Raw genomic sequence first — 72089 nt, forward strand, 5'->3', positions numbered from 1 at the left:
ATTGTCTTTGTGATATTCGCTATCAGTACATTAGAACTGATAGTAATTGGTAATTTTCATTCGATTTACGTTTTCATTGTTGCACAGTGTTATCCCTCCAAGTGCATCTTCGTTATTTTGGCTATTGCATCTTCATAAGTTTATTCATAGAGGCTCGCCTAAGGATGGTTCTTCGATTTACTTCTTTATCACACTTTCCCATGTCATTGTCCAGAGACCCTAGATATACACAATCATTCACGACGACATTCTTTAAACAAACTGTAGATTGGTATTGATCGAAAACTTGTCCATTAATAAACATTAGCTTGTTTTTTTCATGTTTTATGTCTAGATAGAAATTTAAACTAATAGGTTGTTCCTCCTACATTAGTACACAATAAATTCAACTTGTGAATTTTAACAACGAAATATGAGGAGTTTGCTGCCTGCAATTGATTCCAGGTCTCTGCTCCAAAAGGTCACTTGTGCTGCCAGTTTTTATAGTTTTGTACATGGTCAGTATCGATAAATGAAACATGTCTTCGTAGTTCAGAATCGATTTTATAAACAGCTAATCGAAGTCACATATGAGTGTTATCTGACACGTTTATTCACTGTTGCCAAATTACACTTGGTTGGATTTCATAACAATAAAAGCAGTGTAGGTGTATGTGACCAAGGCCAACAATGTCTTACATTTGGCTTCTTCACAACATGTATTGAAAGAGATCTTTCTTTCACCAGTTTAAGAGACGTTATGGCAGCAAACTAATGTGCTAATAAAATTATGCTGCCTGAAAATAGCTCATTTTAGTTTTATATTAGAAGAATTTTTGTGCTGAATGTGAAATCTGTTTGAATAAATATTAATGTAGTAGCAATCATATGTTGGTTCACTATTATATCCACAAACATGTTTATCATCTTAGCAAAGTAAAACAGCAAAACTTTCGCGAAACTGGAAGGAACTGAGTATATATGGATAAAGTGTCTCATCGTAAGGGAATTTTGGTGTTGATTCCAAAACAGAAACGGGGGACGTGAACTATAGCGGCGTTATCACCAAATGCGTCCAAGCAGGACCAACTCTGTTATTCATTTCTTGGCCGCCGCAGGTCCAACACCGGTAGATGTTCATTGGAGAACGAGGAATGTGTACGGTGCAGCATGTCTGTGGAAAGTCACCATCGTGGAATGGTGGGCCAAGTTCCGTGTGACAAGTGACGTCATCACACCGCATGTATATAACTCTAGTGGGAGACTCTCGAGCACCAACCCTATAGACCTTATTTTTCCCAAGCGGTTGTCACCCGTTCTGTCCGTCAGAAAAGGCAAAAAAGAGTCGAAGATTCCTGTCCGACGAGGGCGTTCAACAGGCAGTTTCGGACTTGTCCGCACAGCAGGACGCGAGAGTTTTACTAAACGATTATCTTCAGCCTGATGCGTCCGTGGGGCGAGTGCTTCAATACTTAAAGCGATGTGCCTGATTGGCATACCGATTCTGGTCCGTACGGCCTTCGTAAGGAAATCTGTTCACCACCCTTTATACATCATTTACAGAGTGTGGATAATAAAATGAGTGTTTTATGATAACAATGAACTTAACAGTTCATGTAATCTGGAGTCATGAAAAGCGTGACTGTCATCTACAGAGGGTCGATAAAAATATGGAAACACCAAAAAGAAAACCCATTATCACGCCTAATACGGTGCAGTAAACCCGTTGGCGCTCAAACAGCTTCCAGGCATCTCGGAATGTATGAATACAGACTCTGTACGATTTTATAGGGAATGTTGTACCATTCTTCCAGCAAAATTGTGAAAGGTTCAACTAACGATGATAGGGGTGGATAGCCATCACGGACACTTCTCTTTAAAATAGACCACAAAGGCTAAATAATACTAAAATCTGGTGAATTTGGTGGGCAGGGAAGGTGCGGCAATTCATTTCCGCACTTACAAAACCAGATCTGGACGATGCGAGCTGTGAGAAGAGGGGCCCAATCGTCTTGAATCACAGCATCACCATTATGGAACAAACATTTCACTCTTGGAACCGAAACTAGACCAGAAGTTGGAAATAACGTGAAACCAGATACATCCGATCAAATGACTTTTTTCTATTGCTCCATAGTCCAAGTTTCATGGCTTCGGCACTACGTTTTCCTGTGACATGCAATGGCATAATTGATGAGTGGTTTTGGAATCCGTGTTCGCTCCGCGATTCCCTGCGTTTGGAGCTCCCTTTGTGTTGTTTTGGTGCTGAAACAGTTTGCTAGTGCCACGTTCAGTTCTACAATGAGTTTTTCAGATGTTTTTCTCTTGAATGACCCTTCCATCAGGATCACGCTAGACACACCTTCGTCCGCCTTGTGACTTAGTGAATGGTCTTTTCATGCTTTCCCTGCACGAGTTACAAATCTTCGATTCGGAGCCCCCTTGAAACACCAGGCACTCCGGTTATCTTGGTTAAGGATGCACCCACCATATGAGCACCGACAACTTGCCCGCGTCCACATACACTTGTAGCCGTCAAAACGCACTCGCAGCCACACAGAACGCTGCTCTGAAGGCGACTGACACTCGGAACGCATTGAGGACCTCGCACACTGCCGTTCGGCGTCAGTTACGACAGCGCAACCTGCTGACCTGTCTAGCATCTGCGTTTACCTTTAAGCATCCATTTGTCACTGTGTTTCCGTACTTTTGTCCAACCTATGGGTGCCTTCTGTATAAAATCATGGAATTTACATAATGTCATTTGTTTCGATAATCGAATATGAAATTATACTAAAACATCTACATGGTGTTGAAAACATTCACGGACAGAATTTGCAAACTATGGATGTTAAACTAATTTTTCTGAGATAACGATGAAGTAAATATGTCATGCGTTACAGTGTCTCGAAGGAGCAACGTTACTGGCTTTTATTTATAATCACATCCCCCTCTGAAACAAGTCTTATATTCGCAGTTCAGTTTTGCTTGTTAGTGTCCGACATATTTTTCCGCAGTTATAGAGTAAGAATATCTGTGGAATGAGCATCTCGAACAGCGCATTTCGTCAACGTCAAACGTTAAATGTCTAATGACTTTTGATGTAACGCTCTTTGTATACGTTTTGGACTAAGATCAAAAATTTAATATCACAAGTATTTAAACAGGTTTCGAGCGTCAGTTTATTATTAAGAGTAATGGAGCATAATTGTATCTGCTTCGGATGGAAACTGAAATACTTGAAAAGAGGAACAGATGCACTTCATAGGTATGTAGCCCTACCACAAATTTAATTTACTTTTGGTGTCAATGTGTATTAACGGCTATACCCCCTCAGTGAGTGAGCTCATTAATTTCGCAGCCGGTGTAATATTAAGGTAGCTCAGGAAGGGGAAAATACAGAAAATAGACTGGTTTTATTCGCTTATATGAACACAAATAGTTTAGGTGGCTGTGTGGCTGTTTCTTTCTATTTGGAACGCTAAATTTGGCGATTAGTATGTAAGTAGGCTGTTTAGGTTTTTTTATTGGTAACGCCACCTGTGTATGAAAATCACTGGCTGTGCTGTGTGCAGTCTGTGGCTGCTTTGCATTGTTGTAATACTCGCCATTGTAGTGTTAGGCAGCTGGCTGTGAACAGCGCGTAGCGTTGCGCAGTTGGAGGTGAGCCGCCAGCAGTGGTGGATGTAGGGAGAGAGATGGCGGAGTTTTGTAATTTGTCATGAACTGCTATATATATGATGATATCAAGGTAAATACATTCTTTGTTCTCTATTAATATCTTTCATTTGCTAACTATCCCTATCAGTAGTTAGTGCCTTCCAAAGTTTGAATCTTTTATTTAGCTGGCAGTAGTGGCGCTCGCTGTATTGCAGTAGCTTGAGCAGCGAAGATTTTTGTGAGGTAAGTGATTTGTGAAAGGTATAGTTTAATGTTAGTCAGGGCCATTCTTTTGTAGGGAATTTTGAAAGTCAGATTGCGTTGCGCTATAAATATTGTGTGTCAGTTTAAGCACAGTCTCGTAAAATTGTTTAAAAGGGGACGTTTCATATGTCGACCCTTAGCCTAGGATACCTCACTGGAATCTTCTGATTTTTTCTTGTAGTTTGTGTAATTAGTGTAGATTTTGTTTATTGCTAGCGCGTAATTGTAGAGAGAATCTCCTTTGTAGTTGCAGTCTTTTATTGTTGTACAGTAAAACAGTTGTGGCATGCATGTAGATTTGCACCAAGTATTTCGCAGCTGCGCTTGCAATTAACTAGATATTATTTTCAGTGTTATGTTAATGTGTTCTCTTATTTTTGCTCTTCAAATTGTGTTTTTCTGTGTTGTCGTGTGAAATACTGTGACAATAATGGCGTGTGGAAAACGTAATACTAGGCTCCAAAGTAAACTGCGAAATGACAGTGAAAACGAAAGCAGTGTGTTAGCGCCACCGAGTAATGAATTAACTGATGTTCAAAGTAATAATTTGGTAATTGTGCATAGGGAAATGGAGCGGGCGGCAAACAATGGCGTAGGCAGTGAAACAATTAGTGAGCAGGGAAGCATTATCGATCGATCGGTCGGTAATAGCTCGGCTCAGGAATCCGAAATGACACGACACGATCTCGCAAATACTGTAGATTCAGGTTTTGGATCCTCACCGTTTTCTCAAATAAGTCAAGACACATTTTCTGCTTGTCAAAATGTGAATGTTTCCGGTGCAAATTCACTGCCGAAAAGCACTGAGGAACATGTTCCAGACACCAGTGCATTGTTATTACAATTAATACAACAAATGGGACAAACACAACAAAAGCTTCAAAAGTTAGACACAATGGAACAATACCAGAGACAAACACAGCAAAAGCTTGAAAAATTAGACACAATGGAACAATACCAGAGACAAACACAGCAACAGTTAGACACAATGGAACAAAATCTTCAAAAGTTAGACACAGTGGAACAAAATCTTAAAAAGTTAGACACCACACTTGAACAAACACGTGAAGATTTAACTACTGAGTTACATAACATTGAATCGAAATGTCAAAAAGTCTGTAATGACGTAAAAACTCAAATTTGTGAGCATTTTCAACCTATTTTTTCGCGTCATGAAAATGCATTACAGAATCACGAAGCAGCCATAAAAGAACTGCAAACCATTGTTCATGAAAATCATGAGACCTTGTGGGCTAAAATTGACTCAGTTGCATCTACCGATTCAGTTACGCAACTTGCAAAAACTCAGGAAAACTTGAAGGACACAATAGATTCGATTTCAACACAAATGGACATTCTGAAACTTGGTTCAGAAAAACACACTGAGGAAATGTGCTCACTATCGGAGAAAGTAGCCGAACTTTCGGATCAGGTCACTAACTTCTCTACAAAGGTAGATGATGATCTGAATGACACAACACCTGTAGCCTTCACTGACACTGAAGAGTACGAACAAATTAGAAAATTCAAACAAAATCAAAATCAAATCAATACACAGTACAAAAGAGAAATCCGGGAAGTGCAAGATCAGTTGGCTCAAGTAGTACAAGAATTACGTATTTCAGAGGACACTCGCGCTCCAACACGGGAAGAGGAACTTAGAAATACGGAAAATCCGCAAAATAATAACACAGGGCATTTCGGAAATTATGAAAGAAATTGGCAATGTGCACCGAATTTTGAGATGGAACCGCCGACACGACGTAACAATGACCGATATGCTACTCGCCGACACGATGATTTTGACTATAAGCTGTTCATTACTACACGTAAATTCAAAACGTTTAAGAATTCTGCCAACGACATTCATCCACAAGCGTGGCTTCATCAATTCTCTCATTGTTTTCCTCCCAACTGGTCATTAGAACACAGATTAGAATTTATGTGTGGCTACTTAGAGAATGAACCAGCTGTAAGAATGCGTTCGGTCATTCACGATTGTCATAGTGAAGGAGAATTTTACCATGCCTTCCTCTCAGCATATTGGTCTCAAGCCACACAAGACTGAGTAAAACATGGCATCATAATGATGAAACATTTCGAACAATCTGAATTCTCCAGTCTTGTGAAATATTTTGAAGACATGTTGCACAAGAACCAGTACCTGTCAAACCCATACAGCCCCTCAGAACTCATCCGCATTTGCTTAACCAAATTACCTGAACATTTACGGCATATTATTTTAGCAGGACGTTGCAAAGACGACATTGAAGCTTTTCAGGGACTGTTACAAGAACTGGAAATTGACACTGACAATCGCGGAACGCGAGAACAGGAACACAACAATTACAGGTCACATCTGTCACAATTCCGCGATGACAGAAATAATACACGACAAGGCTATTCTTATAACGTAAATCGTGACCAAAACAGACACCACCTGTATGACAACCGTTGGCAGAGTAGTAATAATTACAGGGAAAGATCACCTCTCCGCGGTAATGACTATCACAGAGACAATCAGAGAAACAGACAATATGGGAACCAAAACAATTATTATTACGGGAGACAGAATAACTTTAGACGCAACGGTCCAGCGCGCAGTTACGATTCAGGGAGAAATTCTCCACCACTTAACCGACATGAAAGAAACTACAGCATCTACCGACATGACGACAGACGATATGATCGTAACGACAGACCTGAATTGCATCAGAACTGGCGGGATTTAAACAGGGCAGGGCCCTCTCGTCACGGTGAATTTGTAGAAGTTAGGTCTCCAAATCCCAATAACGACGCGCGCCAACAAAGAGACAGACAATGACTCGCACAGCAGGCAGCCGCGTGCGCCCGCTGGCTCCGAGAAAAATAACATAAGACGCTAACCTTGAGAAAAATTGTAGCATTCTTTGCCGATGTATACAACATGATAATTGCTTTTCAAGTTGAAACTCTGCGTACTAGGAAGAGTAAAGGTTTACACCACATTTCACATGTAAAACCGTTTATTGAGAGATGATCTGCTTTTTAACTTAGTCTTTGCCATAAAATTTTTCACTTTACATTACTAGTATGCTTTGTCAGACTTAAGAAACTGTTAACATGCAACAATGTTTGAAGTTAAACATCCAGTCTAGAACCTAGGGAACATTTTTAAACAGAAATTACGAATGTATTGTAATAGTGAACAGACAATACAGTGTTATTGTGTGTGTACATTCTTGCTTGTTAGTTGCACAATTACGTAACGACTATAAGGCTCACATACTTCGAGCATATACAGTTACTGCTAATGAGATTTTAATGCAACATTTTCGTTTGCTTGAAAATACATCCTTTATTTGAAGTACTTTCTGTGGGATTAAAGATGACTTAGCATTTGGTTTATTTGACAGCTACACGACTATATCACGACGCTACTAATGTGTGACACAATTTACCTTGTTGCTTTTGCGGTGTATCTGTTTTATATATGCACAGTTTTTCTGAATTCTTCTGGAAAGTAAAACATGTTTTAGTAGTAACTTTTGTGGTATAGCAACAATGAGATAGCCTTTTTCGTGGCACAACAATACGTTACTGTACAGTACTTTCTTCATCACAACAACAAGCGTAATAACTACGATATCTATACACAAAGCATTTCACTTTTGTTTATCATGAGGTAAGTACATTGACTTCTGCAGAACTTAGCTTTAGGAGGACGATAACTACGACACTTCCACAGAGATTATGTTGCGACAAGACGCACAGTTTAGCGCTACAGTACACGTATTTGAGTGATTAATCTTATACTTAAGACACTTATTTTTAAAGATTTTTTAATTACAAAGAAAGTTTTCCGTGATACATTTCATTCCATTGCTGTAATCTGTAACACCTGAGGGTATAATTACATTAATCCTCAGGGGGGTACACGCTTACTTTGTGTACCATGTGTGTGGCAACCACAAGGAACCCTAGCTAATATGGTATTTGCTTATACAACTCTACACATCGGTACCATATTTCTCTAACACAAAATTACATAGCTATCTGATCATTTAACTGAGAGATAAACTTTTTTACTACATCAGTGACAGATGTTTACGTAATTACACAGTTGGATAACTTCACACTTATGAAATTGTATTTTGTCTGTACTTTGTGAACTGTTCATATTTTTTCGGAACCATTGTGATACTATGAGAGCTTTGAACGATGTATTTGATATGATATCATGATTTTTAAAGTACGTTTGAGGTAGATGACACTATTGAAATGAGCAGAGAATTTTTTTTAGGTTTTAAAATATTCAGGAAGCTACGACGATTTTGAGATTTGGCTGAGGTTTTATGATGTTATGATGACGATGTGTATTACGCTGTTGCGGTATGTTTATGATAAAGAAGCTGATGCTATATGAGGAATTTGATTATGCTATGTATCTTATGATGAAGTATTGAAGAAGCGTCGACGAATTTGTATATGTGTAATAAGGTAAGGAGTAATGAATAGTGGTTAGGGACCCTTGACTTGTGAAGAAGTATGTTGGAAACCAAGAATCGTACTTTAAGAGTTATGAAATGTGTGTAAATGCGTGACTGTATCACAACGCTGACGAATATTTTTTTTTGGACACTTATTTGTAGGATTTTGTTTCTACAGATTTGCAACGCTAATTCTTGACCTGTGAAATATTTTTATATGAGACTGCCACTGTAGCGGAAACTGCTGTCGTAAATATTTCCGTACGAAAGTTAAATGACCACCTGCACGTAATGCGTCGCGGCTACCTGTGCCAGCCACCTGGAGAAACAGCCATTAGGTGAAAAAAAAAGAGGCCATTAACCTCGCTATTGACGATCCTTTGTAGAAAGCATCGCAAATACGACACGCTAATTACTTGGAAACATATCGTACTTTCTGATATTTACTGAAATGCCTAATGAAATGACAAGAAATAGTTTGTCTACACACCTGATTATGACTACTGTCTTTCTAGATGAGAGATTTTTTTACTAACTTATGAAATGTCACATGACTATTGAATGATATTTTTATGCTTTGCCTTTCATAGTTGCTTCTTTCATTTGATATCTAGTTTCTAGCTGTGTTGCAGCATGCGTTTTATAAAAAAAAATTCATTTGCTAATGTGAACACTTTCTGTCAACAGATCTATTAAATAATTATTTTATGATCCACATTCTTCGAAAAAGGAGCTCTTGGAATGGAAAGAACAATAAGAAGGGACTAATAACAGGAACTGCATACATAATTTTCTTTTCAACTACTTGGTAATTTTTTTTTTCCGTAGAGTAAGTTTTTGTGATGCATCACTCTAGTGTTAAGATGTGACGTAAGTTTTAAACATGGCCATTTTTACTGTAATATTTTTTCTGCTTGAGCTATGTCATGTTTAGGTATAAGTTGCTGCTGTTTGCCAGGCATAGTGTTATTGAATTTGACTTTGTATTATTCTGTTAAGCCAGTTTTACTAATGATTTATTTTTATTGTTTGCTGCACATTGCCTTAGATTAGTTGTAAAATTACAATTGCTTTGCTAATTTCTTAATGCTGCTTGCTTCGCAAATCTGCGTTTTTTTTATTGCTGTTTATATTAATTGTTTTATGTGATGCTGCATTGCCTCGTCCCTTAGTTTAGCATCTGAGCTCAGTAGATTTAAGTTAGCTTAAGAGGGGTAGACTATATAAGAAACAGATTTGGCAAAAATGAGTATTGTGCACTAAGAAATAATTATTTCGAAAGAAATATGAACAGAGTAGAGAAAGCAGGTGTAGATAGGACTTTTTGGGAATAATGATGAACGAAGGGAGATCTCCAAGAACAAAAAAGGTTTTGTTCGCAAAATACTGCAGTACCAAAAGTTACACTGAAAACGAACCCTGTCCTTTCCATTGTGTTATCCCCCTATGTGTTTGTGTACCCTTGTGTATTTGTTTTCTTCCTGTCTCTGTGTAGTTTCATAGAACTTTTTTCTCTTCTAATACTCAGCTACATGAACTATGATGAGGAATACTGTTATCCTCAAATATAATTTGCATTGATAATATGTTATTTACTTTGTAAAGATGCTTAGACATTATTTATCTGTTTTGTTTTAATGCTCATGGGTGAAGTTGATGTTTCGAAAGTTACTCTGATCTTTCATGTATGTACTCATGTCATAATTCCTGTAACACTGATGTATATATTTCTATTCTTTTGTAAAGCCCCTATTACTACAAATGTTATCTGTATTGTTATGTTCTTTAATTATGTATTTTGTACCTTTGTAATTGTATTCTTATGTTGTAAATTTATAATTGTATAGACACCAGTTCATCATATTATTAACTTGAAAGTTACATTTCACTGCACACGTTTCTGTTGGTCATAGTATATGGACAATATGTGAGAAGTAGGGACTGTTAGTGTTTGTATGTGTGTTAATAATTCAGCAAGGGACTGGATAACAGCATTGCTGGTTCTAAGGACAATTCCAAAAACTTTGTGAGTGCACAAGTGGTGGTTATGGACTTGCTATATTATCCGCAAGACTCTTCAATGGTGATTGTGCACCTGCACAGTCACAACGGATGGCTGCTGGCCATCTCTACAAGGACTGCAGTGGGTCTGCGCCTCTGGTGGCCCACCAATACCGTAATCTCTACCAGGACTACAGTGGGTCTGCTCTGTGATGACCTACCCACCAATACTCTTCAAAACTTCGACTGACTCCGCTGTGGGTTTGCTCTGTTGTGGACCAATACCTGTCTGCATGTCAAGAGTCAGCACTGTCTTTCCGTTGGAAGGACAACGATACTTCTTCAAGATTGCATGGAAATCCACTACTTCCGTGTGCATTTTCTTTTACTGCTCAGACTTTGAGAAAAACACTGCAATGTGATGAATGATCAGGACTGTCTTTATGGACTGTAAGAAAATTTTAGCTTTTGACCAACATTGTATCAATAAGTGTGTGCATTTGATTTCTTTGTTATTGTAATTATGAAAATTTTTTTCAAATTTGTATTGGGCACTGCCCAAACCAATTTGTAAAATTTTTTGTGGGGAGCATGGGGGCTATGTAAGTAGGCTGTTTAGGTTTTTTTATTGGTAACGCCACCTGTGTATGAAAATCACTGGCTGTGCTGTGTGCAGTCTGTGGCTGCTTTGCATTGTTGTAATACTCGCCATTGTAGTGTTAGGCAGCTGGCTGTGAACAGCGCGTAGCGTTGCGCAGTTGGAGGTGAGCCGCCAGCAGTGGTGGATGTGGGGAGAGAGATGGCGGAGTTTTGTAATTTGTCATGAACTGCTATATATATGATGATATCAAGGTAAATACATTCTTTGTTCTCTATTAATATCTTTCATTTGCTAACTATCCCTATCAGTAGTTAGTGCCTTCCATAGTTTGAATCTTTTATTTAGCTGGCAGTAGTGGCGCTCGCTGTATTGCAGTAGCTTGAGCAGCGAAGATTTTTGTGAGGTAAGTGATTTGTGAAAGGTATAGTTTAATGTTAGTCAGGGCCATTCTTTTGTAGGGAATTTTGAAAGTCAGATTGCGTTGCGCTATAAATATTGTGTGTCAGTTTAAGCACAGTCGTGTAAAATTTGTTTAAAGGGGACGTTTCATCAGTCTTGTAAAATTGTTTAAAGGGGACGTTTCATAAGTATTTAGCGTCACTGAAATGCGAGGACGTGATGGAATAAACCAGGCGATATTTGAATTCTGCTTATGTAGTTCATGTTTCATTTCTATCGTTAATTTTAATCTCCTTGGGTCATTGCAGTTACAGTTGTGTCTCATTAACTTGGGACAAAAGAAAGTGACATCGTTCCATCGAGATTCTTAAAAAAAGAGTACGTTAAAGAAGGGAAGATATTATAAGCTTCATAAAACTTCCTGCTTCATCAGTGTTGGAAATGCTGCCTTTAAAAGTCTCAATACAAAATTAAATTTCGGTCTAATTTCACAAAATGTTACCAACTGTTGCTATTGTCAGTGCTATGATCCTTTGGAGACACATTTGACGATGTTAGATTCGTTGTGAGATGTGTTTCAGGACTAGCCAGACTCCGGAAGGACAATATTAGCAGATCGGAAAGAAGAGGACTCGTATCTTTGAGCAACGATGACTATTTAATTGTGCCGCCGACCAGTAATGGAAATGTGACAAATTTTCTTAATTTTACAGGCTCAGGGCCGGTTTAAAGCTCGAGCAACCCAACGGGCTGCTTGTGGCTCCAAGATAAGGGAAGTGCGAGAGACAAGTGCACACCTATTCAGAGGCAGTATACGATCTTAATTTGAAGCGAAAACTGATACAGGTGAAAATATGCGATAATAGGAGCAATAGGTTGCTTTAAACATGGGTACAAAAACGAAATGTTTGTGAGATAATTGCGAATTTGTGGTTAGGTGCCTCCACTGATTTCAGTACCCAATATTGTCCTAGTATAAGTGTATCACAAATGTGAACTTTTCGATTAACCCCTCATCGAAGTGGGTTCAAATTTTACTCGGGGCTTACCTCAATAATAAATACAAAACTATTTCACCACGTAACATGTTACGGTCTACTGTACAATTATACCTGTTAATTAACATACACTATGTGATCAAAAGTATCCGGACACCCCCAAAACTTACGTTTTTCGTAGTAGGTGCATTGTGCTGCCACCTACTACCAGGTACTCCATATCAGCGACCTGAGTAGTCATCAGACATCGTGAGAGAGCAGAATGGGGCGCTCCGCGGAACTCGCGGACTTTGGACGTAGTGAGGTGATTTAGTGCCACTTGTGTCATACGTCTGTACGCGAGATTTCAACACTCAAAACATACTTACGTCCACTGTTTCCGATGTGATAGTGAAGAGGAGACTTGAAGGGACACGTACAGCACAGAAACGTACAGGCCGACCTCGTCTGTTGACTGACAGAGACCGCCGACATTTGAAGAGGGTCGTAATGTGTAATAGGCAGACTTCTATCCAGACCATCACACAGGAATTCCAAATTGCATCAGGATCCGGTGCAAGTACTATGACACTTACGCGGGAGGTGAGAAAAATTGGATTTCATGGTCGAGCAGCTGGTCATAAGCCACACATCACGCCGGTAAATGCCAAACGATGCCTCGCTTGGTGAAAGGTGTGTAAACATTGTACGGTTGAACAGTGGAAAAACGTTGGGTGAAGTGCCTAATCACGGTACACAATGCCGGCCAGGGTGGCCGAGCGGTTCTAGGCGCTACAGTCTGGAACCGCGCTACCGCTAGGGTCGCAGGTTCGAAGCCTGCCTCGGGCATGGATGTGTGTGAAGTCCTTAGGTTAGTTAGGTTTAAGTAGTTCTAAGTTCTAGGGGACTGATGACCTTAGAAGTTAAGTCCCATAGTGCTCAGAGCCATTTTGAACGGTACACAATGTGGCGATCCGATGGTAGGGTGTGGGACTGGCGAATGTCATGTGAACGTCATCTGTCAGTGTGTGTAGTACCAACAGTAAAATTCAGAGGCGGTGGTGTTGTGGTGTGGTAGTGTTTTTCATGGTGGGGGCTTGCACCCCTTGTTGTTTTGCGTAGCACTATCACAGGACAGGCCTTCACTGATGTTTTTAACACGTTCTTGCTTTCCACTGTTGAAGAGCAATGCAGGGATGGAGACTGAATCGTTCAACACGATCGAGCAACTGTTCATAACGCACGGTTCAAAAAAATGGTTCAAATGGCTCTGAGCACTATGGGACTTAACATCTGAGGTCATCAGTCCCCTAGAACCTAGAACTACTTAAACCTAACTAACCTAAGGACATCACACACATCCATGTCCGAGGCAGGATTCGAACCTTCGACCGCAGCAGTCGCGAGGTTCCGGACTGAAGCGCCTAGAACCGCTCGGCCACTACGGCCGGCCATAACGCACGGTCTGTGGCGGAGTGGTTACAAGACAATAACATCCCTGAAATGGACTGGCCTGCACACAGCCCTGACCTGACTCCTATAGAAAACCTTTGGCATATTTTGGAACGCCGACTTCGTGCCAGCCCTCACCGACCGACATCGATACCTCTCCTCAGTGCAGCTCTCCGTGAATAATGGGCAGCCAGTTCCCAAGAAACATTCCAGCACCTGATTGATCGTGTGCCTGCGAGAGTGGAGGTTGTCATCAAGGCTAAGGGTGGGCCAACACCATATTGAATTCGAGGATTAGCAATGGAGGGCGCCACGAACTTGTATATCATTTTGAGCCAGGTGTCCGGATACTTTCGATCACAGCTGCTCCAGTTCACTAACCACATCAGGGGGAGTGCTGTACACTCGTCTTCTGAGATGACACCAGAGAGAAAAATCCGAAGGATTCAGGTCGAATGAGATTGGAGAGAAAGGTAAAGATTGTTCTAGACCTACCCATTTTACAACGTATTGGTGCATTAAGAGTAAAAATACAAACGTGCTTCTGCCCCAGTCATAGATACGCCACATTCGCGAAAACTGGTCAAGGTTAGGTAGGCCATCAGCGAAATTTGAGCCAAATTAAAAGGAGGATTAATAGAAAAGTTTACGCTTCAAATACATCGGAAGTAAGTGGGACATCATTTTACAATGAAGTCACTTGGGGTTCTTAACCACTTATTTCCAGTTATGTTGCAAACGGGTTGTTCGCAGGCATATTTTACTATAACGTTTTTGCCTTTGTTGTCAAATACTCTCGCAAATGCCAATTTTCAATATTAATCTTTCTCCACGCTGTACAAGCAATAATCAAGTTCTTAATAGTTCAGCAGATAATGAAATAGTGAATCACGTCTGGCTCACAGAATGTTGTTGTACAGATTTTTACTCAGCACAATTTCAATAACGTGCGTTTTAATTTAAACTGTTGTTGAAACTTCCCAAGAGATTGAAAGTGTGTGCCAAACTACCACTCGAGTGTGGGAACAAGTGCTCGACCGACTGATGTATAGGTGGCCACTTTGACCGCCTGAGGCGTTGGAGGGGCACCCAGTGCCGACATGGCGGCCCTTACTCAGTGGTCTGGCCGGCCAGATACCTACTGTTCCCACCTTTTTATTCTCCTCAGTCCTTTCCTCGTGGAGCCGGCCGGTGTGGCCGAGCGTTTCTAGGCGCTTCAGTCTGGAACCGAGCGACCGCTACGGTCGCAGGTTCGAATCCCGCCTGGGGCATGGATGTGTGTGATCTTCTTAGGTTAGTTAGGTTTAAGTAGTTCTAAGTCTAGGGGACTGATGACCTCGGATGTTAAAGTCCCATAGTGCTCAGACCCATTAGAACTATTTTCTTCGTGGAACACTTTCACAGTGACATTTTTTAGTAGCAACTTCTTTCTCTCGTCAGTCTCTTAGCATCTTCTCTGTTACATCGAAAGCCCTTCCGCAGCAGAGTTATTCGTTTCTTTAGTTTGTTTTATCACCTTTAACTTGAAGCTCGATTCGCATTTCCTTCTTTTTGTTGGTTCCACTATGAGGTACACACTGTACAAATCTTGCGCCATTTACACTTACAGTACAAACTGTGTGAATATACAACACAATCTAGAAAAATAAAAATGCCTGTCAACTGTACATGTAAGTTCGTTATTCGACATGTGCTTCAACAAGGAAAACCGTAACAACGTTAAAAGAGGCTTTTTCTATCTGACGTGTGCAACCGTACCAGTTGATTAGTAGTACAGAGCGTATGTGACCGCAAAACTGAATGTTCAGTACAACGCTTTTACAAAAACTCAAGGTCATTACCCGGATCAGTTCACGTATTATCATCCAGATAATCACCTCTGTAAACTACATTTACGTGCCGCTAATACTTTAGGGATCGTCTTATAGGACGGGCATACGGTAAAGCTAAACATCTTTGACGAAAATTTGCGCCTCGTCTTATGTAAAGGTCGTCATATCCACCGAAACATACGGTGTACAGAACAGAATATTAGGGGAAATATCCTAGTGCTGGCGCTTTACAGCTAGGCTTGGTTGAGCTGCTTCGCTGCCAGGCATAATGTACAGCAGCAGGCCACATGAACTGCTGCTGAGAGGTCGCTCACTGCTTGGCTCCAGAGCACAGCAGCCGTGAGCGAGGGTGTGACAGCCTGCAGCTGACCTCCAGCGTCCAGCTGCGGCCAAGGCGACCACCACACTCAGTGGCTGCCCAGGGACGGCGGCAGACACCTGCACAGATTCAGCCGCCGCTGCCTGCAGGTTCATCGTGCCTGCTGAGGACAAGACCGAAGGAATCCAAGTACAACGTTTGCCTCTTAATGATAAGTTTGTCACAAAAACAGACCACATCGCAATCGGAAGTTTGTAATTTTTTTGTTTATGGTACGTAAAGTTGAGCACTCATATATCAATTACCCAAAGTAGTTCAACGCAGCTCTCAAAAATTCTTGAGGAAATGGACTTTCAGGTTTCTGCAGGGTCCTCAGTCTCCTACAGTAAGGTCGGTTTTCCGACAGGCAGTGGCGCTCTGTGGCAGAATGTCTGGCAGGCAACCAGGCGACCCGGGTTCCATAGATAGTGTCGGAAGTTCCATGCGGCTTTTCGCGGATGATGCTGTAGTGTACAGAGAAGTTGCAGCATTAGAAAATTGTAGCGAAATGCAGGAAGATCTGCAGCGGATAGGCACTTGGTGCAGGGAGTGGCAACTGTCCCTTAACATAGACAAATGTAATGTATTGCGAATACATAGAAAGAAGGATCCTTTATTGTATGATTATATGATAGCGGAACAAACACTGGTAGCAGTTACTTCTGTAAAATATCTGGGAGTATGCGTGCGGAACGATTTGAAGTGGAATGATCACATAAATTAATTGTTGGTAAGGCGGGTACCAGGTTGAGGTTCATTGGGAGAGTGCTTAGAAAATGTAGTCCATCAACAAAGGAGGTGGCTTACAAAACACTTGTTCGACCTATACTTGAGTATTGCTCATCAGTGTGGGATCCGCACCAGATCGGTTTGACGGAGGAGATAGAGAAGATCCAAAGAAGAGCGGCGCGTTTCATCACAGGGTTATTTGGTAACCGTGATAGCGTTACGGAGATGTTTAATAAACTCAAGTGGCAGACTCTGCAAGAGAGGCGCTCTGCATCGCGGTGTAGCTTGCTCGCCAGGTTTCGAGAGGGTGCGTTTCTGGATGAGGTATCGAATATATTGCTTCGCCCTACTTATACCTCCCGAGGAGATCACGAATGTAAAATTAGAGAGACTAGAGCGCGCACGGAGGCTTTCAGACAGTCGTTCTTCCCGCGAACCATACGCGACTGGAACAGGAAAGGGAGGTAATGACAGTGGCACGTAAAGTGCCCTCCGTCACACACCATTGGGTGGCTTGCGGAGTATAAATGTAGATGTAGATGTAGATTCCCGGCAGTCGTAAAGTATCAAATAAGGGTGCATGTTCAACCAGCACGTGTGTAAAGCGTAAAATACATAAAGATGAAAAACACTTTAATTTGCAATGTTCTTCTTCAATTTAAACAATCTTTATTCACAATCACTCATAAAAGCTCGGTAATTAAGAATTTATACCCTGCCGGAGAAAAACCGCAATATCAAAAAGTAATCAATGTAGAGTAATGAAATTTCGCGAATGCAATTGTCTGTGTAACAATTTTAAACGATGAACACTGCAACATCACAGGTTAAAGTAAGTGCGAGATAAGCCACTGCAAATCTGAAATACTGCTAAATTAATAACCAGTGTAACCGCCAGGATGATGAATGCAAGCATGCAAACGTGCATGCTTTCTGTTGTACAGGTGGCTGAAGTCAGTTTGCGAGATGATGTTCCATGCTTGTTGCGCTTTGCCAGTCAATACCGACGGTTAATGCTGTTTGTGGATGTCGCTGGAGTTCTCGTCTGATGATTCTCATACGTGCTCGATTGGGGACAGATCTGGTGGTCGAGCAGGCCAAAGCTAAAATGCGACAGTCAACAGAGCATGTTGGATCTCGTGCTGGAAAACACTCCCTGGAATATTGCCCATGAGTGGCAGCGCAACAGGTCGAATCACCAGAGTGACGTACAAGTGTGCAGTGAGGACACGTTGGATAAGCACGGGAGTACTCCTGGCATTTTCTCTGCCTCGTGATGACTGGGTGTTGTGCGTGATGTCCTTAGGTTAGTTAGGTTTAAGTGGTTCTAAGTTCTAGGGGACTGATAACCATAGCTGTTAAGTCGCATAGTGCTCAGAGCCATTTGAGCCATCTGAACTCCTGCCATCATACGAACTCGCAGCGCAGACCACAACTCCAGCTGTAGATCCAGTGTATCTAGCACGCAGTCAGGTTGGTTGCAAGCTCTCAACTGGCGCCCTTGTAACCAATACTGACTATCAGTGGCACGGAGGCAGATCCAGCTTTCATTGGGAAACACAACAGACCTCGACCTCGCCCTCCTACGACCTATCGCTTGACATCGCTGCAGTCGCAAATGGCGGTGGTTTGGGGTGAGTAGAATGCACAGTACGGTGTTTCTGGCTCGGAACTGTGGTTGAACTAACTGATTTTTAACAGTTTGTTGGGTCACTGAGGTGCCAAGTACTGCTCAAATTTCTGCTGCAGATGCAGTTCGATCCGTCAGAGCCGTACACCGAAAACGATGGCCACTTGGCAGTCCGGAGCCTGGTCCTTCTGCGACCGTGCACTCCCGCGACCACCGATGCCGGCAGCAGTCATGTGCAGCGGCCACGTTCCTGCCGAGTCTTCCAGCAGTATCGCAGAAGGAAGTTCCAGGTTCTCTCAGCCCTATTACACGACCTCGTTCAAACTCAGTGAGGTATTGGTAATGGCATCTTTGTTAACTGAAAGGCATTCGTGACTAACATCAGCTCTTTAGGTCCAATGTCAAATATAACTAACGCTCAGACCGTTACAGCGTGTATTTAAAGCGATCCTGATTTACATGCTCATGGTGGCATTACTAGCACCACTGTTATGCGACTGGCACGAAGTCTGAATAGACATCATCTTTCAAATGTAGAAACACGCCTACCAACTTTCGTTTATGCCGCACAACTCTTTCTTGGTTCTGCGATATTTTTCCGACAGTGTATTTACAATGAAAACAATGTTTCAGTGCTATATATAACTAGAAATAAAAAGAAATGCATTTAAAAAAATTAGAATTGTGTATGGCTTAATTAGCATATACTGGATGAGTTTTATATACCGATGACGTTGGTATACGAATTAAATGGGGAAAAAACGAAAAACATTGTGATAGAAACCAGACTGGAACCAGCAAGCACCAGTCTCGAGAGCTAATGATTTTTCCCATGACGAAGTACATCAGTTTTGCCTTAAATACTCTCTGTAACGGCCTGAGTGTGACTTATTTTCAGATTGGACCTAAAGAGTTCATGTTAGTCTAGAATGCCTTTAAGGCGGCAAAGACGTTGCTATCAACAACTCGATGAGTTTGAACGAGGTCATGTGATAGCGGTACAAAATGATAGGTGTTCCATCTGTGATACTGTAGAAATTCTTGGCAGGAACGCAGCAACTGGACATGATTTTTGGCAGCGGTGATTACGCGAATGTATGGTCACAAGAATACCGGTCTCCGGGCTGCACGTGGCACTACCAAGATCGAAAACCATCACGTTCAGCTTATGCCTCTGACGCATCGTACTGCATCTGCAGCAGACATCTGAGCAACAGCTGCCGCAGCACTGACGCAACGAACTCTTACAGAGTGGTTAATTCAAGGACAGCTCCGAGCGAGACGCCCTGTGCTTCTATTCCACTGACCTGAAATTACCGCCATTTGCGACTTCGGTGGTGTGAAGCACGAGTCAGTTCGGGGATAGGATGGAGGTCTGCTGTGTTTTCTAATGAAAACTGTGTCTACGTTGGTGCCGGCGATGGTCGTTGGTAAGGAGGAGGCCAGGTGCGAGCTTCCAACCGATCCGCCTGCGTGATGGACACACTGGACCGACACCTGGAGTTATGGTCTGCGGTGCGATTTCGTATGATGGCAGGACTGCTCTCGCGGTTGTCCCAAGCGTCGTCACGGCAAATTCCTTCATCACTCCGCTGATTCGACCTGTTGGGCTGCCACTCATGTGCAATACCCCAGGGAGTGTTTTGCAACAGGAGATTGTTAATTACTGATCTTTTATGGGAGATTGTGAATACATCTACATCTACATCTATACTCCGCGAGCCACCTTACGGTGTGTGGCGGAGGGTACTTATTGTACCACTATCTGATCCCCCCTTCCCTGTTCCATTCACGAATTGTGCGTGGGAAGAACGACTGCTTGTAAGTCTCCGTATTTGCTCTAATTTCTCGGATCTTTTCGTTGTGATCATTACGCGAGATATATGTGGGCGGTAGTAATATGTTGCCCATCTCTTCCCGGAATGTGCTCTCTCGTAATTTCGATAATAAACCTCTCCGTATTGCGTAACGCCTTTCTTGAAGTGTCCGCCACTGGAGCTTGTTCAGCATCTCCGTAACGCTCTCGCGCTGACTAAATGTCCCCATGACGAATCGCGCTGCTTTTCGCTGGATCATGTCTATCTCTTCTATTAATCCAACCTGGTAAGGGTCCCATACTGATGAGCAATACTCAAGAATCGGACGAACAAGCGTTTTGTAAGCTACTTCTTTCGTCGATGAGTCACATTTTCTTAGAATTCTTCCTATGAATCTCAACCTGGCGCCTGCTTTTCCCACTATTTGTTTTATGTGATCATTCCACTTCAGATCGCTCCGGATAGTAACTCCTAAGTATTTTACGGTCGTTACCGCTTCCAACGATTTACCACCTATGGCATAATCGTACTGGAATGGATTTCTGCCCCTATGTATGCGCATTATATTACATTTGTTTAAATTGAAGAAGAACATTGCAAACTAACTGTTTTTCATCTTTATGTATTTTACGCTTTACACACGTGCTTGTTGAACATGCACCTTTGTTTGATAATTTATGACCGCCGGGAAAGGAACCCGGGTCGCCTGGTTGCCTGCCAGACATTCTGCCACACAGCAACACTGTCTGTCAAAAATCGACCTTACTGTAGGAGACTGACGACGCTGCAGAAACCTGAAAGTCGATTTCCTCAAGAATTTTTGAGAGCTGCGTTGAACTACTTTGGGTAATTGATGTATGAGTGCTCAGCTTTATGTACCACAAATAAAAAAAATTACAAAAGTCCGATTGCGATGTGGTCTCCTTTTGAGACAAACTTATCACTCGAATTCTTTCTGTCTTGTCCTCAGCAGGCACGATGAACCTGCAGGCAGCGGCGGCTGAATCTGTGCAGGTGTCTGCCGCCGTCCCTGGCCAGCCACTGAGTGTGGTGGTCGCCTTGGCCGCAGCTGGACGCTGGAGGTCAGCTGCACGCTGTCACACCCTCGCTCACGGCTGCTGTGCTCTGGAGCCAAGCAGTGAGCGACCTCTTAGCAGCAGTTCATGTGGCCTGCTGCTGTACATTATGCCTGGCAGCGAAGCAGCTCAACCAAGCCTAGCTGTAAAGCGCCAGCACTAGGTTTTTTCCCCTAATATTCTGTTCTGTACACCGTATATTTCGGTGGATATGACGACCTTTAAATAAGACGAGGTGCAATTTTCGTCAAAGATACATAGTTTTATCGTATGCCCGTCCTATACGACGATCCCCAAGATTCCAGCGACCCCTAAATTTAGTTTGTAGCGGTTATCATCTGTACAATAATACGCGCACTGATTCGGGTAATGACACTGAGGGTTTGTAAAAGCGTGGTACTTTACTATTCAGTTTTGCGAACAATTGGTATGGTTGCACGCGTCACTAAGCATAAGCCTCCTACAACATTATTACGGTTTTGCCTGTAGAGGCACGCTCCGAATAACGAACTCATACGAAGAGCTAACAAGTGTTGTTGTAGGTTGTGTTGTGTGTTCAAACAGATTGTGCTGTAAGTGTAAAGATTCAAGTTAAAGGTAATAAAATAGGCTAAATAATCCAACAACTGCGCTGCAGCAAGAGCTTCGATATAACAGAGAAGATGATAAGAGATTGACGGCAGAATGAAGATGCTGTTTAAATAAAAATGCCAATGAAAAAGTGTTCTATGAGGAGAAGAATAGCTCGGTGGCCACATTTAGAAAATAGCGTTGCAGAATAGGTAGAAGAACAGAAGGAGAATTATTATGTTGTTACAAGAAATATGATTAGGATCTATACACTGAAGTGGACACGAGCCCATACGGAGCTCGGCAAAGAATTAAAGCAAATACAAATTGATGCAGTCGTTCATGAACACAAAAAATATGGTATAAGGCAGAAACAAAAACTGCTCAGAAATTACAGTAAGAGCTTGACCACAAAGTTGCGGGTTTTCGTAAGTTTTTTATTCGTACGAGGCTAAAATACAAGTTGCCACTATCTCATATTGGAAATGTGGATGAAACACCGATTAACTTCGATGTGATACACAATAGAACTGTGGAAATAAAAGGCCTAAACGCTGTACAGGCTACGAAAATACCAGCATTAGAGTAGTACTAACGTCATGGCAGATGGAAAATAGTTAAAACGTATGGTCGTCATTTTCAAGCCGAAAACCGTTCCTAAAATAAAACTTCCTGAACACCTTCTTACGAAAATGAGTATATGGACGAGAATGGTGTGAAATTGTGGATGGAAAATGCAGAGGCAGAGGCAATCAACTGTTCTACATTGTCAACCAAGTTTGTTTGAGTGGGTTATTTTTCTCAGTCACCTAGCTCGAAACAGTACAAAGGCAGCTGTTATACCGGGTGGTTTCACTTCAAAACCTTTACAAGTGTCTCTGAATAAACCATTCAGAGACGACTTGAGTGAACAATGGGTCACTTGGATTACGAGTGGCGAAAAGTCGTATACGAAGGAGCTCCATCATTTGTTTTGCGTGATTTCGTGATCAAACCACGGATCAGTTCCTTCAAGGAGTGTGCGTTTCCGAAGCTATGGATGACACTGAGGACGATTTGTTATGGAATACAGATGACGAAGCGGAAATCGATTCGCAAGATCCAGAATGGGACCCGAATGACGGGCTCCTCAACAACGGAAGTGAGGATGTACTTGAGGAGCTGCTTTCCTGATGACTGTGAGGATTTTGCAGCGTTTTAAACTCATTGGTCAGCGATTTATTTTATTTTATAATAATTTTAATTTGTATACATTTCAGAGTGTGTTTTATATCTGCCTTATAAGACGACCTCGATTTTGCGTGCCTTTTTTATGCCTCAACTATCGTCTTATCTGTCGAAATAGACGATAAGCATGTTCAAATATCTGAGTAGTCAGCCTGGGTGCTTTGTCTCACGAATGGAATTATTCGACAGCAATGTTCGTAGCTGTTCTCTAATGACCTATTTTCCTACAATAAACTCATCTCTGTATTGAGCACATTGGCAAATATCTTTGTCTGTGTCTCCGTTATACGCCATTTACACATACTAACACGCTAAGTGCGTCTCCATTTCGTTTGGTCACATAGCATCTCTAGGACGAGGATTTCTTCCCTTGCGGCCTGCAGACTTTTCTCTGGTATGTCTACCCGTCTCATGTTCATTATGAAATTGAATTTAGGAGGCAGAATACGTCATTATTTGTATTATTGTCGTTCACCATTAAAGTTATTCATTCTCGTTATCAAGCACATTGCATGACATGCGCAACGGGTAATGCTAACCCATTTTACGAACCGTGTGCCCCGCTGAACCATTGGTGCTCGATAATGTTCGGAGTACATAACCATGTTGACGAGAAGTTGCGAATGAAAGGGAAAAGAGCAATCAAAAACTTCTATTCAAGTATTTCCTCCATAGATAACACAAATACACGATTCTGAAAAGTAGAAAAAATGGTTACAATGGCTCTGAGCACTATGAGACTTAACTTCTGAGGTCATCAGTCCCCTAGAACTTAGAACTACTTAAACCTAAATAACCTAAGGACATCACACACATCCATACCCGAGGCAGGATTCGAAGCTGCGACCGTAGCGGTCGCGCGGATCCAGGCTGTAGCGCCTAGAACCGCTTGGCCACTCCGGCCGGCTGAAAAGTAGAAGTAGAAGCTTTGATGCATGAGGGGGGGGGGGGGCAACATACTAGACCCTGGACTATCCTGGCGCCATACGAATGTGCCTTAATTGACACTGGAGTGCAAAATTTTTGACACCTACTGTACAGTGTTCCGCAACTCCCTGACACATTTTATCCTCGTATATCCTCTACTGCTGGTGGTGCCATCTGCCATCTGTGAGTGGTTATTAAACGGCGACGTCGAACATAGGCGGCAGTCACGTTAATGTGACTGGACCGTGCATCTGCGTCACTGTAGCAGGCCAACTCCATGCGCTTGATAGGCATGTAGCTCTTCGAGTCAGACAACAGCACCTGGATGTTATCTTGGAAGAACGTATCCGGTCTTATCTGCAGGATGCATATGGCTAGAGGGTTCCTTGGTTAACATATTATACCGTCTTATTGTAAAGTCGCTTAATTATTCATATTGTGCAACCCTACAGATTTTTTTCTACTTTTATGCTCTCATAGCACGCCCCAGGTCTATTAACGTAATGGATGGGTAACTGAGATGTTCTCTTTATAATTCGTATTACTACTTGCAAAATAAATGTGTAATTCCTCATACTCCCTGCAGTCAATCTCACTTCTGTTTGTGAGAAGCTGTATTTCTCCATTTATTTGGCACATCGGCCTAGCAGAGTGGTCGCGGAGGGGAGCAAGCGACCGACCTCCAGCACGGCCATAAATGCGTAGCTGAACTTGGGCTTCAGGGTCGAAACAGCCTCCTCCCCCGCCGCCACCCGCGCTGTTTCCCCTGGCTCATGGCTGGCCGTGTTAGCTCGACTGGGGGTAAGGCGTCAGGAGGCAATCAAGCGCTCGCGCAAGGATGCGACGGGTACGTGAGCGAATAGCTCCTTTACTTTAAAACAACAGTGCTTGGAATCTTTCGTGGGAACTGAAAGACACAGCGACTCAACGGCTGCCTTGAAACTTGTCTAGAAAGACTATTATCTTCTGTCTTCTTGTCATTTAAGAAACTGAACCAAAAGGTTAAGAAAGCGACGGTTGGAATGTTAAGTGGGAACTGAAAGACACAACGTCTCAATGGCTGCTTTGGAACGTGGCTAGAAAGACGCTTACCTTCTGTCCTTGTCCCTATCTAAAAAAGTTAAAATAAAATAAAAAGCCTCTCCCTTGTAGATGCTCTGTCGAAATCTTGAAATTTCATTGGGGCTGTGGACACAATCCCGGCAAAACTTAGCTAAAGATTGGAAGGTGCTCTGAATGGTTACAAAAAATTCTGGATGACTTGGGGCTTTCCCAAAAATAGAGAGGCTATACTTTTAGTTACAAGACTCTGTCTTCTCCTCGAAAGAACGATGGTGTTGCTGCAACCTTTTGGGTCACACATGAATATGGGTCCCGAACGCTGTTGACTACCATACCTGGGGGGCGCGCATGCAGCCACGAGTACTGGTAGTTAAGTGGTGAGATTCGGGCAGCAACGATTTTCCGTGGTATAATTCAGGAGGCCTGGTATTTGTTAACTTTACGGAGTTAATCGTTTAGGAAACTGATAACCGCAGTAAATTGTTTGAATTGCACAATGCACTGTGCATCTCTGAACGATGTTTGCTCTTCCGGCTTTAGTTTTCGTTACCACTTTCTGATATGCTTTTGCTTTAACCACTGGCAATGTTCATTGTGCGTTCCGAAAATTGGTACCAAGGTAGGAGTTAGACATGATTGCATGTTTAACTTCCCAGTCATTGTCACTTTGTTGAAGGTTTTCCCACTGGAATGCACATTAAGGGATATAAAAACGATGTTTTATAAGCGCGCATCTTCATTCAATGTTTACATTTCTCCCTTAACTCGTATGTGCTGTTCGTGTGGTGGATGATCTGTGTACTTTATGCATGGCTATTAATTTTAAATGTGGGCCAACGCCTGTTAATTCTGGAGCACGCGTGCCTATGTATAAAGTGCGCCAACTACAAATAACATTGTCTTCTACCGTTTTATTGTTCTGCAATTGCGAGCCTGTACTTGTTCCTTCATTATTGCTGGAGATAATACTGTGATAAGATGTGTTGTCGTAAGTGAGCAATAGTAATATAAAATAAACAGAGAGCTATAAGAGAAAAAAAAATTACGGTCCGTGCCAGATAATGACCCAGATTCCGAACAAGCAGTGGAATTCCACAATGAGGCAGTTGTCTACTAGATAATTAGTAATGAAAAAGGCGATTGGCTGGGAGATAATGCAGATGTGCTGATGAATGTTTCGAGCGGGTCATTACTGTGTTGTAACACTTGTAGGCAGCAACAGAGTGATATAGTTAATCCTTTCTTCAAGACTGTTTAATGAAGCAGTCCGTAAACTTAGACAATATTGTCTATGGAGTGCAGCGATCTGGTGCTAACTCTGACTAGAACAACAGTCGAGATCGCAATGACGATTGTTTACTATTACCAGTTTCGCTTCCTACTAAAGCCATCCTCAGATTTTTTTGGCCCGCCATGGCTGGTGCTGACAGGATACTACGATTGTGCAAGTGCACGATCGCGGTGTCATGTGAAAAACCGAGGCGAAACTGGTAATAATAAACAAATGTCATTGCGATTTCGAATGTTGTTTCAATCATTAATGAAACATTGATTTAGCACGTATAATGTACGTTTATTTTATCGTTGTTTAATTAAACTGAGATTATACTGTGATTTCGCTCACATTTTTACCTTGGTAACATAAAGCAGCTATTCTTTACATGTGTACAAAGAACTCCACGCGGCCTCTCGTGTTACAATAAACGGCGCACCCACTCGTCTACGCCTACGTCTCCGCGATTACTCTGCTATCCACAATAAAGTGCATGGCCGAGGGTTCCATGAACCACCTCCAACCTGTCTCTCTACAGTTCCACTCTCGAACGGCGCGCGGGAAAAACGAGCACTTAAATTTTTCTGTGAGATCCCTGATTTCTATTATTTTATCGTGATGATCCTTTCTCCCCATCAGGGTGGCTGCAAACAGAATGTTTTCGCAATCGGAGGAGAAAACTGGTGATTGAAATTTCATGAGAAGATCCCGTCGTAACGATAAACGCCTTTGTTTTAATGATTGCCACTGCAATTCACGTACCACGTCTGTGGCACTATCTCCCCTATTTCGCCATAATACAAAAGGACCTGCCCCTTGAACTTTTTCCACATCATCCGTCAGTCCCACTCGATGTGGATCCCACACCGCACAGCAGCACTCCAGAATAGGGCGGTCAAGCGTGGTGTAAGTGGTCTCTTTAGTAGACCTGTTGCACCTTCCAAGTGTTCTGCCAATAAATCGCAGTCTTTGGTTTGCTCTACCCACAACATTTTCTATGTGATGGTTCCAATTTAGGTTATTTGTAATTTTGAACCCTAAGTATTTAGTTGAATTTACAGCCTTCAGATTTGTGTGATTTATCGCATAATCGAAATTTAGATGATTTCTTTTAGTACTCGTGTGAATAACTTCACACTGTTCTTTATCCAAGGTCAATTGCCACTTTTCGCACCATACAGATATCTTATCTAAATCATTTTACAATTCATTTAGGTCATCTGACGACCTTGCAAGGCGGTAAATGACAGCAACATCTGCAAATAATCAAAGACGGCTACTCAGATTGTCTCCTATGTCGTTAATATAGATTAGGAACTATAGAGGTCCTTCAACACTTCATTGGAGAAAGCTGGATATTACTTCTATTTTACTCGATGACTTTCCGTCTATTACTACCAACTGTGGTATTTCCGTCAGGAAATCACGAATCCAGTCGCCCAACTGAGGCGATATTCCATAGGCACACAGTTTGGTTAGAAGACGCTTGTGAGGAACGGTGTCAAAAGCCTTCTGAAAATCTAAACATATGGAATCGATTTGACATCCCCTGTCGATAGCACTCATTACTTCATAGCACTTAACTCGATGGTTAAATTCGGATTTGTCTGTCGTTCTGTTTTACTGTGATGTGTGGCAGGAATTCTTCGTTCGGTCTGCCGCCAGTTGTGTTAGTTCATTTAGCGTTACCCAGGGTGCAGCACGTGGAGGCGAACTAACTTTACACACATATTGCAGAAGCTCTGTGGCAACACTTGGGGCTCCACAGCATCTACCTTAAGAACATCCGCACTTGGCTTGGTGTATCCAGTGGCAGAACACTGTGCCCCAGTGTAGCCCAACAGCAAACACACACACATGGTAGGTGGCCAACTTAATGCAACAATGCGTATTATATCAGGCACAATCGGGCCAACTCCTACAGTGTGGCTGCCCGTTCTCAGTAACACAGCCCCTCCTAACCTGCGCCGAGAACACGCTCTGGTTAGAGAATTTCAAAAAATCATGACCAACCCTCAATTACAAATCCATGAAGATACTCACCACATCCAAGGAAACCGACTCCGGTCTAGGCATCCTCCACTAACGACCGATGGAAAGAGGAATGGGATAGCAGAACAGCAGTAAACTGCCACAGTATGCCATGCATCATTAGTAAACCAAAAGGATTTGATTGCCCTCGAAAAGTTTGGTCAACTCTTAATCGCATCAGAACCAACTGTGGGAGATGCGCCGACTCCTTACACAGATGGGGTAAACTCCCTTCGGCCGCTTGCGACTGTGGCGCTGAGAGACAGACGGTCAAACACATCGTGCAGGAATGCCCACTAAGGGCATATGAGGGTGACCCACAGGATTTCCTAATGGCGACGCAAGAGGCAATCGACTATATATTATCTAAGCTGGACGTCTGCTTGTGATTGCTCTTCTGTGAGTGTAAATTTACAATTGGTGGTGCCCTTATACAGGGTGTTACAAAAAGGTACAGCCAAACTTTCAGGAAACATTCCTCACACACAAAGAAAGAAAATATGTTATGTGGACATGTGTCCGGAAACGCTTACTTTCCATGTTAGAGCTCATTTTATTACTTCTCTTCAAATCACATTAATCATGGAATGGAAACACACAGCAACAGAACGTACCAGCGTGACTTCAAACACTTTGTTACAGGAAATGTTCAAAATGTCCTCCGTTAGCGAGGATACATGCATCCACCCCCGTCGCATGGAATCCCTGATGCGCTGATGCAGCCCTGGAGAATGGCGTATTGTATCACAGCCGTCCACAATACGAGCACGAAGAGTCTCTACATTTGGTACCGGGGTTGCGTAGACAAGAGCTTTCAAATGCCCCCATAAATGAAAGTCAAGCGGGTTGAGGTTAGGAGAGCGTGGAGGCCATGCAATTGGTCCGCCTCTGCCAATCCATCGGTCACCGAATCTGTTGTTGAGAAGCGTACGAACACTTCGACAAATGTGCAGGAGCTCCATCGTTCATGAACCACATGTTGTGTCGTACTTGTAAAGGCACATGTTCTAGCAGAACAGGTAGAGTATCCCGCATGAAATCATGATAACGTGCTCCATTGAGCGTAGGTGGAAGAACATGGGGACCAATCAAGACATCACCAACAATGCCTGCCCAAACTTTCAGCCGGCCGAAGTGGCCGTGCGGTTAAAGGCGCTGCAGTCTGGAACCGCAAGACCGCTACGGTCGCAGGTTCGAATCCTGCCTCGGGCATGGATGTTTGTGATGTCCTTAGGTTAGTTAGGTTTAACTAGTTCTAAGTTCTAGGGGACTAATGACCTCAGCAGTTGAGTCCCATAGTGCTCAGAGCCATTTGAACCATTTGAACCAAACTTTCACAGAAAATCTGTGTTGATGACGTGATTGCAGAATTGCGTGCGGATTCTCGTCAGCCCACACATTTTGATTGTGAAAATTTACTAATTGATCACGTTGGAATGAAGCCTCATCCGTAAAGAGAAGATTTGCACTGAAATGAGGATTGACACATTGTTAGATGAAGCAATCGCACAAGTGTACCCGTGGAGGTCAATCAGCTGCTGATAGTGCCTGCACACGCTGTACATGGTAGGGAAACAACTGATTCTCCCGTAGTACTCTCCATACAGTGACGTGGTCAACGTTACCTTGTACAGCAGCAACTTCTCTGACGCTGACATTAGGGTTATCGTCAACTGCACGAAGAATTGCCTCGTCCATTGCAGGTGTCCTCGTCGTTTTAGGTCTTGCCCAGTCGCGAGTCATAGGCTGCAATGTTCCGTGCTCTCTAAGACGCCTGTCAATTGCTTCGAACGTCTTCCTGTCGGGACACCTTCGTTCTGGAAATCTGTCTCGATACAAACGTACCGCGCCACGGCTATTGCCACGTGCTAATCGATACATCAAATGGGCATCTACCAACTATGCATTTGTAAACATTGCACTGACTGGAAAACCACATTCGTGGTAAACACTAACCTGTTGATGCTACGTACTGATGTGCTTGATGCTAGTACTGTAGAGCAATGAGTCGCATGTCAACACAAGCACCGAAGTCAACATAACCTTCCTTCAATTGGGCCAACTGGCGGTGAATCGAGAAAGTACAGTACGTACTGACGAAACTGAAATGAGCTCTAACATGGAAATTAAGCGTTTCCGGACACATGTCCACATAACATCTTTTCTTTATTTGTGTGTGAGGAATGTTTCCTGAAAATTTGGCCGTACCTTTTTGAAACACCCTGTATACAAACTGTTATTTATTGTTCTGTTTATACATATTTGATTTTTTTAAAAATGTGTTGTTTCTGTAATTTTTACTGTGATGTTATGAGCCATACGCCGAATAAATAAATAAATAATTCGGATTTAATTAGACGTTATCCATTGCACGTCTGGTTTCATTACGTTTTAAGAATAACACCGTCTTCCGATCACGAGGACAAGTTGTTTGCATCTCAGGGGTATCCACTACTACTACAACCACCCCACCTGTACTCCATGTACAGTAGCGCCCGCACACCACCGGACTGCTCTTACAGCGCATGCATCGTGCTACTTGCAGCAACTGCCTGACGATTCGGCTACCTTTAATCACGAGGAGCAGCAGCCGGTGTTTGGGTGGCGGCGCGCGGCGCGCAGCCGTGTCTGAGCTGCGCCGCCCACAAGTCGGCCGCTCGCGAAGAAGCCATCGGAGGCAGCCGGCGAGCGGCGGCCGCCCCCCACCAGCCAGTCGGCTAATATCAGCCGGCGAAATTAGGTCGGGGTGGCGGGCCGCGCGGCAACCCCGGCGCTAATTGCATATCGATCAGGCCCGGCCGCCGGCTTTGCCGTGTTGCGAGAAACGGCGGCGGCGGCGGCGGCGGCGGCGGCGGCAGAGATGGCGCCAGTCGTCAGCCGCCGCTACGCGTTTCCGAGTCGGCCGCGGCAAAGTTTCGCCGGCTGCGAGATTAGGCGCTTTGATCTCTGTGCCGGCTCCGAGGTAAGAAGCCGATTACGGCCTTCTTAATTAGAAAGCCGCTTCGGCGCGGCCGCAGACTGGGGCCTCGGCGCCCCGTGTCCTCCGTTCCGCCGAGTCCTGAGCGCCGTCCGACCGCCGCGCCCGCATAATTACCGCTCGGCGCCGGAGGTCTGCGTCGCTGCGGCAGCCAGCACACGCCGTCCGCGTCTCAGTTGTCTCGCGTGGGGATTGCGCGGTTTTGGTACAGGGGAAGTACACTGTCGTGATAAAAGGTACGAGGTGTACAGACGGCAGCAGTATCGCGCACACAAAGTATAAAACGACAGTACATTGTGTTGTTGTTGTGGTCTTCTGTCCTGAGACTGGTTTGATGCAGCTCTCCATGCTACTCTATCCTGTGCAAGCTTCTTCATCTCCCAGTACCTACTGCAACCTACATCTTTCTAAATCTGCTCAGTGTATTCATCTCTTGGTCTCCCTCTACGATTTTTACCGTTCACGCTGCCCTCCAATCCTAAATTTGTGATCCCTTGATACCTCAGAACATGTCCTAACAACCGATTCCTTCTCCTAGTCAAGTTGTGCCACAAACTTCTCTTCTTCCCAGTCCTATTCAATACCTCCTCATTAGTTATGTGATCTACCCATCTAATCTTCAGCATTCTTCTGTAGCACCACATTTCAAAAGCTTCTATTCTCTTCTTGTGTAAGCTATTTATCGCCCATGTTTCACTTCCATACATGGCTACACTCCATACAAATACTGTCAGAAATGACTTCCTGACACTTAAATCTATACTCGATGTTAACAAATTTCTCTTCTTCAGAAACGCTTTCCTTGCCATTGCCAGTCTACATTTTATATCCTCTCTACTTCGACCATCATCAGTTATTTTGCTCCCCAAATAGCAAAACTCATTTACTACTTTAAGTGTTTCATTTCCTAATCTAATTCCCTCAGCATCACATGAGTTAATTCGACTACATTCCATTATCCTCGTTTTGCTTTTGTTGATGTTCATCTTATATCCTCCTTTCAAGACACTATTCCATTCAACTGCTCTTCCAAGTCCTTTGCTGTCTCTGACAGAATTACAATGTCATCGGCGAACTTCAAAGTTTTTATTTCTTTTCCATGGATTTTATTACCTACTCCGAATTTTTCTTTTGTTTCCTTTACTGCTTGCTCAATATACAGATTGAATAACATCGGGGACAGGCTACAACCCTGTCTCACTCCCTTCCCAACCGCTGCTTCCCTTTCATGCCCCTCGACTCTTATACCTGCCATCTGGTTTCTGTACAAATTGTAAATAGCCTTTCGCTCCCTGTATTTTACCCCTGCCACCTTTAGAATTTGAAAGAGAGTATTCCAGTCAACATTGTCAAAAGCTTTTTCTTAGGTCCACAAATGCTAGAATTGTAGGTTTGACATTCCTTAATCTATTTTCCTTAATCTATTTTCTAAGATAAGTCGTAGGGTCAGTATTGCCTCACGTGTTCCAACATTTCTACGGAATCCAAACTGATATTCGCCGAGGTCGGCTTCTACCAGTTTTTCGATTCGTCTGTAAAGAATTCGCGTTAGTATTTTGTAGCTGTGACTTATTAAACTGATAGTTCGGTAATTTTCACATCTGTCAACACCTGCTTTCTTTGGAATTGGAATTATTATATTCATCTTGAAATCTGAGGGTATATCGCCTGTCTCATACATCTTGCTCACCAGATGGTAGAGTTGTGTCATGACTGGCTCTCCCAAGGCCGTCAGTAGGTCTAATGGAATTGTACTCGAGTGATTTATGCGAAAAGGTGCCCGACATGACCACGGCCCCAAGACGGGGGTCAACAGAGTTCGAACGCCCAGTAGGAGCTAGACGCGTGGGATGGTCCAGTTCGGGAATCGTTGCAGATCTCAACAGTCCGACATCCACATTGGCAGGAGTGCACCGAGAGCACAAAATTCCGGCCACTGCCTCTCGCCAGGGCAACGCTGTGGCCGACTGCCTTCACTTAACGACCGAGAGCAGCGGCTTTTGCGTGGAGTCGTCAGTGCTGACAGACAAGCGACACTGCGTGAAATAAGCCGCAGAAATCGACGTGAGACGTACGACGAATGCATGCGTTAGGGTAATGTGGCAAAATCTGGCGTTAATAGGCTATCGGAGCAGACGACCGGACCGAGGACCTTTGCTAACATCACGACATCGCCTGCGGCGACAGTCCTGGGCTCGCTACCGTACCGGTTGGATCCTAGACGGTTGGACAACTGTGGCCTGGCCAGATGAGACCAGGTTTCACCCGGGAAGAGTGGATCGTAGGTTTCGAGTGCGGCGAAGACCCCACAAAGTCGTGGACGTAAGTTGTCGACAAGGCGCTGTGCAAGCCGGTGGTGCCTCCACAATGCTGTGGGCTGTGTTTACACGCAATTCTGCATTCAAATCCACGAAATGTGGATATGTTGTTTCTATAACGTGAAACGGATTTCTGTCATAAATTATTTACTTTATTGTGTGGCTCTTTTAAGTGTGTATCTGGTTCGACGGTTAGGCATACTATGTCATCGGACGTCGGGGTGCCAGTACACAATAACAGATAGAGGAAAGCCACACACAGACAAAGAAATGCAAGAATAACATGAGAAACAAAGCAAAAACCTCAACAAGTCATAAACAGCATAATCATATGTTCACTACTGTCAGTCATCGTAATCAGACATATTATTTCCATGACAGAGTCATCACCCTTACTTACATAAATTACACCAAAGAAAAAAGTGCCTAAAGAACTATAGGAATTAATAGACAGAATCAGAATTACAGACATCCCACATATAGCGAATAATTTTATTCACATGAAGGGCTGCCAATGGGATCATCAATTAGTGACCTCTTAGCCGATATATTCATGAACAGCTTAGAGAAGAAGATGTTCAGTCACAAACTAAAACAAACAGAAAAATACAAACTTTTATGTTGGTACTGATCGACAAAACACATGTGCACATACTAATAAAACAGCTAGTCAACAAAATGAAACATTTACACCCAAAAATTCACTTCGAATTTGAAACAGAGACAAAGAACACACCAAATTTTCTGCATCTCACCTCACAAAGAATAAATGACGCTCACTACACCTATTCAGGAAACCAGCACCATGAGCACCACCATTCACAACAAATCAAACCGCCTGCTGACATACCAACAAGCAGGCTTTACCTTCTAGCTCCAGAGAATAAACAGAACAGCCATGAGCAAATTAAACTTCACACAGTAGCTAGATACAATAAAACAAACAGAAGTGTAAATGGGTATTTTAGCCATATAGCAGATAACCTAAACCAAAAATTATATAAATCGAAATGCACACGAGAACTTACAGAAATCACAATGCACATAGACAGTGACCACTTGTAAGAAACAACAGGACAAGGACACACACAGAAAAGAAAATGGTACATACTCACGTACAATAATAAAACAGTGCAAAAATAGGCAGCATTTTAACGAAACAAGGACTTGAGATAGGATACAGAACAAACAACATAACAGAGCTCACAACACAGGAAACATCCTCGGATGAATTCAGCAGATCAGACTTATATGAAGTTACATTCTACTTTTGTAACTTAGTATACATAGAGCAAACATGTAGGAACTTTGTAACAAAATATTCTGAACACTTCAGGGATCTAAAAATTAACAGCTCACATAACGCATTTGCTGACCACCAAATACAAACACGTTCAAAACTATTAAAACTAAGCTACAGTCTATAGCATTAACTTACAATGGAAGAAAACTTCCACATACAGAAGACATTAGCGAAAGGAAAACGGATCATAAACGATTAACTACGCTCAACAATGGCATACAATTTAACGCATTAAAGCGAGGTTACCGAAAAGACGTCACAGAGGGAAAAAGTAACGAAAATTCAAATTTTGTGCCAAACTCAATTGAAAACACGTGAATGGTGACTGGGACTGGACACACAGCAGTAACATTAACAGTGTCATGTGATAAAGTTGAAAATTGTTAATTAGGAAGTTCCGGCGAGCCGTGAGTAGTGTTTGTGTGTGCTTGACAACTTATGGGACTGCAGATAGAAAAGGATCTTCGAAATCTAAATGTAAGTAATCCCAAAAATAGTTGAGAAATATTTTCGCACAACAAAATTCCGTTTAGATATGATGTGTTAATTCGCCAACGAAACTCACATTAACATCATGTCATTGAAGATGACAGGTTACTAGCATCTGATAACGCATATTGCGTCGTACATAACCGAATAATGTAGAAAAATTAAGATAATAACAACAGACAAAACCTGTCTTTAGGCCTCATTTTTGTAGTTTAGTTACCAATTAAAACTTGTTTAAATGTTACATATTTGAATACAGAATACACCCTAACTAAGGCGCGAAGATGATGAACCATGTGCGATTTCTTTTTATAAGCACTAGTTCGCATAAGAGACGGACCTTATATCCAGTAATAAATTGCCATTACGCAAAAGATTATAGGCGGTCACACTCGATGACCTAGTAGACACTATGGTGTGGAGTCGCTTTTGCTAAAGCAAGGCCATTCAGCACCCGTGTGAGCAACAGCAGATCATCTGAAATTGATTTAGCATACAATAGTGGTTGTGGATATTAATGAAATTTTAACCTATATGCCGTAGATACAAAAAAGGTGGTAACTAAAACTGTAACTGTAGGGAAGCAGCCTACTCACGCCATATAAAATTCACATCAGTCTTTCCATTGTGTGCCAGCCTAGTCCGCTGTAACTAGCTCTGACGTCATGAATGTTGCGCAATACTTTAAAAATCAAGTAAATAACCTAAAATGTTTCTAGCATGTCAGGAGTAATACTAAATCAATATGTGTTGGATATCAGTTCAATAACTTTAACCATTGTCGAAATTTGGATGTTTTCCTGTAAAAATCATAGGCGCAACAGGAAAGAGCTAGAAACTTAAAAATTTATATTTAGATTCCTTTTTCATAATAATTTAGTAGAAACAGTATTCTGGATCTCACAAATTAAAATTTTAGTTGAAATTCATGATTTTCTGGTTTTTGTCTTAGAAATTAAGGAAGCAAGATAGATTAAGTAGGCGAATAAATAAGGCTAGGATCTTTAAATTTAAGTAGAAGGGAGATCCGCTATAATCATAAAGATGTGAGAAGTTTCAACTGAATAACTATAAAACTATAGCGATAGCGTATCTCCAAAGGGCAAGTTCAGAGCTCGTCCACTGCGTGTAGTGTAATTAAATTAATTCTCTCGCCCAAAATATTTGACTTAACCACGTCAGACTTTAATTATGATTACTTACCTGTGTGCTGATTGCACATTTAAATTGTGAGCTTCATCGGCCATCAGAAAAGGAAGCGATGATTTATTCAATAACTTGAAGTGGTGCATTACTAGCCCAGCGGCTAGTCGGGAGAGCAATTTTGATCAGGCGTTCCCTTAGCCGTCCGCTCCGCGGCTTTATATATAAGAACGCTGCGCGAGGAAGGAAGGCCCCAGTTATCTCCAGACGCTGATTAGCGCACCATCTGTGCCGGGAGTCGCGTCGCATCGGTATCATTGCTATAAACAGCCTCGGATGCCGTAATAAGTTACTCGCGATCGCGTAACCATGAAATCATTTTAGAGTGAAGTGTTAATTCTGGGATGACTTTAATGATCTATCTTCTGTTTGCGTATGTCGTATTTTCACGTGCCGCTGCGGGACAGGCATTCTAACATTTTAGCGTGGCGTTTGATGAACATTATCATCAAATTATGGCGAGCATTCACTTAAACAGATAATTTGAACAGTTATAGTTGCATCAGCGCATTAGACTCTGAACTGCTCTGTTAGTTGGATTGTGTGGATCCTTTTTGGTTTGTGACTTTCAGAATGTAGTGAACATTTTAGAGAGAACCGTTTTTGATTATGAATCCCAGACAATCTCCTAATTCCTCTGAGCTATAAGCTGTAGCTATAAGTGTATTTCTCAGATGAAGGGGGCACTAGGAATTCTAATTACAGGCTTCACGTTTTGCTAATCACTTTCTGGTTGCCAATACTGTAGTTAGAGAACCAGTGTTGAGAACGGCAAACAACAGCATTAAATAAATAAATAACAGGAACATTTTTATAAACAATCATTCCACCCGCCACCCCAAATATGGTTAATCAGCCGGGAAATGCATCTTTTCTACATTACATTCTACATTTTAAATAACAATATAAATTCCACCAGCCACCCCACAATTGGTGCATCGGCCGGAAAATGCATCTACATTACAAAACATTTAATATAGCAAATTATTCCACCAGCCGCCCCACAAATGGTTAATCAGCCAGGAAATGCATCTTTTCTACATTATATTCTCCAAATAAATAACAAAAATATCCACTCGCCACCCCACAATTGGTGCATCGGCCGGGACATGCATCTTTTCTACATTACATTCTACATTTAAACAACAAAAATTAATTCCACCCACCGCCCCATAATTTGAACAGTTATAGTTGCATCAGCGCATTAGACTCTGAACTGCTCTGTTAGTTGGATTGTGTAGATCCTTTTTGGTTTGTGACTTTCAGAATGTTGTGAACATTTTAGAGAGAATCGTTTTTGATTATGAATTCCAGACAATCTCCTAATTCCTCTGAGCTATAAGCTGTAGCTATAAGTGTATTTCTCAGATGAAGTGGGCACTAGGAATTCTAATTACAAGCTTCACGTTTTGCTAATCACTTTCTGGTTGCCAATATTGTGGTTAGAGAACCAGTATTGAGAACGGCAAACAACAGCATTAAATAAATAAATAACAGGAACATTTTTATAAACAATCATTCCACCCGCCACCCCAAATATGGTTAATCAGCCGGGAAATGCATCTTTTCTACATTACATTCTACATTTTAAATAACAATATAAATTCCACCAGCCACCCCACAATTGGTGCATCGGCCGGAAAATGCATCTACATTACAAAACATTTAATATAGCAAATTATTCCACCAGCCGCCCCACAAATGGTTAATCAGCCAGGAAATGCATCTTTTCTACATTATATTCTCCAAATAAATAACAAAAATATCCACTCGCCACCCCACAATTGGTGCATCGGCCGGGACATGCATCTTTTCTACATTACATTCTACATTTAAACAACAAAAATTAATTCCACCCACCGCCCCATAATTTGAACAGTTATAGTTGCATCAGCGCATTAGACTCTGAACTGCTCTGTTAGTTGGATTGTGTAGATCCTTTTTGGTTTGTGACTTTCAGAATGTTGTGAACATTTTAGAGAGAATCGTTTTTGATTATGAATTCCAGACAATCTCCTAATTCCTCTGAGCTATAAGCTGTAGCTATAAGTGTATTTCTCAGATGAAGTGGGCACTAGGAATTCTAATTACAAGCTTCACGTTTTGCTAATCACTTTCTGGTTGCCAATATTGTGGTTAGAGAACCAGTATTGAGAACGGCAAACAACAGCATTAAATAAATAAATAACAGGAACATTTTTATAAACAATCATTCCACCCGCCACCCCAAATATGGTTAATCAGCCGGGAAATGCATCTTTTCTACATTACATTCTACATTTTAAATAACAACATAATTTCCACCAGCCACCCCACAATTGGTGCATCGGCCGGAAAATGCATCTACATTACAAAACATTTAATATAGCAAATTATTCCACCAGCCGCCCCACAAATGGTTAATCAGCCAGGAAATGCATCTTTTCTACATTATATTCTCCAAATAAATAACAAAAATATCCACTCGCCACCCCACAATTGGTGCATCGGCCGGGAAATGCATCTTTTCTACATTACATTCTACATTTAAACATCAAAAATTAATTCCACCCACCGCCCCACAATTGGTGCATCGGCTGAGAATACAAACTGAGTAAAAGTGAAAGTGATTTTTAAATATTCGGATTTGGGAGTAAAATGCGACACGCAACTGAGTAGTGGAACAGTGATAGTGTTACGTGTGCTTGTGGACGACGCAATTGGATTAAAAACGCATCTGGATTGACGGAGCTGGCACTGAGTCTAGCGGCGATGCCGGCATCGCGAGAAGCCAGTTTCGCCTCACCGCAGTCGTCCGCCGAAGCAACCAGAGCCGCACCTGCAGCTGCGGGCCACACAAACAAACAGCAGCCGTCGAAGTGCCGTCTGCAGTTCAACGCGCCGCGTCGCATCAGTAATCCTGGTACGCCGCGCTGGCAACGCCATACGTCGTGCAGAAGGAACTAAGTTAAGTGAAAAACTGTTAAAATTTTTACTAACCTGCACTAAAAGACTGTCGGCGATGGAACCGCCAGAAGAAACTGAGGTAAACTTAAATCAGAACCTATGTCTGTTGAAGGAACTGTAAATCCAGACAACGGATCAAGTGTAAATATGCATGAAAATAGTAATGTTAAAGTGAAATATGAAGTATTGTCTCCTGACAGTAGTGTGAAAAGGGGCAATGATTCAATAATAGAGACCCGTGTAGTAAAGCAGAAAATCGAAATTGTTAATTTATTGGATGATAGTTTATCTGATGAGTTACGAACGAAACAGTCATCAGAGGTGGTAGAGTTTAAAAAGGATAAGGTAGATATGACTGATCGATCAGAAGTTTCATTTAGTTTTGATGATTCTGGTGTTGGAGCTAGTTTTTCGTCACCTGAGTGTGATAAAAAGCCAGCTAGTGAGCAACCCAAAGATACTGGGACTAGTGATTTAAATGTAATACTACAAGCAATAGCTGCCAGTAGAGCAAAATTGTCAGCCAGTAATGCTAGAATGACAGCTGAATTAAAGTCTGAAATAACTGAGGTCAAAAGCATTAATGCAAAAATGTCAGCCAGTAATGCTAGAATGCAGCTGAGTTAAAATCTGATATAATTGAGGTAAATAACAGGATTGTGGCCAGCCAAACCAATTTTAATAAACGATTGGAGGTAATGGACAATACCTTCAAGGCTGGTTGCAATAAGTTGAAAGAGGATCTAGATAGTTTAAATTATAAAATTGATTACAACCATGAGGATATTAAGAGAAAGGTTGCTCAACAATTTTCTGAAATGTATAAAACAGTAAAATCCGAAGTTGCTGAGGTTCGCAGAGACTTCCAAATGGAAGATGCGAAGCTGGAGCACAAGTTAACAGAAAAGATCGAGGCGGAATCTGAACTGTGCTCAGATAGGTTTAAGGATGTTAATATAAAAGTAAACATATGTCAAGCAGAAGTAGACGCAATCAAAACTGATACTACTCATATTGTGCAAAGAGTAGATAATGTTGAAATGAGAGTAGAAAATATTAATACTAACATTGCTAACATTGAGAGTGAAGTAGCTTCAGTAACTTCTGGTAATGGTAGTATGCAACAAATTGTAGCTTTTATCGGGTGTCGGCAGTTCTTGCGGTTCGAACCAGATAAAAATATCCACCCGCTAGATTTCTGGAACGATTTTGAAGATGTGATTCCACCAACTTGGTCTGAACGAGAGAAAATCTCATTTATTAGAAGCCATTTAGCAGGTGACGCCATGCATTGGTCAGCTGATGTTATGTTGAAGTGTAAAACATTAGCGGAATTTAAAACAGGTTTCATTAATGATTATTGGTCTGGTAATAAGCAAAATGAAGTGTTGAGAGAATTCTGGAGTGGAAAACGCTTCAATGCAGGCAAGGAATCTATTAAAGAGTTTGCCAGGTCATGGATCTCACGTTTATCACATTTGGCCGAAAAGATAAAACCTGAAATGATAATACTAGGTCTTGAAGCCAAACTGCCATGGTATTGGCAAACTAGAATTATATCTGCCCCTAGAGACAATCTGGATGGTTTCATTGGATATTTGGAACGTGTAGAGCGTGTTGCTGCCAATGAGGAGCAAGCATGTGATAACAGAAATGCTAATAACACTAGTAGTAATTTTAAGAACGAGCAGAATGGCAACATAAACACCAGAACAGTAGGTGTTCGCCATCCTAAGAGAGGTAGGAATTGTAGAAGTAATTATCAGAACCAAAAATGGCATCCAAATGACAGTAATTTTGTTCCGAACAAAATTATGCAGGTAAACAACAGTGCGGAAAGCAATGCTGTGCCAGTTAACCATAATGGAAATAAAGGAAACAGTAGTAGGCCGAGGCAGGAAAACTAGTTCCCGTCTTTGAGGACACTGGCGCTCACCAGGCGGTTATTTTTCCTAACCGAGTAATTACAGTAATTGGTAAGACAGATCAGAATACTCAGACTGAACATGTGGATGAGGGATCGGTAGCATCTAAGGATACAGCAGAAATAGTAGATCACTCACAGTATTTGATAGATACCGTGTCAGAGACGCTTTCTAAGTGGGAAGAGAAAGAGAAGGCGCAGCAGCAGTGTAATGGTAGGGAAGAGCTACAAAATACTGAATTGTCAGGTGAAGAAGCAGAAGAAATTCATGCTTATATTTACGATGAGAACGATGTGCTCTTATCTAAAGTGCCTGTGCAGGAGGTTGATACTGTACTAATAGATTTAGGAAAGGAGGTAAGTGAGAATGTAGAGGATAGCTTGTTGGGGGTCGATGAACCCAGTAGCTGTGACCAGTTGTCACTGGAGAAGGAACCCGACGATAATAGCGAATGCGGTTTAGCTGTAACTAGTGTTATGCCTGGTCTGGAGGCGCAGAATCGCTCAGACTACAGTAATCTGGGTCATGTTCAGCAAACTAAGTGTAATGAAGTCGTGTGGTGTTTCGATTTGAAATTAATAGACCGACTGGAAAAGGCAGCTGAAAATGTAATTCAGGAAACCCCTACACACTTTGACCTAAATGTAATGAAGACAGATGTCGATCACTTTAGTTGGAGACAAATCCAAAAGGAGCTATTAGATGAGTTTGAGGAACCACCTCTACAACCTAGAATAAGCCACCCTATAATAATAGTGAATATGTTGGGTATCAATGTACGTTGTCTCTTAGACAATGGAAGTGAGGTGAGTGCGATATCTCAGTCCTTCTTTGATGCATTACCTGGTAAAGACAAGCTTACAGTAATGAGGATATCAGGACTAAGAATAATTGGTGCTACTAGCAAGGTGTCAAAAACGGTAAAGCAAGAAGCTTTGCTGCCTTTTAACATTAATGGTAATTTAATTGATCATCCATGCTTAGTTGTAAACAATCTCAGTACTGAGGTTTTAATTGGCATAGATTTCTTGTCGAAATATCAGAGTGTTGTTGACTTTGAAAGAAGCCAGTTAAAAATGGTCTTGCCAATAACCGGAGTAATTACGGTACCTTTTATTGCTAAACATGTAGTAACTAATGATGAAACTTGGGAACTGCCTATACGAGTTCTGAAAAATAGGAGATATTGGGACGAAGATGTTAATCTTAGTAAATACCAAGGACTTTTCAGGATCATAGGAAAACCACATGCCAATGCATATAGGCTAGAGTACCCTAAAAGTAAAAAGCTATTAGGTCTCAGGAACGTGATCGACCTAAAGAAGTTCATAGGTAGTGAATGAATTTTGTAGGGAGGAGGTTGTTCTGTAACCTGTACACAGTGTGGCAGCTGTGCAGTCCCAGCTGTGTGAGATCTTCTTTCCTTTTCAGGTCTCACTCTCTTCATCTTTCCTATCCACAAAAATTTCGACCCCTTCTTTCCAATATGAAAATTTTCTGAAACCAATGAATTCTGTATGGAGGAGGTTGTTCTGTAACCTCTACACAGTGTGACAGCTGTGCAGTCCCAGCTGTGTGAGATCCTCTTTCCATTTGAGGTCTCGTTCATTCTTCATCTTTCCTATTCACCAAAATTTCGGCTCTTACTCTCATATACAAAAATTTTCCGTCATGGCAATCACGCCATGAGTTCCGTAACCGTCCTATCCACCGATAGTGAACAAAAATACCTAATGTGACAAACCTAACAGTGACATAAACAACAGAGAAGTATGATGTAATTAAGATACAAAGGTATTTGATTAACAAGTATGTATAGAAACCTGGTAATATTATAAGTAGAAAGTTGTTGTTTTATTGGAAATGGTCCACCAACAGTAATTTTAAAAAGATATACAAATTCGTGTACAAGCAGGATGTGAAGTGGCAGTGAAACCTATTGTATGCTGTAGAGCTAGCTAACTAATTAATAGTAAAAGAGATTGCTTAGTGTTATGAAAAATATGCAGATAAGTTGTAAGAATGAACTCACCTTGTGTAGCAAGGAATGGCAGTGTAATAGAATTGAGTAGTGTTTGTAGTTGAGGCGTGAAGGACACGTCCCTGAAATATTTATAAGGTTGGAGCTGACTGTTATTTGGTGTAGTGTGTGACAGGACACACCTACACGTATTGAGGTTATGAGTTGGAGGCGTAAATGCGACCATAGGTACCCTTATGTTAGATGAGACAGAGCAGCTCATGGTGTCCTATAGGTTTAAGTAATTTAGCATTACGCTCGTCCATAATTACTTAATGCATTTTAGTGGTAAGTCGAGAGAGACTACCTGTGGTTTCAGCGTCCGATCGAGTGGAAATGGATTGCCACGTGAGCAAACTGATCGGCTGCAATACACTATAGATATGAAATAAATGTGCTACCCTATGCTTTAAATGTTAATAGAGTGAGTGTTAAATAAGTACATACACTAGCAACATAATTGAGTAACATAATGGCAGACGTGAAACATTATTTATAGCTCAGCATAAATACACATCGATGAAGTAAGTACATAATTGTAGATGTGGAACTGACAGAGCAGCAGAGGACCAATAAGTGGATTTTATAGTCAACTAAACGTAGTGTGTTTTGAACACTCAGAACTGTACTATTACCACAAGTTACTCACATGTACAAAGAAGCTGAGAAGACAACTACTAATCAAATATACTCATACTATCTCTAAGAATAAGGTAATCGAAGATGAGTCAGCTAAGTAAATAAAATACAGATTTGTCAGGAATGTACCGAGCATTTGTTCAGTGTTCCGGCCCAGAAATAATAAATGGAAATTAAATAAAATTTATGATTGTATGCCTTGAGCATAAATTTTCTCTAGTAAGTGACTAACGGCGTTTTGAGCCATTTGTTTACCGATTTTATGACAATTAAGTAACCGCGAGAGTAAAATTGAAAAAGTTCTGTTAACTTTGTTCCAGCAACATATTGAAAGATAAAATGTGTATATCCCCATTTCATTGTGACCCACCCTTAGATATTAAGTGATCAGAGTCTGAGGCACTCTTTTTGTTTGTTCTACAGGACAAACCAGATGATGGCAGCCTGGTAGCTGCGTGAAAGCGTGGAGTGACTTGGACACAACTCACAGTGACCCCTCCCCTTTCCCCATGTAATTTAGAGTGAACGTGAAGGACGCACACCATAGCAACTTCCCCTCCTCTACCCTTGTGAATGGAAGTGTAGAACGCTAGCATAAAAGCGGCTATAACCACGTGTGTAAAAATAAAATTGTCATGATTTGTGAAATTTTCTTTCAGGTTTAGAAAAGACTGCGAAGATATAATTATCTGTTTATGTATCATGAATAACTGTGTTATTTTCTTTGAATTTATGTATGTAAAAATGTATTTAATAGATTTAAGATTTTCATAATTTTACATATTTTTATGTGTTTGTTTGTCTAAGGCAATATGTATGCCAAAGTGTTTCATTGAGTTTGCTTAAATTTTGAGTGATAATGTTGCTTAAGAGGCAGTGAACATGCCAGCAATTTGAATAATTGAAGTGGGTAATAAGTTTTCTTTTAATATTTCTATATGTTTACATTTCAATTTTAATTTTCATAGGGAGTTAAGCTGTACTCTTGCTTCCCTTTTTGTAATTAATTTTTTTTTCTATTCTCCATTTATATTAAAAAAAATTAAGTAGAGGGTGATGTAGGGAAGCAGCCTACTCACACCATATAAAATTCAAATCAGTCTTTCCATTGTGTGGAAGCCTAGCCCGCTGTAACTAGCTCTGACGTCATAAATGTTGCACAATAATTCAAAAATTCACTAAATAACCTGAAATGTTTCTAGCATATCAGGAGTAATACTAAATCAATATGTGTTGAATATCAGTTCAATAACTTTAACCATTGTCGAAATTTGGCACAACAGAAAAGAGCTAGAAACTTAAAAATTTATATTTAGATTCCTTTTTCATAATAATTTAGTAGAAACAGTATTCTGGATCTCACAAATTAAAATTTTAGTTGAAATTCATGATTTTCTGGTTTTTGTCTTAGAAATTAAGGAAGCAAGATAGATTAAGTAGGCGAATAAATAAGGCTAGGATGTTTAAATTTAAGTAGAAGGGAGATCCGCTATAATCATAAACATGTGAGAAGTTTCAACTGAATAACTATAAAACTATAGCGATAGCGTATCTCCAAAGGGCAAGTTCAGAGCTCGTCTACTGCGTGTAGTGTAATTAAATTAATTCTCTCGCCCAAAATATTTGACTTAACCACGTCAGACTTTAATTATGATTACTTACCTGTGTGCTGATTGCACATTTAAATTGTGAGCTTCATCGGCCATCAGAAAAGGAAGCGATGATTTATTCAATAACTTGAAGTGGTGCATTACTAGCCCAGCGGCTAGTCGGGAGAGCAATTTTGATCAGGCGTTCCCTTAGCCGTCCGCTCCGCGGCTTTATATATAAGAACGCTGCGCGAGGAAGGAAGGCCCCAGTTATCTCCAGACGCTGATTAGCGCACCATCTGTGCCGGGAGTCGCGTCGCATCGGTATCATTGCTATAAACAGCCTCGGATGCCGTAATAAGTTACTCGCGATCGCGTAACCATGAAATCATTTTAGAGTGAAGTGTTAATTCTGGGATGACTTTAATGATCTATCTTCTGTTTGCGTATGTCGTATTTTCACGTGCCGCTGCGGGACAGGCATTCTAACATTTTAGCGTGGCGTTTGATGAACATTATCATCAAATTATGGCGAGCATTCACTTAAACAGATAATTTGAACAGTTATAGTTGCATCAGCGCATTAGACTCTGAACTGCTCTGTTAGTTGGATTGTGTGGATCCTTTTTGGTTTGTGACTTTCAGAATGTAGTGAACATTTTAGAGAGAACCGTTTTTGATTATGAATCCCAGACAATCTCCTAATTCCTCTGAGCTATAAGCTGTAGCTATAAGTGTATTTCTCAGATGAAGGGGGCACTAGGAATTCTAATTACAGGCTTCACGTTTTGCTAATCACTTTCTGGTTGCCAATACTGTAGTTAGAGAACCAGTGTTGAGAACGGCAAACAACAGCATTAAATAAATAAATAACAGGAACATTTTTATAAACAATCATTCCACCCGCCACCCCACATATGGTTAATCAGCCGGGAAATGCATCTTTTCTACATTACATTCTACATTTTAAATAACAACATAAATTCCACCAGCTGCCCCACATAACCTACATGGCATAAATCTATTTTGATAACGAAATCATAGTTATAACAAATTGGTTCATGATGTTTTATGAAAATGTAACGAAAAACGTCCGTAATATACTATGTCCTATGTGCAAGGAGTGGACATAAATACGGAAACACCACAAACATGACACGTTACCGGATCTAATATGGCGTTTGAAAACCGTTGGTATTCAGAACAGCTTCTAGTCGTCTTGTAATGGATAAATACATGTCTTGTTATATTTTCACTGGACTTCAATGCCATGCTCTCTGCAAAATAGTGGTATGGATAACTAAGATGGAAAAGGATAACGACCACGCGGCTTCAAAGACTGTGATATTGTGATTTGTTGACTGTGATATCGAGGGCAGATGCGACACTTCATTCTCATCGTCACAAAACCAGCCCTGGACGAAGCGAAGTGCGTAAATTGAGGCCCTCTCTTCTTGGATAACAGCACCACCATTGAGGAACAAACTTCGTGTCACGCTACGTATCTGATCAGCCAAAATGGTCAGATAATCCGTGGCAGGAAAGCAGTCTTGCAGAGAAACCGTGGGGCCTACAGAATATAGCGACATGCTCCCGTCATGTTTCACTCTTGGAACGTATACTCTGCCAGAAATTGTTTAACCATGTGAAACAAGACTCGTCCGACGAAATGACATTCTTGAAATCTCCAGTACTGCTATTCACTGCTTATGGAATTTCCTTAGCATTGTTTTAGTGCTGACAAGGTTCGTGAGTGCGACATTGACTTTTACACTGAGTTTTGCATCTGTCGCCTCTTATTTTCCGTCTCAAAATCCTCTTCAATGACCGTCTTTCACCGTAATTCAACAGACACTTTCGTCCGGTTTGTAACTAAGCGGATATTTTTCCGTTTTCTCTGTATGAGATACGAATCCCCAATACGGTGCCTCTTAGAACACCAAACACTTTGTGTACCTCAGTTACGGAAGCACGCACTATGCGAGCACCAACCACCTGCCCACGCTCGAATGCGCTCACCTGCGCTGTGAGGCTCTGCAGACGGCACGGTCTGCTGCTGCTGCCACGACGGACGCAGAGCAGACTGCGCAGCAGCCGGTCGTCGTCACGTCCAACCGCGCAACCACCTGCATTTAAGTTCAAGCATGCATTTTTTCCGGGCCCTTCATCTCAGTGTTTTTTCTTGTGATTTATAACTGTCACGTCAGTTTAAACCTCAAAGTCCGACAACTGCGCCCTCGCCATCACCACTGGGCGAGAATGATGTCATGTTCCGCCCATTCTTACTGTAGAAAGCTCTATGACAACTTGTTTTATTTTTATGGCAGTAAAACACTGTCCAGTGACTGGGAAGCAACGCAGTCGGCTTATAAGCTCTTTCACGGTTCTCTTTCTAAGAAATGTACAGGGCTTTAAATGTGATAATGATATAATACTGAACTATGACGGGGGAGTAAAACGTGTGTATATAGGCTTAGAGGCTATCTGATTTGTCCCATTCCCAAAAAGAAAGAGGGGGTTAACAAAGTGTTTAAAAATGTTATTGGATAGTAAATCGGTGGGCTGTCGTTGGGAGAGCAAAATATGCTTAGATGCTCTCCAGTTGGCCTGTTTCCAAAGAAAGGGTGTGGCTTAGGAAAAGCGGCTTGGTTTACGAAAGGATAATGTTTAGGAAGAGAGAGAGGGGGGGGGGGGGAAGGTGTGGCTTTGGAAAGGGATGTGGCATAACGACATCATGTGTTCGTCAACCCTGCACATGGTATCAGCAATGTCTGCAGTGCATTCTTTGCCCAAAATCGCATATTACGTTCTTACTAATGATTCTCATATCAAACCTGTTCCGTACAGCATAAGACAGAAATAGGAAGGTAGGGCAAAGAATGAGTTACTGTGAACAGTTAGCTGATGGGACTGATCTCAGAAGAATCGACAGCAAACCAATAACGACAATAATATTTCAGGTATACATGTTGACTTCCCAAGCAGAGGATGATGAGCTACAGAAAGTATATTAGGACATTGAATGGCTAATTCAGCACTTTAAGGAAGACGAAAATCTAATAGTCAAGCGGGACCGGAATGCAGTTGCAGGGTAGGGACTAGAAGAAAGGATTACAGGAGAATACGGTCCTGGTACTAGGAATGAGAGAGCAGAAATTTCAGCTGGAAATAGCGAATACTCTGTACTCACAAGAGGAGAAAACATATTTGAAGAAGGCCGAGAGATACGGGAGGATTTAGGTCAGATTACATCATGATTACGCTGAAATTTAAGAGACAAGTCAGGAAGAATCACTGTGCAAGGAATTGTGACACGGAAGTACTAATCAATGAAGACACACGCTTGAAGTTCCTTAGGGCTACAGATACTGCGATGTGAATAGCTCAGTCGGCAGTGCAGTTGAAAACGAATGGACATCTCTAAAAAGGGCAACCACAGAAGTTAGAAAGAAAACCGTACATAAAAGGAGGGTAGCTGCGAAGAAACCAACGATAACACAAGAAATACTTCAGCAGATCGACGAAAGAAGGAAGTATAAAAATGTTCGAGGAAATTTAGGAATACAGTAATATGTCACTTAGGAACGAAATAAATTGGAAGTCAGGGTAGCTGAGGCAAAATGGCTACATGAAAAATGTGAAGGAATCGAACAAGAAATGATAGTCGGAAGGAAGGACTCACCACATAAAAAAATCAAAACAGCCTTCAGTGAAATTAAGAGCTAGGTCGGTAACATCACGGGCGAAATTGGAATTTACTGCTAAATGCAGAGGAAAGAGTGGATATGTGGAAAGTACACTGACGGCCTGTTCAAGAGGGAAGACCTGTCTGATGGTATGATACAAGAAGAAGCAAGAGTCGACAGGGAAGAGATAGGGGATGCAGTATTAAAATCGGAATTTAAAATACCTTAAGATCGAAAAAGTGAGGAGGGATAGATGACATCCCATCAGAATTTCTAAGATCATTGGGGGAAGTGGCTACAAAACGACTATTCATTTTGGTGTGTACAATGTTTCAGACTTTCAGAAAGACATCATTCACACAAGAGAATTATCGCACAATCAGCTTAACAGCTCATGCATACAAGTTTCTGAGAAGAATTACATAGAGAAGAATTTAAAAGAAAGTTTGGGATGCCATAGGTAGCGATCAATTTGGCATTACGGAAGGTAAAGGCACCAGAGAGGCAATTGCGACTTTGCGATTGATAATAGAAACAAGCTTGAAGAAAAATCAAGATACATTCATTGGATTTGTCGATTTGGAAAAAGTGTTCGACAACGTAAAAAGGTGCAAGATGTTCGAAATGTAGAGAAAAATAGGGATAACCTGTAGAGAAAGACAGGTAATACACAATATCTGTAAGAACCAAGAGGGAACAATAGGACTAGAAGACCAGAACGAAGTGCTCGGATTAAAAAGGGTGCAGTCCAGGGATGTAGTCTTTCGCCCCTACTGTTCAGACTATTCAACGAAGAAGCAATGACGGAAATAAAAGAAAGTGTCAAGACTGGAAATAAAATTCACGGCGAAAGGATCTCATTGATAAAATTCACTGATGACCCTGCTATCCTCAGTGAAAGGGAAGAAGAATTACAGGAAGTGTTGAACGGAATGAACAGAGTACGGAATGTGAATTGATTGCAAATTGAAGAAAGATGAAAATAATTAATAGCTGTAGAAATGAGAAGAGCGATAAACTTAACATCACAATAGGGGATCAGGAAGTAGAAGAAGGATTTCTGCTACCTAGGCAACAAAATAACCCATGACGAACAGAGCAACGAGGACGTAAAATGCAGACCAGCGTTAGCAAAACATGCATTCCTGACCAAGAGAAGTCTTATAGTGTCAAACGTAGGTAGTAATTTGAAGAAGAAATTTCTGAGAATGTACGTTTGGAGCACAGAATTGTACGGCAGTGAGACATGGTCTCTGGCAAAACCGGAACATGAGAGAATCGAAGCATTTGAGGTGTAGTGCTACAGAATAATGTTGAAAATTAGGTGGACTGGTAAGGTGAGGAATGTGGAGGTTCTGCCCAGAATCGCCAAGGTAACGAATATGTGGAAAACACTGGCAAGAGGAAGGGAGGGTGTGACAGGACATCTGTTAAGACATCAGGAAATAACTTCCATGGTACTAGAGGGAGCTGTAGAGGGTAAAAGCTAGAGATGAAGACAGAGATTGGAATACACTTAGCAGATAATTGAGGACGTAGGCTGCAAGTCCTACTCCGACGCGAGGAGGCTGGCACAAGAGAGGAATTTTGTGGCGGGCCGCGCGAAACCAGTCAGAAGGCTGGTGACTCAGAAAAAAGGAAAGAAAAGAAGGACAGAAACCAATAGCTTGGCGGAGAAATTGTAGTGTCATGTGTAGAACAAATAGGTATGCTGAATTAGTGACCATTGATTTGATGCACCTGACAACCTGAGTAAGGTTTACAAGTGATTTTAATTTCGTTTTTAAGAAACTGGCAGCCTGATACACAATATCCGCTTCGGACACACGTGGAACAGCACTAAACAAAATGTAAGCCTTTTGCAGTCCGATACCATTCACGATTTTAAGGTTAAAAAGACGATGCTTTGACAGTAACAGCAATAGGAGGTGATAAATGAGAAAGACACAGTCACGAACTAACTAAGCAGTCCGTATTTAATCACTGCGATACAAGGAGAGATGTTGACGCGTTAAATTAGCGTTTGTCCGCCAATGACCATGTTACCTGAGATTCACGCAAGTAGCTTCGAGTCTGTAGTAAAAAAGGAGGGATGAAAGTGAGGGTCATTTAAGGAGGTAACACAAATCTGGGGTTTTGGTAAGGTCGGAGAGCTATTTAGCGACTGCAATAAAACAACCTTTCAAACTTTAACCCTACATCCACCGAGGTCGCTCTTATTGTGAAGTCTATATTACAGCATCACAAAAATTTTGTGCTAAGAGATTCAGGGAAACTGCAAATAAAATAAAAACTATTTGTATCAAGATTCTACGCATTTGTACATAAACCAGTTTATGTTACATTGGATTGTAAGGCCGCGTCAACTTGAAGGCCGCTAGAGACAGATCACATCGGTTAGAGAGCACTGGGGATCGTAGAACCGTCCTGCCGGATTCTCTCGAAGTGATTCGTGGAAAACACAGAAACCGCAATTTAGGATGGTCGGATGGGTATTTGACCCTCACCTGCAGCTGAATGAGAGGGAAGCGGGTTGACGTCGGAGACGCGCAAACCCGTCACATCTCGCGGTTGTCTGACTGCCACTAACCTGGCGTCTTCAAAGAGGTTCCTTCGCTGCAGTAGAAGCGCTGGTCGTGGACTCGAACAAAAGAGCCGGACGTAGTTAGTGCCGTAACGGTGGTATTTGGAGGAAGTCCTTAACTACTTGAAATGCAGTAAAGACAGCGTAGTTTGAATTTTTTAAGGGATACCTTTTAATTATTCCCGTGGTTTTTCGCATCGCATTCACTGTACACTTAAAAAGATGCACAACGCTGCCTATCACTTCAATTCTGCAACTATAGGCAGATCACACAAGGAGTACTTGTGACACTTGAAGCGACTGCATGATAGAGCGACCCGCGTCCATGTAATTATGAGTACTTGAATCACGTTGTTGACAACTAACGATAGCATCTAGCGACATGGCCATTCGTGGTGAACCCTTCTGCCGAACTGCTGATGCTGGGCCTACTGAAACAATGGAACTGGAGCTTCGCACGTTTCAGGCAAACATATTGGAAGGTACGATCGTAGGTAAGAAAAAAAGAGGGGGCGACCGAGATCATCATATTTAAAAAAATATTATCACTGGCATGGAGTGTCCTTCATACGTCGAGATGAAGGGAAGTGTTGAACAGAGAAAACTGTGAGCGCGGAGACAAGGCTTAGTCTTTTCAAAGAAGTTGAAGATATTTCAGTCATAGAATACTCCTTTTTGTAATTTTGAGAAATATGCCATTTTATTTTTCTGTAGGCACTACATTTAAAGCAAGCTGGAAAATTTTCCACCCCTTTAAATTCTAATGAAGATCTGGTGGAGTTTTAGTGCACCTTTTTTCGGATACTACTTGACTGTAAGATCCAAGAGGCAACGGGGTACCAGCTGCTATGCCGTTCTTGGACCAGTGCAGCTCGCCACGGAAGCGTGTGATTAACAGCTTGCTCTTCCAGTCGCTAATGTTTTTTTCCAAACTTGTAACCTCTCGCTTTCACCTAATTTGCTCCTCAAAGGTCTGTGCATACGTCATTCCAATCTTCACATTACAATATTTGTTATCTTTCTTGGCGAATGTTACAAGTAGTAAGATAGGCGACTTTTAACTTTGTTTGATTTGACTGTCAGTGATATAATAACCGTGTTCTGCTGTACGGAGAATGTGGCTCTAGTAAATCTGGAGAGAACTTCAGAATGAGATTTTCACTCTGCAGCGGAGTGTGCGCTGATATGAAACTTCCTGGCAGATTAAAACTGTGTGCCCGACCGAGACTCGAACTCGGAACCTTTGCCTTTCGCGGGCAAGTGCTCTACCAAGCACTTGCCCGCGAAAGGCAAAGGTCCCGAGTTCGAGTCTCGGTCGGGCACACAGTTTTAATCTGCCAGGAAGTTTCATATCAGCGCACACTCCGCTGCAGAGTGAAAATCTCATTCTGGAAACATCCCCCAGGCTGTGGCTAAGCCATGTCTCCGCAATATCCTTTCTTTCAGGAGTGCTAGTTCTGCAAGGTTCGCAGGAGAGCTTCTGTAAAGTTTGGAAGGTAGGAGACGAGATACTGGCAGAAGTAAAGCTGTGAGTACCGGGCGTGAGTCGTGCTTCGGTAGCTCAGATGGTAGAGCACTTGCCCGCGAAAGGCAAAGGTCCCGAGTTCGAGTCTCGGTCGGGCACACAGTTTTAATCTGCCAGGAAGTTTCTGGAGAGAACTGTTTAATACTGCCACTAAGTAATGTCGACGAATCATTTTTATATTTCTTCCTCCCAATTACTCATTTAAAAGTTATTCAGATTGTTATAAAGCAATTGAACTTCTTGCCAGTCTCATTTCAGACCACAGTGAGAGACATTAAACTTTTTTATCTCGCCCTCACATATCTTCTTTCTCACCTTTTAATGCGAAACTAAACTGAGGCTGCTGTAGAGATATGACTGGCAAAGCCAGTTCCACTTGGTAGCAAAAGAAGCCAAGAAAAAAAATGTAAATGTTAGGTTAGTGAATGAGCTCGTACCGTTTATCCAGGAGTTCAGTAAACACAACACATACACATAACAGAGACTTCAGTCTCCTTCACTGTTTACAGCAGTCCGCCAACGCTGGGGTACATTTTTGATTCCGCGACTATAGAAATCACATGGTTTGAGGCGAAGAACTCGTCCAGGCATGTTCGGAACGCATTTTCATCGTGATACGAAGTTCCTCGAAGGCAGCTCGATAGCGGAAAAGCAGAAGACGTGACGGCCCGAGATCGGGTGAATAAGATAGATGCGGAATGGGTTCCTAAACCAACTCCTTTATAATCATTTTTTCTGTTTTCTATCTTTCCCTCTGTTGCTTTAAATTTGTAGAGCTATGCACCGCGTATGCAACTAATTCCAGGCACTTTGCTTGCTGCCATACGCGTTTCGCTTCTTTTATTTGGGATGCATCACCAGCGAAATGTACAGTGGTTTTTTTGTGAGTTCAGCAGAATGGGGGCCAGCGTTACCGTGGAGTAGCTTCACTTGACACAGTTTTCCTGATCGTTGTTCTTGGACTGCGTCTGCAAGATGTCTCAGTTTTTTACAGTAAATGTCAGCAGTGATGGTTACACCTCGAGGAAGCAATTTATACAACACCACACCAACGCTGTTGCACCACATGTTACAGAACACCACACCGACACTGTTCCACCACATTTACAGAACACCACACCGACGCTGTTCCACCACATGTTACAGAACACCACACCGACGCTGTTCCACCACATGTTACAGAACACCACACCGACGCTGTTCCACCACATGTTACAGAACACCACACCGACGCTGTCCCACCACATGTTACAGAACACCACACTGACGCTGTCCCACCACATGTTACAGAACACCACACCGACGCTGTACCACCACATGTTACAGAACACCACACCGACGCTGTCCCACCACATGTTACAGAACACCACACCGACGCTGTTCCACCACATGTTACAGAACACCACACCGACGCTGTTCCACCACATGTTACAGAACACCACACCGACGCTGTACCACCACATGTTACAGAACACCACACCGACGCTGTCCCACCACATGTTACAGAACACCACACCAACGCTGTTCCACCACATGTTACAGAACACCACACCGACGCTGTTTCACCACATGTTACAGAACACCACACCGATGCTGTCCCACCACATGTTACAGAACACCACACCGACGCTGTCCCACCACATGTTACAGAACACCACACCGACACTGGCCCACCACATGTTACAGAACACCACACCGACGCTGTTCCACCACATGTTACAGAACACCACACCGACACTGTTCCACCACATGTTACAGAACACCACACCGACACTGTCCCAACACATGTTACAGAACACCACACCGACGCTGTTCCACCACATGTTACAGAACACCACACCGACGCTGTTCCACCACATGTTACAGAACACCACACCGACGCTGTTCCACCACATGTTACAGAACACCACACCGACGCTGTCCCACCACATGTTACAGAACACCACACCGACGCTGTCCCACCACATGTTACAGAACACCACACCGACACTGGCCCACCACATGTTACAGAACACCACACCGACGCTGTTCCACCACATGTTACAGAACACCACACCGACACTGTTCCACCACATGTTACAGAACACCACACCAACGCTGTCCCACCACATGTTACAGAACACCACACCGACACTGGCCCACCACATGTTACAGAACACCACACCGACGCTGTTCCACCACATGTTACAGAACACCACACCGACGCTGTCCCACCACATGTTACAGAACACCACACCGACGCTGTCCCACCACATGTTACAGAACACCACACCGACGCTGTCCCACCACATGTTACAGAACACCACACCGACGCTGTACCACCACATGTTACAGAACACCACACCGACGCTGTTCCACGACAAGTTACAGAACACCACACCGACGCTGTTCCACCACATGTTACAGAACACCACACCGACGCTGTTCCACCACATGTTACAGAACACCACACCGACGCCGTCCCACCACATGTTACAGAACACCACACCGACGCTGTTCCACCACATGTTACAGAACACCACACCGACGCTGTCCCACCACATGTTACAGAACACCACACCGAGGCTGTCCCACCACATGTTACAGAACACCACACCGACTCTGTCCCACCACATGTTACAGAACACCACACCGACGCTGTTCCACCACATGTTACAAAACACCACACCGACGCTGTCCCACCACATGTTACAGAACACCACACTGACGCTGTTCCACCACATGTTACAGAACACCACACCGACGCTGTCCCACCACATGTTACAGAACATCACACCGACGCTGTTCCACCACATGTTACAGAACACCACACCGACGCTGTTCCACCACATGTTACAGAATACCACACCGACGCTGTCCCACCACATGTAACAGAACACCACACCGACGCTGTTCCACCACATGTTACAGAACACCACACCGACGCTGTTTCACCACATGTTACAGAACACCACACCGACGCTGTTCCACCACATGTTACAGAACACCACACCGGCGCTGTCCCACCACATGTTACAGAACACCACACCGACGCCGTCCCACCACATGTTACAGAACACCACACCGACGCTGTCCCACCACATGTTACAGAACACCACACCAACGCTGTCCCACCACATGTTACAGAACACCACACCGATGCTGTCCCACCACATGTTACAGAACACCACACCGACGCTGTCCCACCACATGATACAGAACACCACACCGATGCTGTCCCACCACATGTTACAGAACACCACACCGACGCTGCCCACCACATGTTACAGAACACCACACCGACGCTGTCCCACCACGTGTTACATAACACCACATCGATGCTGTTCCACCACATGTTACAGAACACCACACCGACGCTGTCCCACCACATGTTACAGAACACCACACCGACACTGGCCCACCACATGTTACAGAACACCACACCGACGCTGTTCCACCACATGTTACAGAACACCACACCGACACTGGTCCACCACATGTTACAGAACACCACACCGACACTGTCCAACCACATGTTACAGAACACCACACCGACGCTGTCCCACAACATGTTTCAGAACACCACACCGACGCTGTCCCACCACATGTTACAGAACACCACACCGACGCTGTCCAACCACATGTTACAGAACACCACACCGACGCTGACCCACGACATGTTACAGAACACCACACCGACGCTGTCCCACCACATGTTACAGAACACCACACCGACGCTGTCCCACCACATGTTACAGAACACCACACCGACACTGGCCCACCACATGTTACAGAACACCACACCGACGCTGTTCCACCACATGTTACAGAACACCACACCGACACTGGTCCACCACATGTTACAGAACACCACACCGACGCTGTTCCACCACATGTTACAGAACACCACACCGATGCTGTCCCACCACATGTTACAGAACACCACACCGACGCTGTCCCACCACATGTTACAGAACACCACACCGACGCTGTCCCACCACATGTTACAGAACACCACCCCGACGCTGTCCCACCACATGTTACAGAACACCACACCGACGCTGTTCCACCATATGTTACAGAACACCACACCGACGCTGTTTCACCACATGTTACAGAACACCACACCGACGCTGTCCCACCACATGTTACAGAACACCACACCGACGCTGTCGCACCACATGTTACAGAACACCACACCGACACTGGCCCACCACATGTTACAGAACACCACACCGACGCTGTTCCACCACATGTTACAGAACACCACACCGATGCTGTTCCACCACATGTTACAGAACACCACACCGACACTGTCCCACCACATGTTACACAACACCACACAGACGCTGTTCCACCACATGTTACAGAACACCACACCGACGCTGTTCCACCACATGTTACAGAACACCACACCGACGCTGTTCCACCACATGTTTCAGAACACCACACCGACGCTGTCCCACCACATGTTACAGAACACCACACCGACGCTGTCCCACCACATGTTACAGAACACCACACCGACACTGGCCCACAACATGTTACAGAACACCACACCGACGCTGTTCCACCACATGTTACAGAACACCACACCGACACTGTTCCACCACATGTTACAGAACACCACACCGACGCTGTCCCACCACATGTTACAGAACACCACACCGACGCTGTCCCACCACATGTTACAGAACACCACACCGACGCTGTCCCACCACATGTTACAGAACACCACACCGACGCTGTTCCACCACATGTTACAGAACACCACACTGACGCTGTCCCACCACATGTTACAGAACACCACACCGACGCTGTCCCACCACATGTTACAGAACACCACACCGACGCTGTCCCACCACATGTTACAGAACACCACATCGACGCTGTCCCACCACGTGTTACATAACACCACATCGATGCTGTTCCACCACATGTTACAGAACACCACACCGACGCTGTTCCACCACATGTTACAGAACACCACCATGACGCTGTCCCACCACATGTTACAGAACACCACACCGACGCTGTCCCACCACATGTTACAGAACACCACACCGACCCTGTCCCACCACATGTTACAGAACACCACACCGACGCTGTTCCACCACATGCGCAACATCGACTACCGTGAATCTTCCTTACGTCAGCATTAAGACACCATTTTTCGTCACAGCAACGATTCAGGATGGGAATGATGCCGCGGATGCGCTGGCAACCACAGATCCAACACCTGCACACAAACACAGCCAAACCAGCGACGCTGTGCCAACTGCGGTGGGCCCCATGCAGCAAACTTCAGACAGTGCAGCTCCTACAAACAGGCGCTGAAGCATAAACAAGACCAGAGCAGGGTACTGCACGACATACCACGCCCGAGGCCAGCGCCAAACCCAGTAAGGAACGGCCTGACGTCTGCCACGGTTGCACGCCCTGGCGGAACGACACAGGCCGCGGAACCTCAGCGCCCTTCACACACACGCGAAACAACCGCTGCAACAGCTACACAACAGCCACAGACAACACCTGAAACCCAACAAGCATCGGTACCAACACCTATGCCCCCAAACAACACGACCCCACTCCCGGAAATCACGTGCTGCGAAGAAACGCACGCTATACAGGCAAACACACCCACACAAGAACCCCCTGAACCCCAAGCCCAGAGGAGGAATAGACGTACACGTAAACACATGGCGGGGAACACCAAATCACCACAACAGGCCACCCAGCAACAACAGACCAATAACACACAGATAAACAGCGAACAAGACATCGAGACTGTAACCCCCACTACCATCCCCCTCACCACAGAAGTAACACAGGCGCCACAACCTCTGTCACAAAACACAAATGCCACTCCTAAGAACACACCAATACCCGCACAACGGCCGCTAAGTCTACAACAGCACCTCAGGCTGCCACACCCAACACCAACACATCACCTGGGGGAATACTGGAAACACTATTCCCTCGACACACGACCGTTCAAATCCTTACCAAGGTGCTGACGGCCGTCACAACACTCATCACCCAGCTCATGAGCGCCGAACCCGGGCAATACTGGGCTGTCGTACACACTGCCATCACAACACTCTTTCATACTCTTACATGAATAACATACCATACCCGGCCCGTAACGCAAACCCGCACGCACTATCACAGAACATGTTCTGGAATGCAGACTCGATCCACAACGAAAGGGCAGAATTTGCCGCGGTCATGGAGCACAAGGGAATCCTTGTCGCGCTACTGAGCGAGACTAAGCTTAAACCGCACAAACAATTAAACTTTCCTGGCTACTGCGTCTATCGTACCGACCGACCGTGCGACGCCGTGGCAGGTGAAACTGCAATCGTCATACACAAAGACATTGAGCACACAAACATAGAGCTCCCTGAACTGGAAAAAATCGAGGCTACGACCGTCAGAGTCAAGTTCAACGGATCCTACACCACGCTGATATCGGTATACAACAGTCCTGTAGGCATTTCAACACGCGATATCAGCGCACTACTCAACATCTCACCGCGAGTAACAGTCGCTGGAGATCTGAACGCAAAACACCCAGAATGGAGTTCACGCATACGAAATCCCAACGGCAAAAAACTGTACCAACATTCACTTGGCAGAAACTACATCACACTAGCGCCGAATGAACCGACGCACATTCCCTATCAGAGGGGACACAGGCCACACGTGTTGGACATGGCCCTCATCAAGGGCATTACATCGACACGATCTGCCCCCAAACCACCAACCTGTAATACTATACATTGAGGAAACACTGCAGCACATGTAACAACACAGGATCTTGGACTACGGACGTGCAAATTGGACATTGTTCAAGGAAACACTCGATAGCCACATCCCACCCATACACGAAATTAACGAAACAGCACAAATTGACGAGGCAGCACAAACCCTCACTAACGCCGTCCAGGACGCAATGGCGGGCACCATACTTGATCGCACCTCACAACAACGCAGTGCGGCCCTGCCCCAGGAAATCCTGGGCCTAACCTCAATGAGGAATCGCCTCAGGAGACAATGGCAGCGCACCAGGCGTCACTACTTCAAACGGCACATCAACAGGCTACAGGGAATCATACACGATAAAATACAAACACGTAGAACACAACAGTGGAACCAAAAACTCGAAGGGCTGGACACCGCACGACCTGGCGTGTGGCAACTAGCCCGACTCTTCACCAGGGAGAAAATGTACACCCCGACGCTTCAAGGGCCTGACGGACCTGCATACTCAGCGGAAGAGAAAGCAGAACTAATGGCCCGCACACTCGCAGCGTCATTCACACCGAACCTGGTACCATCAGATCCAGTGATCGCACTTGCTACTGATCAGAAGGTTACACGCGTTCTAGCCCAACCATCGCGCGACAACATTCGACAAGCTAGCACAGCCGAAGTCTCCTGGGCTATAATGCATTCCGGTGTTAGGAAAGCCCCTGGTCATGATGGCATTCAAAACCGTGTCCTCCAGGAGTTCACGGATAAAGCAACTGAGTACCTAACACACATAACGAATGCCATACTAAAACACCAACACTTTCCCGCCTTTTGGAAGACGGCCAAGGTCCTGATGTCCAGGAAGCCGGGGAAAGACCACAGCCTCCCACAAAATTACCGACCCATCAGCCTTCTGAGCTCGCTCAGTAAGGTTGTTGAGAAGGTGATTGTCAAACGCATCACTAGGCACTGCATAACAAATGACATCCTGAAACCGGAGCAATTCGGCTTCAGGAATCACCACTCCACAACACAACAACTCTTAGGGGTCGTTGAACATATAACACATGGTTTCAACACAAACAAAGCAACAGGGGCGGTGTTCCTGGACATCGAAAAGGCTTTCGACCATCTATGGCACAACGGCCTCATCCGCAAACTCAGCGACGCGGGATTCCCCGACGGGCTGGTGCGTCTAATACACTCATACCTCACAGACAGGAGTTTCAACACTGACGTGCAGGGAAAACAATCAACACGACACGGTATACACGCGGGAGTACCCCAGGGAAGCATCCTAGGGCCCCTACTGTTTAACCTCTACATAAACGACCTCCCAACCACACACAACACGACGATGGCACTCTACGCGGATGACACAGCCATCCTCGTGCAAGATTGGAAACCATCAAATATTACGTCACGCTTACAGACTGCACTCAGAGTGGCTGAGCCTCGGTTGGAGAAATGGCGTGTTAGAGTAAACGTCGACAAGTGCGAAGCCGTTCTGTTCACTAGAAGACCGAAGCAACCGCGCAAACACCGACACTGCAGACCAATAACTCTACATGCACGCCCAATACGTTTCCGTGAGAAAGTCAAATACCTCGGTGTCTGGATGGACCGGAAATTACTCTGGGGGGACTACATACAACACATGACCAACCGAGCTAGCGCGAGGCTCAAACAGCTCTATCCTATGCTCAACAGGCGTAGCACACTGAACAGAAGGGTGTCGAGGTCCATGTACATGACACTTATCCGACCCCTGATGACGTACGCAGCTCCTGTCTGGGGATACGCTGCGCCTACACGCCTGCGCCGTCTGCAGCTCATACATAACAAAGTACTCAAAATCATAAGCAATGCTCCACGATACACACGCATCACGGACCTTCACCGGGAATACCCACTTGAGACTCTCACGGAGGTAATCCACAAACTCACCACAAGACTATACAGAAACTGCAGACATTCGCAGAACCCGTTTATTCTGAATCTGGGGAACTATGACCACAACCATAGATGGAAACATAAAAGGCCAAAAGACATACTTGTAAGGACCTAACATCTATGGTCAAGCACACGCAAACATAACGGTGCTGGTGAGCCCCTGTTAATCAGACGCCATTACTGGATATCCAGCTGGAACTCACCGCCGAATAACTGGCACCACGCAGGGAAGCCGTACTGTACACTGCATGCAGACAAGCTCCACACACCCCCCACACAGTGAGATGATCTATGGCCGATCTGCCACTAGTATATAACGATCCTGATTGTTCCAGGAATGCAGCGGCTGCAGCAAACTGGGATACATCGCCATCGCTTGCCGCGGTAATGATGCATGATACCCACAGTAACAACCTTGCATGAACTGTCGCAGCTAGTAAGCCACTACTGCTCTTACTACCCATCCCACTGTCGCAGAGGTTTTTTGCCCACGGCACGAGCCTTGGCACTTTTTTCCCTCTGCTCTTCAAATCGCTACCCTCACTCGCGTTCCGTCCACTATCTATCACCTGATGGACCGTGTTGATGCGTAGCCTTACCCAGACGCACGGATAACATCACAGCCCAGCACCCTGTGATCCACCCACTAGATAACTAACATGTGAACGGGGGTGACAGTAGAACTTTTGCTTTGGTCACCACGTTGGGGCCCCATCTCTACGATCGGCGTCGTTCGGGCGCCAGTTGAGGGCCTGCTCTGTCCAGTGACGTTATCCCCATACACGGCGCAAATGTTCCTTGCTGTCTCCGGGGCTGTCACCCCTCTATTGAAGTCAGAGAAAGAATATGTCGGAAGAGTTGACGATTGCTCCACTTGGCACTCCATTTTCTAGCGTCGACAGCTCACTATCTTCAAATGATAAAATGACAATACGCAAATTTAAATAGCAACAGTGAACTAGAATTAAGGAATGACAGTCGACAAGTAAACCCATAGGAACCGGAAGACCACCATACAAAATAAAAACGCTAGTAACTTGTTCACGAACCTAATACACACATAAAAAAAGTTTTGCATCACTTCGTTCCGAGAGTTTCGAAACCTGTACAGGAAATTGGAAGAGATATCAACATAAACATCATTTCCGCCCTTTTTATTGCTGATGAAAACCACACATTGCATGTTGTACCACCATACAGCAATACCTTCAGAAGTGGTCGTCCAGATTGCTGTACACACCGGTACTTCTAATACCCGGTCCTCTTGCATTGATGCATGCCTGTATTCGTCGCGGCAAACTATCCACAAGTTCATCAAGGTACTGTTGGTCCAGATTGTCCCACTCCTCAATGGCGATTCGGCGTAGATCCCTCAGAGTGGTTGTTGGATCACGTCGTCCACAAACAGCCCTTTCGAATATATCCCAGGAATATTCGATAGGGTTCATGTCTGGAGAACATGCTGGCCACTGTAGTAGAGCGATGTCGTTATCCTGAAAAAAGTCATTCCAAGTTGTCCACGATGGGGAAGCGAATTGTCGTGCATGAAGACGAATGCCTCGCAATTTGCTGCCGATATGGTTGCACTATCGGCCGGAGGACGACATTCATTTATCGTAGAGCCGTTACGGCGCCATCCGTGACCACCAGCGGCGTACGTCGGCCCCACACAATGCCACCCCAAAACAGCAGGAAGCACCTCCTTGCTGCACTCGCTGGTGTTCAGCCTGACCGGGTTGCCTCCAAACACGTCTCCGACGATTGTCTGGTTGAAGGGATATGCAACACTCATCGGTGAAAAGTTGAGAGTCCTTCCTGGCACAAAGTAACAATGCGGACGCGATCGAACAGCGGTATTGACCTCCTAGGATGGTTGAACTACAGACAACACGAGCGGTTTACCTCCTTTCTGGTGGAACACCTCGAACTAATCCATAAGCATTACATGATGTCATAGGAACAACGACGTACATGACATGGTGTTTTACCAAAAAATCATCCGTAAGATACTTGAAAATGTCCTAAGGCCGAAATTGTACAATCGTACAGGAAATAAAGAACATGGCATCTGAAGGCTTCAAGAAATCATTCAAAAAATTCATCGCAGCTGCGGACCCTATCGCATTGAAAATGATGCAATGACTGAAACTGACCGGCTGCCTCTAACTGGCGCCCCTCGTGCATCACTGGGTGGCTTTAGTGACATCTCTGAACAGTCAAAGAGACTGTGTCTGTGACACAACATCCAAAGGCAATGTCTACCTTCAGTTGCTGGCCCGGGGCGGGGGTTCGAGTCCTCCCTCGGGTATGGGTGTGTGTGTTTGTCCTTACGATAATTTAGGTTAAGTAGTGTGTAAGCTTAGGGACTGATGACCTTAGCTGTTTGAAACGTCCCATTAGAAAAATTATACATGACTGTGCTTAAACTGACACACAATATTTTTAGCGCAAAGCAATCTGACTTTCAATAATCCCTACAAGAGAATGACCCTGACTAAATTAACCAACACGTTTCACAAATCACTTACCTCAAAAAAATCTTCGTTACTCGAACTACTGCAATACAGCGAGTACCACTACTGCCAGCTAAATAAAAGATTCAAACTACTAAAGGCACTAACTACTGATAGGCATAGTTAGCAAATGAAAGATTTTGATAGAGAACAAACGATGCTTTTACCTTAATAGTGTTCAAAAGCCATTTTATATATCAGTTCATGATATGCAGTCTTACAAATTTACTGTCTCTGTCCAGATCATCCGCTCTCAAAACTTTGCCATCTCTCTCCCCACATCCACCACTGCTGGCGGCTCACCTCCAACTGCGCAGCGCTACGCGCTGTTAACAGCCAACTGCCCAACACTACAATGGCAACTATTCCAACAATGCCACCCAGCCACAGACTGCACAAAGTACAGCCTGCGATTTTAATACAAAGCGCTACGTGGCATCACCAACATTACAATCTAAGCATCCTACTTACAAGTTAAGTCCCATAAGATTTCACACACATTTGAACATTTTTTTTATCTTCCGTTGTTCTCGGAACCGGGGTGATGCAGAACTTTTCTCGTTCAAATGCTTCAAATGGCTCTGAGCACATTGGGACTTAACATCTGTGGTCATCAGTCCCCTAGAACTTAGAACTACTTAAACCTAACTAACCTAAGGACATCACACACATCCATGCCCGAGGCAGGATTCGAACCTGCGACCGTAGCAGTCGCGCGGTTCCGGACTGCACGCCTAGAACCGCGAGGCCGGCAACTTTTCTCGATATGTATATTACTGCAAATGGTGCAACTAATGGATGAGTTCTCGTCCCAGACGGGAGAAGTGTAATGTTACAGCACCGAGGAACATCATGGGGAAAACCGAGGACTGAAGCCGATGACTGCTAGGCTGCAGAGAAAAACGGCGTTTTAAATTCTGGCGACAGCAGTTGCGGCAGCTGGGCCTAATGGCCCATTCAAAAAGGCTGTTCCCCCTCAGGCGGGCAGCTGGGTGGGACCGAGCAGCCGGTGGCGGCGCCGGTGCGGGCTCCAGGGTGCGCAGCGGCTGCGCGACGCCGGCGGGGGGACTCTCAGGCCTGCCAACATTCCGGGCCGGGGCGGCAGGCGGATAATTGCGGTCTGCGCAGGCCGGGCGTTCTCTGCTCGCTAACTCTGAGCGATGTTTATTGAGTTAACGTGACGCTAATGGCTGCCGGCACATAGTTGCCCGCCGCGTCCATTTGCGGCACAAAACGCGGGCCGCGGCGGCGCGCGGCGTGCGTCTGCAACCGACAGCGATCCACTCAATCTCGCCCGCCGCCGCCGCGGCTGCCTACCTGCCTGCCTGCCGCGCCGCGCCCCGCGGCACTGATTGCGTCGTTTACGAGATTAACTCAGCCAGTGCAGTTCCCATGGCGCGGTCGGCGCAACAATAAATCGAAGCGACAGCCGAGCCGGCTCCACTTTTCTCCGAAATTAATGCCGCTGTCATCAGCTGTAACTCTCCCTTGCTTTGCTGGACCAGTGACACACCGCTTGACACTGGTTGTGCGCGCAAAGCTACACGGCCTCACAGTTCTTCCTGTCGGCTGTTCCTCTACGTTTTTCGATTTCCATCACAAATCTCACAGCTCTGACAGCTGTAGGTAGTGAAAGAAATCGGCTATTTTGTCAATATTTGCAAATTTCAAAGCAGCGACTTAACTCAAGTAGCCATCTCTTCTTCGTTTTTCTCCTTTATCTTGTGCCTTTGTCCCGCATCTGCGCAGGGTCGGAATGGTTATGTTGTGTACACAGTTCCGCGTAGTCAGCGCGTACACAACTTTCCCACTAGAGCGCGCCCCGCTAAGCACAACAGCGCTGGCGCAGCGCTCGTCCATCTCCGCACTACGAGATGGCGCTGCCATAGAGACGGACCAAATTCTGCTTCCGCCGATCCGCGTATTAATATGTCTCGCAGCCAATGAGATTTGCTGCTAACGTAGAACCTTTTCTCCTCGCGGATCACACTCGCACAGTGATACATGAACGCGCGAGGTATTATAACGAGTATGCAGACCTCCGATTAGTCAGTCTGCATTTGTCTGCACCAGTCTGTACCAGTCTGCATTAGTCTGTACCAGTCTGTACGAGTTCTACATTTGTCCGTACTAGTCTATAGTCAAGTTTCAGTCTGCATCTAATAAGATTACCATATTCCTGTACATAGCCATGAAGATAAATGTATAGACACTTTTGTCATGTACCAGAGATATATGCGAGAATAAGATTAACGTACAGATACCAAAGTAACTTCAGATTGTCAATTGTGAATAGCATCCAGAACCAAGTTAAGTAATTTTTATGCTTGTTATTATTTTAATAAATGTGTGTGAGAATTAATCAAGTTCTGTTTAAAGTTGGTCACCGTCAATCTGCTACACTAAGCGTGCAAGTGGCATTTCTATCGTCTGACCTCACGGCAGAGGATAAACACGCCACAATAAGACCACGAGACATATTGCTGACACTCGCCTACTTCGTTAGAGCGACAAGCCAAATAATCTGATGGTGCGTGTACTGAAGGTCTTATAGTACGCACACCACAGGTTATTAATGAATTTGGTTCAATAAGTAATGCAACAATTTTTTTTCTATGAAATCAGGTTAGTTTTATTCGGCATTCCAATACACCGTACTACTCCCCACTCGTTTGGTTACAAAACTCTATTTTCTAACATAGTCTCCACTCAAAGCGGCGATCTTACACCACCTTACTGGATGGACCTGCATTCCACTCCACTGTTGGACGTCGAAGTCAGCGTCCTGCTACGTCAGTAACCACTCCATCATCCGCGTATTGCTTCCCGCGGAGTCCATCCTTCATTCAGCCAAACACATGCAAGCGCAAGATGTCAGATACGGGATATACGGTGGTTTTGGGACTTCATCTCGGATGTGCAGACTCGTGTGAGGCCTTGCATTGCCATGCAGAAGGAGAAGTTCGTTTGCATTTTTGGGGTGACGATCACGCTTCAAGCGTTTCTTCAATTTCCTAATGGCAGCACAATACACTTCAGATTTGAGCGTTACACCAGAAGGAAGGACATGAAACAGAATAACCTCTTCAGAGCCGTAGAAGACTGTCCCCACGACTTTACCAGCTTAATGTGTGGCTTCGAACTCTTTCTTTGGAAGGGAGATGGATTGATGCCACTCCATGGGTTGCCGTTTTGTTTCCGGTTTGAAGTGACGAAAGCATGTTTCATCACCTGTGACCATGTTCGACAAAAAATTGTCTCCACCACCCTAGTGATTGCTCTTTATGGTCTTCTTTTACGCCATGAGAAACCCGGCGGGCACAAACCTTTGAGTACCCCAACTGGTGGATGAGTGTGTCAGCATTACCAACCGAGACGTCCAGTTAAACAGTAAGGTGTTCGATTGTGATTCGTCGATCACCTACAATGAGAGTGTCCACACGTTCTAACATTGCAAGAATCACAGCTGTGTGCCGCCAGCCAGAGTGCGGGAGATCAGACACGTTTGCTCGACCTTCTGGTGATAACAGACCCCTCGCCCAACGACTCACCCTGCTTTTGTTTACTGTCAAGTCTCAGTAGAAATGCAGAAGGGCCTATGACTGTCTGCGATGCTCTGGTCTGCCGCCAAAAGCTCTCTGCTTCGAACGCACCGCCGTTACAGACACCAATTTAAAAGCTACGTACAGCGCCGCCACCTAGCGGAGTTTCGTGAAATAATAGGGAATAATAGACGATGTCTCACAACAAATTCCGCATCTTTTCAACCGAAATTTGTTGCATCATTTACTGAAAGTCACCCATACTAAGGGTGGCCTATGCCCTTCCTGTCGCCACCTCACAGACCCTCTCCACAGAATATGTGTATCCGTAACATGGGTAGACCAGTATTCATCTATCTGAATGTAAGAAACTGTCGAAGAACCACACTCAGGCTAGCCAGCAAACCGACCCTCGTCGCCAATCCGCCAGGCGGATTCGATCAGTGACCGTCGTAGCTTCCTGTCCCGGAAACGCCGCCTTAACGCGCTCTGCTATCTGGGCGGATTAAGGCAAGTAGCCAAACTGCAGCGTACGCCTAGTGTCTGGTGAATCGGCACACCCGCCACACAGCTTTGCTCTGCGGGTTGCCGTCCAGCCAGACTACTGCAGCTTAGGCTGCTCGCATTAAAACAGGCATACATCCACCCCCCCCCCCCCCCCCATGAACCATGGACCTTGCCGTTGGTGGGGAGGCTTGCGTGCCTCAGCGATACAGATGGCCGTACCGTAGGTGCAACCACAACGGAGGGGTATCTGTTGAGAGGCCAGACAAACGTGTGGTTCCTGAAGAGGGGCAGCAGCCTTTTCAGTAGTTGCAGCGGCAACAGTCTGGATGATTGACTGATCTGGCCTTGTAACAATAACCAAAACGGCCTTGCTGTGCTGGTACTGCGAACGGCTGAAAGCAAGGGGAAACTGCAGCTGTAATTTTTCCCGAGGACATGCAGCTCTACTGTATGATTAAATGATGATGGCGTCCTCTTGGGTAAAATATTCCGGAGGTAAAATAGTCCCCCATTCGGATCTCCGGGCGGGGACTACTCAAGAGGACGTCGTTATCAGGAGAAAGAAAACTGGCGTTCTACGGATCGGAGCGTGGAATGTCAGATCCCTTAATGGGGCAGGTAGGTTAGAAAATTTAAAAAGGGAAATGGATAGGTTAAAGTTAGATATAGTGGGAATTAGTGAAGTTCGGTGGCAGGAGGAAGAAGACTTTTGGTCAGGTGATTACAGGGTTATAAATACAAAGTCAAATAGGGGTAATGCAGGAGTAGGTTTGATAATGAATAAAAAAAATAGGAGTGCGGGTTAGCTACTACAAACAGCATAGTGAACGCATTATTGTGACCAAGATAGACACAAAGCCCATTCCTACTACAGTAGTACAAGTTTATATGCCAACTAGCTCTGCAGATGATGAAGAAATAGATGAAATGTATGACGAGATAAAAGAAATTATTCAGGTAGTGAAGGGAGACGAAAATTTAATAGTCATGGGTGACTGGAATTTGTCAGTAGGAAAATGGAGAGAGGGAAACATAGTAGGTGAATATGGATTGGGGGGAAGGAATGAAAGAGGAAGCCGCCTTGTAGAATTTTGCACAGAGCATAACTTAATCATAGCTAACACTTGGTTCAAGAATCATAAAAGAAGGTTGTATACCTGGAAGAATCCTGGAGATACTAAAAGGTATCAGATAGATTATATAATGGTAAGACAGAGATTTAGGAACCAGGTTTTAAATTGTAAGACATTTCCTGGGGCAGATGTGGATTCTGACCACAATCTATTGGTTATGAACTGCAGATTGAAACTGAAGAAACTGCAAAAAGGTGGGAATTTAAGGAGATGGGACCTGGATAAACTGAAAGAACCAGAGGTTGTAGAGAGTTTCAGGGAGAGCATAAAGGAACAATTGACAGGAATGGGGGAAAGAAATACAGTAGAAGAGGAATGGGTAGCTCTGAGGGATGAAGTAGTGAAGGCAGCAGAGGATCAAGTAGGTAAAAAGACGAGGGCTAATAGACATCCTTGAGTAAAAAAAGAAATATTGAATTTAATTGATGAAAGGAGAAAATATAAAAATGCAGTAAATGAAGCAGGCAAAAGGGAATACAAACGTCTCAAAAATGAGATCGACAGAAAGTGCAAAATGGCTAAGCAGGGATGGCTAGAGAACAAATGTAAGGATGTAGAGGCTTGTCTCACTAAGGGTAAGATAGATACTGCCTACAGGAAAATTAAAGAGACCTTTGGAGAAAAGAGAACAACTTGTATGAATATCAAGAGCTCAGATGGCAACCCAGTTCTAAGCAAAGAAGGGAAGGCAGAAAGGTGGAAGGAGTATATAGAGGGTTTATACAAGGGCGATGTACTTGAGGACAATATTATGGAAATGGAAGAGGATGTAGATGAAGATGAAATGGGAGATAAGATACTGCGTGAAGAGTTTGACAGAGCGCTGAAAGACCTGAGTCGAAACAAAACCCCGGGAGTAGACAACATTCCATTAGAACTACTGATGGCCTCGGGAGAGCCAGTCATGACAAAACTCTACCATCTGGTGAGCACGATGTATGAGACAGGCGAAATACCCTCAGACTTCAAGAGGAATATAATAATTCCAATCCCAAAGAAAGCAGGTGTTGACAGATGTGAAAATTACCGAACTATCAGTTTAATAAGTCACAGCTGCAAAATACTAACGCGAATTCTTTACAGACGAATGGAAAAACTGGTAGAAGCCGACCTCGGGGAAGATCAGTTTGGATTCCGTAGAAATGTTGGAACACGTGAGGCAATACTGACCTTACGACTTATCTTAGTAGAAAGATTAAGAAAAGGCAAACCTACGTTTCTAGCATTTGTAGACTTAGAGAAAGCTTTTGATAATGTTAACTGGAATACTCTCTTTCAAATTGTGAAGGTGGCAATGGTAAAATACAGGGAACGAAAGGGTATTTACAACTTGTACAGAAACCAGATGGTAGTTATAAGAGTCGAGGGACATGAAAGGGAAGCAGTGGCTGGGAAGGGAGTGAGACAGGGTTGTAGCCTCTCCCCGATGTTATTCAATCTGTATATTGAGCAAGCAGTAAAGGAAACAAAAGAAAAATTCGGAGTAGGTATTAAAATTCATGGAGAAGAAGTAAAAACTTTGAGGTTCGCCGATGACATTGTAATTCTGTCAGAGACAGCAAAGGACTTGGAACAGCAGTTGAACGGAACGGACAGTGTCTTGAAAGGAGGATATAAGATGAACATCAACAAAAGCAAAACGAGGATAATGGAATGTTGTCAAATTAATTCGGGTGATGCTGAGGGAATTAGATTAGGAAATGAGACACTTAAAGTAGTAAAGGAGTTTTGCTATTTAGGGAGTAAAATAACTGATGATGGTCGAAGTAGAGAGGATATAAAATGTAGACTGGTAATGGGAAGGAAAGCGTTTCTGAAGAAGAGAAATTTGTTAACATCGAGTATAGATTTAAGTGTCAGGAAGTCGTCTCTGAAAGTATTTGTATGGAGTGTAGCCATGTATGGAAGTGAAACATGGACGATAACTAGTTTGTACAAGAAGAGAATAGAAGCTTTCGAAATGTGGTGCTACAGAAGAATGCTGAAGATAAGGTGGATAGATCACGTAACTAATGAGGAGGTATTGAATAGGATTGGGGAGAAGAGAAGTTTGTGGCACAACTTGACTAGAAGAAGGGATCGGTTGGTAGGACATGTTTTGAGGCATCAAGGGATCACAAATTTAGCATTGGAGGGCAGCGTGGAGGGTAAAAATCGTAGAGGGAGAC

At 43.6% G+C, this 72089-nt stretch overlaps 1 protein-coding gene across 1 annotated transcript; it reads left to right on the forward strand.

The window, feature by feature from the left end:
- Window positions 1-21146: 21146 nt before the first annotated feature.
- On the forward strand, window positions 21147-58679 carry LOC126195161 (uncharacterized). The gene is made up of 3 exons (XM_049933671.1): window positions 21147-21250; window positions 24691-24815; window positions 54649-58679. The coding sequence occupies exons 1-3, from the start codon at window positions 21147-21149 to the stop codon at window positions 58677-58679; spliced, it is 4260 nt and encodes a 1419-aa protein (XP_049789628.1).
- The last annotated feature ends 13410 nt before the right edge of the window (window positions 58680-72089 follow it).

This window comes from Schistocerca nitens, chromosome 7 (genome assembly GCF_023898315.1).
Source record: "Schistocerca nitens isolate TAMUIC-IGC-003100 chromosome 7, iqSchNite1.1, whole genome shotgun sequence".
NCBI lineage: Eukaryota > Metazoa > Arthropoda > Insecta > Orthoptera > Acrididae > Schistocerca > Schistocerca nitens.

Bases quoted from the DNA above. Each gene is read 5' to 3' on its own strand.
- LOC126195161 (XM_049933671.1), top strand. From the start codon at position 21,147: ATGAACCTGCAGGCAGCGGCGGCTGAATCTGTGCAGGTGTCTGCCGCC. The intron at 21,251-24,690 runs GTCAGCTGCACG...CTTGGGCTTCAG, and splicing joins GCCGCAGCTGGACGCTGGAG to GGTCGAAACAGCCTCCTCCC. The intron at 24,816-54,648 runs GTACGTGAGCGA...CCACATTTACAG, and splicing joins CTCGCGCAAGGATGCGACGG to AACACCACACCGACGCTGTT.